At 41.7% G+C, this 72,089-nt stretch overlaps 2 protein-coding genes across 2 annotated transcripts; one reads left to right on the top strand and one right to left on the bottom strand.

Annotated features, from left to right (window-relative positions):
* Positions 1 to 15,612: 15,612 nt before the first annotated feature.
* LOC135547160 (glycerol-3-phosphate dehydrogenase, mitochondrial-like) lies at positions 15,613 to 57,128 on the bottom strand. Its single transcript, XM_064975882.1, has 17 exons — positions 57,012 to 57,128; positions 51,056 to 51,162; positions 50,299 to 50,470; positions 48,048 to 48,172; positions 46,811 to 46,908; positions 45,868 to 46,031; positions 41,857 to 42,021; positions 40,596 to 40,740; positions 39,459 to 39,652; positions 35,805 to 35,939; positions 34,581 to 34,756; positions 33,492 to 33,623; positions 32,662 to 32,820; positions 28,068 to 28,180; positions 27,671 to 27,749; positions 25,458 to 25,556; positions 15,613 to 17,131 (listed from the first exon to the last, which is right to left on the bottom strand). The coding sequence occupies exons 2-17, from the start codon at positions 51,155 to 51,157 to the stop codon at positions 16,970 to 16,972; spliced, it is 2,220 nt and encodes a 739-aa protein (XP_064831954.1). The 5' UTR covers positions 51,158 to 51,162; positions 57,012 to 57,128; the 3' UTR covers positions 15,613 to 16,969.
* Positions 57,129 to 61,451: 4,323 nt separating this feature from the next.
* On the top strand, positions 61,452 to 65,670 carry LOC135546922 (nuclear receptor subfamily 4 group A member 2). Its single transcript, XM_064975476.1, has 6 exons — positions 61,452 to 62,321; positions 62,839 to 62,968; positions 63,135 to 63,298; positions 63,687 to 63,889; positions 64,051 to 64,229; positions 64,343 to 65,670. The coding sequence occupies exons 1-6, from the start codon at positions 61,452 to 61,454 to the stop codon at positions 64,597 to 64,599; spliced, it is 1,803 nt and encodes a 600-aa protein (XP_064831548.1). The 3' UTR covers positions 64,600 to 65,670.
* Positions 65,671 to 72,089: the final 6,419 nt, after the last annotated feature.

Genomic DNA, 72,089 nt, shown 5'->3' with positions numbered 1-72,089 from the left:
AAATATCATTATTTTCATTTGTAAATAAAAAAAAACGAAAATGTATTCTAGAAATATGTTTAGATATAAATAGATGCTTACATTATGCTTTCACCATCAAGTCAATATATTTTTGGCGTCAAAAATCTTTATGCGTGACTCATGTGTTTTATTTTCATCGCAGAACTTCTGAGGGAGTTATCTCAAAGCAGACTGAAGCAGATGGAGTATCTTCTTCAGTGGCCTGTAAACCACGTGTACTTGTTCAGAAATGTAAGTACTTGTGAGTGTGGGATGATAATGACACATAATAGAATTCTATTAGCCGTTCATTTTTTTGCACGCCTAATAATTAGATGAATTGAATGACGCTAATTTAGAGAAAACGAGAGACCCATTGGTGTTAATGCAACCTGTGTTTCCAGATGCTCGTCTCTAAACAGCTAAGTGAACTACCTAATCATAGCCCACCATCTGGGAATTCCTCTCCGAGGCAGGAAAAGGAGATGGTGCCATTACGGATTTTAAAGCAGGCATCTGATGGGACAACTCACCAAGTTAAAGGGACCATTTAGGGCGTCTCGCCTAACGAATACAGTCATAAGCTTGCTTCGCACCCTGATGATTAACTTCCAGTTCATTTAGGCACTGCCGTAATGTTCATTTCAACTGTTTAGATGGAGGTAAATAAAGTCATTACCGTTTGTTCGACATTAGCATATCTCACAGGTGTAAATCTCCCAGAGTATTGAGCTGAGACGGCTTCCTTCAGTCACATCATTCAGTGCCACGCCAAGAAAGACGGGAGACGGACTAATTTATCGCAAAATTTGCACCGGAGCATAAAAAATCATGCAAATGAGCAGGGATCTCAATTGGAAGACACAGCATTTGGGTGACATTAATCAAAGAAAAATATGCAGACAAAGGTGACAATAATCCCAATACCCCACATAAATGGCACAGCTGTGATTCTGCTCATCCTACACTTGTACAGTATGCATGGACTGCAACAACAAAAAATGCAATATATTAAATACCTCTCTACTTCTATCACACATGTGGGATAGGTAAATCTAACACCTTACATTTTAGCTCTGTCGTCCAACGACTATGCCTTGTCAAGGAACATTTGACTAGCTTTCACACTTTATGCATGTGGTGCCTACTAACCCCCTGAACCTTGAATTAGGATTTTCGAATCCTTTGATCCTCTGACGTTGTCACACAGTTCTTCAACCCAAAAGTTCAGAGTCCGCTTTGAATAAGTGCAATATGATTGATATATGTGACATCCCCTAGGAGCTTATGGTCACTGTACGTTGAAATCCTCATCTTTATTAGTTCCCTATACAGTGGACACTAGGGGAGGCCGGGGTTGGTTGTCATAGTGCTTATTACTACAAATCTAGAGGGTGCTGTGTAATAATTTGAAGATGAATGTTCCACCTGGTCAATTCATTTGGGGAGGGGGGGGGGTGTCACTATCAACTCCATAAAGACCTCCCTTCCCAGTAAACACAAACACCTTTGGCCGACATATCAAACTATGCCGTGTGGATAGCATTTGCACATTGGGGAGATGTCGCCGGGACATCAGAATAGAATGTTGATGCCTGGCCAACATATAAGCAATGTAGACCTGTAGAATTTAGAATGTAGGTATTCTAAATGCACCTGTGGGTCTCGCCAATTAGCAAACGATGTCTTTTTTAATGCATAGAATTCAGATTTTTTGTTAGGAATATCGTTCGACCAAAGAAAGGCTTGTCTATTTCTCAGACTCTGTATATGCTATGTTGCTTCATTTCTTGTTATAAAAGGAAAAAGCTACTAGAAAACATTGTGACAAACAACCCCCTACTGCGTGACAACCAACCTTGCGATGTGTTTTTGTTTTGTTGGAATACGATATTAGGATCAAAAGCATCACTATTTCAACCCAAGACCTTGGTCTTTCTATTTAAGTTGAAAGAGTCTTGTAAGAAATACTGGTGCTGAAAAATACACACAACAGTAAAAAGTGTGACAGCCAACCCCAGTCCCCCCCTAGATAGTCCAGCAGGAAAGTGAGATTCTCCAACCCGAATGTGAGAAGTTCCAAGCATAAAAATAGACCCATTACAGACCCATTGACTTGAATGAGGATTCCCATTCTCGCGATTGTATTTCTATGGTCTTAATAGAACACGATCGTGTACAGAGGCCAGTGTCCTCTATTAGAGAGCCGTGCAGCGGCACCACCACGCTGAACTGTCTGCCCTGCTCTTCCCGGAGTTGTCGTTGGAGCCCGCCTAATCCCCCCCCAACAGAGCCGTCAAGCCAGCCTGCAAACAGAACTCACCATGGGCTGTCGGCGCGCGGAGGGAGCAAACCAACATCATAACAAAGGGTGTTTATGGAGAGGGGGGGCGGAAGATGGTCGTGCAGCCGAGCAGAAAGGGCTTAGCAGTGATCAGACCCCCGCTCCCACCTTTATCCTTCACCATTCACATTGAAATGCAAATATCAGGGCAGGGTTTCCACCCGTGTGCCACTCACAAATTGAAAAGCAGTTTTTATCTATGCAGAATGCGAGCATGGTAATTGAAGTTAATCAATCAGTGCTAGCTTTCACTAAAACCTTGAACATGATTGAATAAAGTAATTATCATTCAGGGGAAAATAATGAAGTTGTGGACAGCATGAACCTTATTCAAGGAGGGTTTTTGAGTCACAATGGCATAAGAGTCCTCCTTCAGCGTCCCCCTCTTCTCTGTTGCTCTCCCTTTTCTTTCTTCCCCCTCACTCTCTCCCTCCCTCACTCTTACCTCATATTCTCTCCCTCACACTCAGCCTCGTGTGATCAAGTGCAACTATTGTACAGACAGCGTTACAATAGCATCCGTCCGCTGTAATAAAATCATGCATATCTGAAAGATTACACCCTGTTTTCTTTTGTTATACAGTGTGTTATTGTGTTTTGTAAGATATCGAAATCATAACTGAAGTCAACCTAATTAAGTTTTATCCGACAAGTATTTTGTTTCTCCAGCCTGGAAGCAATCCTTTAAGCGTAACTAAACTGACCGAGCCCTTTCTAATTCATACTCGTATATGTTCGTTGAGGGTCAAAATTACACTTGTACATGACTGTTGGGGCTGGGGATGGAAAAAAAGATGTCGGTGTCAAGCATTTTAGAATGAAGCCTTTTTTCCCAGCTTGCACCTGTCAGCAGTGCTTCCAGTAATTGAGCCTTGCAGTGTCCTGTGGTTGGCTACCAGCAACCTGACTCCGGGTTTTGCTGGGCTCCTGGCCTGACCGTCCTTCTCCTCATTGTGGGGATAGTTAAAGGGCCTCTCTGGTTTGTCACAGAGTTTAATATGCACCCTACATAATTATGCAGGATTCACAGTGCTATCAAACTGCAATTCAAATTAGTTCAGGATTAAAGGCACAGAACAGTACTGGTTCCTTAATTGCATTGTACTGTGCTGATCACATTCAAATACCCATTACTCATTCCCTCTGTGGAGCAATAAGTCAGAGGGATTAATACTGAGGCAGGTGACAGGGCCAAGCCATTAAAAGGCAGTTATGCAGAAAGCATGGCTGGTTTTATTCACGTTAATGAAATCAGCGAAATGAAACTGTAATAGATTTATCAAAGCTCTGATGGATTTGCCGTAAATCAGTTTGATTCAGGCAATCAAACTGGACAATAGAGATAGTTTTCAGCTACAGCAATGGATATCAGGAAGCCAGCATGTGAGAAGTGCTGATATTCTTCTTGCAAGGATTTGGTGAACACCCGGTGCCTAGGCCCAATTCCCAGGGCATGGCTGCTCATTGCTGTCAGCTAAACGGTGCCAGTGACTGATAAAACATGCAGCCTTCCAGTTTAACGGCATATTCGTCTACCCCCCCCCCCCACACACACACACACTCTCCTCCCACATCCTCTCTCTCTCTCCCTCTCCCTCTTTCTCCCTCTGTTTGTCTATGAATTTATGAACTGCTGTAATTCGGGCTTGCTAAACAATGCACACGGCATACTCATATGTTCGAGAACTTAAATTCACGTGCATCAAATTGATTAGCATTGAAATCCACCCACTCTCCTTCTCAAAGCTTGTCCCATGATAGATTCTCTTAACTAGCATGATAGCAATGTCCAATAGATGGTGCTAGCTTGACAAGACAAATGAACAATGAACAGTGAAATGTAGCCAATGAAGGAATCTATGAATTCAATATATTGATGTTATTTTACACAGCATATGATTTTGAAATATATTAATATTGAATGCTATGGGAAATCAAGTCATGTATTCAACTAGACACTTGAACACAATGGCACCAAATAATCAATTAATAGGCTAACAGCATTTTGTATTCGCTGCCAACTTTCCACAGAGGAGTATAGAACAGAGTCAATTCCATGTCGTGTATATGACCTTTGAATACTACCAGTAGCTTCACGTAATGTTGTCTAACAGTTTATTTTCTCCCTCAAGTCTGCCATTACATTTCTCCCCCCTAAATAAATGGTTAAATGACCTGAGCTCAAACTACATTAGTTTTCAATGTGTTCTTAATGAGTCATCCACTGTATAGTATAAATTTCAATTACATCCAATTAACCCCAATCAGAAGCACCTCATCTCGAGAGTTTTTTATTTTATTTAATGGTTCACTGCTGCTTAAACCATTGATTAGGCTGAATGAGCACCATTACTAAATGATGGGAGCTGTTAGCCTTAATAGAGTAGCCATGGTCATTACACCACTCTGTGCAAAGCTACCTGCTTTAACTGGCAATATCACAAACTTTTTATTTTAGGGTCTTACAGGCCGATTCAGGTTCATTTAGACTTTGGCCCGTTTGCTATGTGAGGAAATGTTAAGTAGAATTCTCCCATCCATGAACGTTAGCCCATTATTTTCTAATTACGGTACATTTGGATACTCTGACGAGCATTGCGTAATTATACACAACACCATTTGTATGTGTACACAGTGGAGGTGTTATTGGAAGGTAGCAGTTATATCACATGAGGAGTGGATGGCATTCAATACCTGTGGTAAACTGCAAGTCCATTGGCATTTAGGTATTGGCACTTTAAGCCTGTAATGCTGGAAGAATGTTTGCCTTATCTAAGCCACACAACGCAAGCAATAGCCGTCACATTATATAGTTGCAAGATGCTGGTAAATTCCCAGGTTTTCCAGAAATGCTGGTTGGAGGATTTCAGATTTCTTGCAATTTCCTCTTGATTCTGGTAATCTTCCAACCAGGAACCTTCCCTGGGAACGTTTCCAGAATTTTGCAACACTTGACATTCATTTGACCTTTTAATGGATTGAAAGAAAGATCTCCTTGATTGCCACTATCTCTGTCACTCACTCTTATCTAACTGGCACCACACAAGGCTATGTTTACCGTGCCAGAGAGGTGGATCAATAGCTATGTCTTGTTAGCTGTCCACATTACAGCCATGTCACTGGACCACAATTTATTCAAAGGATAATAGAGGACCTAGCAAACTGGGAACATTCCCAGAACATTAGCTAAGATTCCCAATAAGTTCCAGTTAGGGTTTTATCATTAGGATGATAACATCCATAAAACGTTAAAATATTTTTTGGGGGGGGATATCAATTATTTATTTTGTGTTAAAAATTAAACGTCCTTGGAATGTTCTCCTAACATTCACAAAATTGTTGTGCAGAACGTTTTTAACAACCACCACAGAACATTCCCTAAAAGTTCTCATGAGGTTTCCAGGCAATGTTATAACACAATGTACCAGTAATATTTTCCCAGCCAATAAAAGTGGTCTCTGTCTTTGAAAGTTCCCAGAACATTTGTTAGGTTGCGTCAAATGTTCTTATGACACAAAAACTGTCATGTTGATGATCCTACATATAAAACATTTTCCTGATGTTGCAAGAATGTTCCCAGAAAACATTTTGTCTGTACTTTAAACGTTCCCAGGATGTTTCATTAAATTGTGGGAACAGTCTGGTGGGAACATTGTTGGGACATCACAAAATATATTTTCTCAAAATTCTATAGTGTTTCTTTTAGAGGTCAAAACACATTCACCTGATGTAGCAAGAACGTTCCTGTCATGCCCTGACCATAGAGAGCCCTCGGTACTCTATGGTGTTTAGGTCAGAGTGTGACTAGGGGGGGTGTTCTAGTCAGTTATTTTCTATGTTGCTGATTGGCATGGTTCCCAAATAGAGGCAGCTGGTAATTGTTGCCTCTAATTGGGGATCATATTTAGGAAGCCCTTTCTCCCACCTGCTTTGTGGGATATTGTTTTGAGTGAGTGCATGCAGCATTATGGTACTTCACGGTCGTTGTTTGTTTAAGTTTCACTAAAATAAAGATGTGGAACTACAATCACACTGCGCCTTGGTCCGTCTCTCCTCGCGACCGTGACAGTTCCTAAAACACATCATGTCTGTTCTTTAAAGGTTCCTAAACTCAGCAAAAGAAGAAACATCCTCTCACTGTCAACTGTGTTTATTTTCAGCAAACTTAACATGTGTAAATATTTGTATGAACATAACAAGATTCAACAACTGTGAAATAAACTGAACAAGTTCCACAGACATGTGACTAACAGAAATGGAATAATGTGTCCCTGAACAAAGGGCGGGTAACAGTCAGTATCTGGTGTGGCCACCAGCTGCATTAAGTACTGCAGTGCATCTCCTCTTCATGAACTGCACAATATTTGCCAGTTCTTGCTGTGAGATGTTACCCCACTCTTCCACCAAGGCACCTGCAAGTTCCCGGACATTTCTGGGGGGAATGGCCCTAGCCCTTACCCTCCGATCCCAGACGTGCTCAATGGGATTGAGATCTGGGCTCTTCGCTGGCCATGGCAGAACACTGACATTCCTGTCTTGCAGGAAATCATGCACAGAATGAGCTGTATGGCTGGTGGCATCGTCATGCTGGAGGATCATGTCAGGATCCGCCTGCAGGAAGGGTACCACATGAGGGAGGAGAATGTCTTACCTGTAACGCACAGCGTTGAGATTGCCTGCAATGACAACAAGCTCAGTCCGATGATTCTGTGACACACCACCCCAGACCATGACGGACCCTCCATCTCCAAATCGATCCCGCTCCAGAGTACAGGCCTTGGTGTAACGCTCATTCCTTCGACGATAAACGTGAATCCGACCATCACCCCTGGTGAGACAAAACCGCGACTTGTCAGTGAAGAGCACTTTTTGCCAGTCTTGTCTGGTCCAGCGACGGTGGGTTTGTGCCCGCAGGCAACGTTGTTGCCGGTGATGTCTGGTGAGGAACTGCCTTACAACAGGCCTACAAGCCCTCAGTTCAGCCTCTCTCAGCCTATTGCGGACAGTCTGAGCACTGATGGGGGGATTGTGCGGATTGTTGCCATCCTGTACCTGTGCCGCAGGTGTGATGTTCAGATGTACCGATCCTGTGCAGGTGTTGTTACACGTGGTCTGCCACTGCGAGGATGATCAGCTGACCGTCCTGTCTACCTCTAGTGCTGTCTTAGGCGTCTCACAGTACGGACATTGCACTTTATTGCCCTGACCACATCCACAGTCCTTGTGCCTCCTTGCAGCATGCCTAAGGCACGTTCACACAGATGAGCAGGGATGCTGGGCATCTTTATTTTGGTGTTTTTCAGAGTCAGTAGAAAGGCCTCTTTAGTGTCCTAAGTTTTCATAACTGTGACCGTAATTGCCTACCGTCTGTAAGCTGTTAGTGTCTGTAACGTCGGGTGAGTGATGAGTGAGGAGTCAAATGCAGAGAGCGGAGTGAACGGGAAAAACGCTTTAATGTCCTTCAAAACGTAACAAGTCCAAACATGGGTGAATGTCCTAAAACACTGGCGCTAAACAAACCCAAAACCTAGTTACAAACACTGGACAGCGAAAACCCAAATCAAACACGATACATCACCAAACGTAACAAACCAACAAGCCCGCACAAACACCAGCGGGCAAAACGAACTTAAATAACACCCATCCCAAAACCCCAACAAGGAACAGGTGAAAACAATTAGACAAAAACAAACGAAAAGGAAAAAGGGATCGGTGGCAGCTAATAGACCGGCGACGACGACCGCCGAGCGCCACCCGAACAGGAAGGGGAGCCACCCTCGGTGGCATTCGTGACAGTGTCTTAACAACCGCTCCACAGGTGCATGTTCATTAATTGTTTATGGTTCATTGAACAAGCATGGCAAACAGTGTTTAAACCCTTTACAATGAAGATCTGTGAAGTTATTTGGATTTTTACGAATTATCTTTGAAAGACAGGGTCCTGAAAAAGGGACGTTTCTTTTTTTTTAGCTGAGTTTAGAATGTTTCATTAGGTTGTGGGAACATGTTCTCAAAACACAAAAACTGTAATGTTTTGCGGATGATTCTACAATGTTTATTTTAGGCCAAAAAAGCATTAATCTGATGTTACAAGAACGTTCCCAGAACAAAGGTTTTAAGAGCAGACAAATGTTTTCTGGGAATGTTATTGTAAATTGGGAACTAATCTTTTGTGATGTTCCCCCAATTTTCTAATTATAATAATACATAGTGCTTTTCACGACACCCAAAGTCACTGTACATACACAAAAATATCAATTAAAAAGAAATAAGTAAGTTTATAAAAGCACACTGGAGATGATGACAGACTAACCATTGAGAACACTAAACATGATGACAGACTAACCAGGGAAGTGAAGTTAGATAGAGGATATACGCTAAAACAACAGAGAATCCGGCTAAGCATGTGTGACAAGGCATGTCTTTAGTGTGGACTTGATTATCAAATCAAATCCAATTGTATTTGTCACATGCGCCTAATACAACAGATGTAGACCTTACAGTGAAATGCTCACTTATATGCCCTTAAAACCAACAATGCAGTTTTAAGAAGAATTCCCCCCCAAAAATAAGAAATAAAAGTAGCAAATAATTAATAAGCAGCAGTAAAATAACAATAGCGAGGCTATATACAGGGGGTACCGGTACAGAGTCAATTTGCGGGGTCACAATTTTGTCGAGGTAATTGAGGTAATATGTACATGTAGGTAGAGTTATTAAAGTGACTATGCATATATAATAACAGAGAGTAACAGCAGCGTAAAAGAGAGAGAGGGGGGCAATGTAAATAGTCTGGGTAGCCATTTGATTAGATATTCAGGAGTCTTATGGCTTAGGGGTAGAAGCTGTTTAGAAGCCTCTTGGACCTAGACATGGCGCTCCGGTACCGCTTGACGTGTGGTAGCAGAGAGAACAGTCTATGACTACTGTGCCTGGTATAGAGGTCCTGGATGGCAGGAAGCATGGCCCCAGTGAGGTACTGGGCTGTACGCACCACCCTCTGTAGAGCCTTGCGGTCGGAGGCTGAGCAGTTGCCATACCAGGCGGCCCTCGATGGTGCAGCTGTAGAACATTTTGAGGATCTGAGGACCCATGCCAAATCTTTTCAGTCTGCTGAGAGGGAATAGGTTTTGTCGTGCCCTCTTCACGACTGTCTTGGTTTGCTTGGACCATGTTAGCTTGTTGGTGATGTGGACGCCAAGGAATTGAAGCTCTCAACCTGCTCCATTACAGCCCTGTCGATGAGAATGGGGGCATGCTCGGTCCTCCTTTTCCTGTAGTCCACAATAATCTCCTTCGTCTTGATCACGTTGAGGGAGAGGTTGTTGTCCTTGCACCACACGGTCAAGTCTCCTCCCTACAGGCTGTCTCGTTGTTGAAGTCGTGCCTGGCTTTGCAGTCATGAGTGAACAGGGAGTACAGGAGGGAACTGAGAATGCACCCCTGAGGGGTTCCCATATTGAGGATGAGCGGGGCGGATGTGTTGTTACCTACCCTGTGGTGGCCCGCCAGGAAGTCCAGGATCCAGTTAACAGAGGGAGGTGTTTAGTCCCAAGGTCATTAACTTAGTGAAGAGCTTTGAGGGCACTGTGGTGCTGAACACTGAGCTGTAGTCAATGAATAGAATTCTCACGTAGGTGTTCCTTTTGTCCAGGTGTGAAAGGGCAGTGTGGAGTGCAATAGAGATTGCATCATACGGGATCTGTTGGGGCAGTGTACAAATTGGAGTGAGTCTAGGGTTTCTGGGATAATGGTGTTGATGTGAGCAATGACCAGCCTTTCAAAGCACTTCATGGCTACAGACGTGAGTGCTACGGGTCAGTAGTAATTAGGCAGGTTATCTTAGTGTTCTTATTCTTGAGACTATGGTGGTCTGCTTGAAACATGTTGGTATTACAGACTCAGATAGGGAGAGGCTGAAAATGTCAGTGAAGACACTTGCCAATTGGTCCGCGCATGCTCGGAGTACACGTCCTGGTAATCCCTCTGGCCCTGCGGCCTTGTGAATGTTGACCTGTTTAAAGGTCTTTCTCACATCGGCTGCAGAGAGCGTGATCACAAGGTTGTTCAGAACAGCTGATGCTCTCATGCATGTTTCAGTGTTACTTTCCTTGAAGCGAGCATAGAAGTAATTTAGCTCATCTGTTCGGCTCATGTCACTGGGCAGCTCTCGGCTGTGCTTCCTTTGACTGTGCTTTTCTTTGTAGTCTGTAATAGTTTGCAAGCCCTGCCACATCCGACGAGTGTCGGAGCCGGTGTAGTACGATTCGATCTTAGTCCTGTATTGACGCTTTGCCTGTTTGATGGTTCGTCGGACAGCATAGCAGGATTTCTTATAAGCTTTCGGGTTAGAATCCCGCTCCTTGAAAGCGGCAGTTCTACCCTTTAGCTCAGTGCGGATGTTGCCTGTAATCTATGGCTTCTGGTTGGGGTATGTACGTACAGTCACTGTGGGGAAGACGTCATCGATTGTCACGCCCTGGTCGAAATATATTGTGTTTTTCTTTATTTATTTGGTCAGGCCAGGGTGTGACATGGGTTTATTGTGGTGTGTTTTGACTTGGGGTTTTGTTAGGTATTGGGTGTGTAGCTTAGTGGGGGTATCTAGCATAGTCTATGGCTGTCTGGAGTGGTTCTCAATCAGAGGCAGGTGTTTATCGTTGTCTCTGATTGGGAACCATATTTAGGTAGCCATATTCTTTGAGTATTTCGTGGGTGATTGTTCCTGTCTCTGTGTTTGTTGTCACCAGATAGGCTGTATAGGTTTTCACGTTCCGTTTGTTGTTTTTGTATTGTTCGTGTTTTTTTCTTCGTCATTAAACATGTCTCAAAAATACCACGCTGCATTTTGGTCCGCTTCTCCTTCACCAGACGAGAACCGTTACATCGATGCACTTATTGAAGTCAGTGACTGATGTGGCATACTCCTCAATGCCATCGGAAGAATCCCAGAACATATTCCAGTCTGTGCAAGCAAACAGTCCTGAAGCTTAGCATCTGCTTCATCTGACCACTTTTTTTTATTGACCGAGTCATTGGTGCTTCCTGCTTTAATTTTTGCTTGTAAGCAGGAATCAGAAGGATATAATATGTGTATGGAATGTGGGGCTCTAACATGGAGATGGAGGGAATTCCAGAGTTGGGGAGCTGTACTGCTAAAAGCCCGGTCTTCAGTTGAGCGGAGCCTGGTGCGAGGGATGGTGAAGAGGCCAGTGTGAGAGGAGCACAGTGAAGAGGTGGGAGTGTAGGGGTGTAGGAGGTCAGTAAGGTATGTGGGAGCCAGTCAATTGAGTGCTTTATAGGTGAGCATGAGCAATTTGAAGATGATCCTGTATTGCACTGGGAGCCAGTGGAGTTTGATGAGGGTCGAGGTGATGTGGTCCCAATGTCTAGTGTGTGAGGACTTGTGCAGCTGACTTTTGAATGTGTTGAAGTCTGTCCAGTGTTTGGCGGGGAGTTCGTAGAGAATGGTGCTACAGTACTCCAGGTACGATAAAACAAATAATTTAACGAGGCAAGTCAGTTAAGAACAAATTCTTATTTACAATGACGGCCTACTGGGGAACAGTGTGTTAAACTGCCTTGTTCAGGGGCAGAATGACAGATTTTTACCGTGTCAGCTCAGGGATTCGATACAGCAACCTTTCGGGTACTGGCCCGACGCTCTAACCACTAGGCTACCTGCTGCCCCAATGAGGTTTTCAGCAGTGGGCTCAGTGAGAGAGGATGTGAGTCGTGAGCTGTTTTTCAGATGGAAGAAGGCTAACATGGTGATGTTTCAGATGTGGTGTTGAAATGACAGTGGGATCAAATGTAACACCAAGGTTCCTGCCTGTGGAGTTGGAGTTTATGGTGCAGAGGGAATTGGGTTTTGTGTGGATGTAGATGTGTGTCATCTGCATAACAGTGAAATCTGTGTCCAAATTGATGGACGATCTGACCAAGTGGTAGCATGTAAATACTAAATAGTAATGGACCTAACACTGAACCTTGTGGGACACCTTGTGATACAGGGTCTGAAGCCGACCTACAGTTGCCAACGGAGACAAACTGTTGTCTATCAGATAGTTAGAAGTGGAACCAGGCAAGAGGTGTTCAGGAAACTCCAAGAAGCCTCTCCCTGCAGTCAGTTAAAATCTGATGACAGACAGTGTCAAATGCTGAAGACAGGCCCAGGAGAATGAGTATAGAGATGCACCCAGCATCAGCAGCACAATGAATGTGAAATGTTAAAAGTCAGTTTTAGTGCTATGCATAGCCCGGAAACCCGACTGGTTCAAAAAGCTGTGTTGTTGGAGTTGTGATGCTACCACCGTTCAAGCACTTTGGCGAGGAAGGGGAGCCTATGCCTGTAGTTGGTGAGGAGCTCAGTGTCCAGGCTCTGTATCTTCAGTATGGGAGTTATAGTCACTGTTTTCAAGGAACAATGCCAGATGAGAGATGCATTTACAATCTTGACCACCAGGGGGCAGAGAACTAAGTGTTAGTTAAAGACACTGTTCCCACAACTATATGAATCATTCTGGGAACATTTAAATAAGAGATTAAATGTGTTCTAGGAACATTCTTGCAAAATCAGGCAAAAGTTTTATATAAACATTCTATAATCATCTGTATGACTGGACAGTTTTTGTGTTATGAGGACATTTGCCTCGACCTAACAAATGTTCTGGGAACTTTCCCAGAACAAATTTTATTTTGCTGGGGAGACACTCCTGTTCCTGTGGAAACAGAGGAATGTTAATGTTAAAAGAAAATATTGTCAGAAATACAGGCAAAAGATTGTTGAACAATTTTAATATTTCACATTCATTGTACTGATTAAGTGACTTGATAAAAACAATAAATAAATAAATACAAGAAGTACAGACATAACTGTTGGAGTTCAATACTGATGAACTTACCAGCATCTTTTACAGTACCAGTCAAAAGTTTGGAAACACCTACTCATTCAAGACTTTTTCTTTCATTTTACTATTCTACATTGTAGAATAATAGTGAAGACATCAAAACTATGAAATAACACATATGGAATCACGTACTAACCAAAAAAAGTTTTAAACAAATCAAAATATATTTTATATTTGAGAATCTTTAAAGTAGCCACCCTTTGCATTGATGACAGCTTTGCACACTTGGCATTCTCTCACCTGGAATGCTTTTCCATCAGTCTTGAAGGAGTTCCCACATATGCTGAGCAATTGCTCTGCGGTTCAACTCACCCCAAACCATCTCAATTGGGTTGAGGTCGGGTGATTGTGGAGGTCAAGTCATCTGATGGAGCACCCCATCACTTGACTTCTTGGTCAAATAGTCCGTACACAGCTTGGAGGTGTGTTGGGTCATTGTCCTGTTGAAAAACAAATGATCCCACTAAGTCCCACTAAGCGCAAACCAGATGGGATGGCGTATCGCTGCAGAATGCTGTGGTGCCATGCTGGTTAAATGTGCTTTGAATTCTAGATAAATCATGACAGTGTCACCAGCGAAGCACCCCCACACCATCACACCTCCTCCTCCTTGCTTCATGGTGGGAAACACACATACGGAAATCATCCATTCAGCTACTCTGCGTCTCGCAAAGACACGGCGGTTGGAACACAAGATCTCAAATGTTGACTAATCAGACCAAATGATTGGTGTCCATTAATAGTGGTTTCTTTGCAGCAATTCGAACATGAAGGCCTGATTCACGCAATCTCCTCTAAACAGTTGATTTTGAGATGTTTTTGCATTTATTTGGGCTGCAATCTGAGAGGCAAGGCATTCCAGGTGACTACCTCATGAAGCTGGTTGAAAGAATGCCAAGCGTGTGCAAAGCCGTCATCAAGACAAACAGTGTCTACTTAGAATAATCTCAAATGTAAAATACATCTTGTTTGTTTAATAACCTCTTCTTTAAAATATTTGCCTAAAATGACAGATATGCATATTCTTGGTACCATTTGAAAGGAAACACTTAGAAGTTTTTAGAATGTGAAAGGAATGTAGGAGAATAACACAATAGATCTGGTAAAAGATAATACAAAGAAGAAAAAAAACATTTTTATATTTTTTTTGGATCATCATCTCTTTGAAATGCAAGAGAAAGGCCATAATGAATTATTTCAGCCCATGTGCAATTTAGATTTTGGCCAGTAGATGTCAGCTGTGAATTTGCAACATTTTAGACTGATACAATGAACCATTGTATTTCTGTTCAAAATGTTGTCAAGACTGCCGAAATGTGCCTAATTAGTTTATTAATAACTATTCATGTTCAAAATTGTGCACTCTCCTCAAACAGTAGCATGGTATTCTTCTACTGTAATAGCTACTGTAAATTGGACAGTGCAGTTAGATTAACAAGAATGTAAGCTTTCTGCCAATATCATATATGTCTATGTCCTGGGAAATGTTCTTGTTATTTACAACCTCATGCTAATCGCATTAGCCTATGTGAGCTCAACCGTCCAGCGGAAGGGACACCGATCCCGAAGAAGTTTTTAACACTTTTTTTGGTTACTACATGATTCCATATGTAATATTTCCTAGTTTTGATGTCTTCACTATTATTCTAAGAATGTACAAAATAGTACAAATAAATAAAAACCCTTGAATGAGTAGGTGTTCTAAAACTTTTGACTGGTACTATATTTATACTTATTGCTGAAAGCAGTCGCTTCATGCAGCAACTAAATTCACATTCCATTGCTTTTGTCAGAAGGAAGACAAAACTTCACCCAACTGCATTAGAACAACAATTGACCATCCTACCATCCAAATAAAAGAGTAAATCCAATTCATATATCAAGTATCCTGGTGCTGGAGCTGGCAGTAGAAGAATGGATAAGCCCTCCCACTATGTATTGAGAATATCACTGTTGTCCTTTTGAGGAGTTAGATTGCATAATACCCCTATGGCTGGTGAGAAACAATCTGTAGATTAAGCCCGACATAAATATGTATTATAACTCCCTACATTTAACCCTTACATTTCCAATCAATGTATTCTAAAACCAATTTGTTAATAATGTGAGTTTTATCAAAAACAAATGAAAAGAACAACAACAACCACAAGTTTCAGTGAATTGGTCTCGTGCTCTCTAGTCAACTTTCAAAGTGGATGAATTAAGAACTGATAATTAAGAGATGTAACTCTTTGAAACTGCCCTCATACCTAATTGTTGTACTAGGGGCAAACACATGACATTTTTTTGACTTTAACAGTGTGCATAAGAAAATAATTGCTTTGTTTATAGTCACTGTGAAATTAAGCACGCTTAAAAGCCAGGAAGGGTATGGTTTAATCAGCTCTGTTGATTCATGCTCTCAATTCGCACTGGATCTGAAAGCAAGGCACATTAAATACATTCCCTTATTACTCTATAAATGCAAGTGGCTAACCAGACAAACCATAAGTAATAAATTAATAGTCATAAAAACACCAAGTGCACAGACAGATCCAGAAATTAAAAGCCAGCATCAAACACAACACTTCATCCCATTCAGCATAATAAAATCATGCAAGACAATAACGTTTCCAGGAACCAATCACATGCACCTACTGTGGAATATTTAAAGATGCTCACTGTTGATTTGTATCTCATTTGACGTCGACTAAATGAATATAATAAATATCTAGCATTTAGAGTCCATTTGAAAGGGATAAAATATAGATGTAAATGGCAGTGAGTGAAAAATGCTATCATTTTCCAATTAAGCCTTGCATCGAATAGAACAATTAAATTGCATTACTTAAATGTGGACCATAGAACTTTGCTGAAAGTGCGGTCAAAACTCACAACATCCAGCAAACACTATTTGTACAAAATGCCTCCCGTTAGATTGTCAGTATCTAAAATGTATAAAATGGCACAGGAGTACGGTACACAACAAAACCCTTTTTGAAGAACACAATGAGTGCAATTCAAGTCGTCAACGTAAGCTGCACATCACTTTGCATTGTATCTAACATTCAGTTGTACGCTCTTGGGCAATGTTAAAAACCACAGTAACATCATACATTAAGAATTGTGTTGTTGTTGTTGTTGTTGAAATGTGTAAAAATGAACAATAAATAAATACATTGAAATAAACAACAGTGTCCCAATAATTACTCATTTCATATCTCAATAAATATCTCAATAAATATGGAAGCAAGTTTGTAAGATTCAAGGCGAGGCATCGGCTACATGTGTGTTGATGCAGTGATAGAAAATGCCTGTGTCAGCAGAGCAACTCCCATGGAAGACATAAGATAATGAGCTTCAGTACCTTTGGGTTGTCCAGGTCTGTATACAATACCATATGAGCTTTAGCCAACCCTTGTGACTTCCGTTGTCATGTCATACATGACACCTATGATATGATATCACATGACATGACCATGGCAACATACAAGTCAGAAGGGTTGTTTAAAGCACATAGATCTGTGGCGACCAGGCTGGAGCAGGGCCGTATGCATCAAGCATCTCTGCGTGGGAGTGCTGATCGAGGATCAGGTCCCTCCATCCATATTACCTTATCTAAAACGCAATACTGATCCTAAATCGGCACTCATACTTTGAGGTGCAATACATACGGTCCCAGAGTTGTGTGACCAGGATCGTCCGGAGGAAGAACCAGGGCCAGGGGGGCTGAGTCTCACACTCCTCCCCCGCTACGGTCCACCGACACAGGCTTCCTCTGGTCGACAGGTTCCCTCTGCTCGAGGGGCTCTGTCTGGTCCAGGCTCTGTTCAGCCGTCTTCATCAGTATGGCCAGACGGTTGGCCGACACCTGGCCCTTCTTCACAGCACTCATCAGCTGAAGACAGGACACAGTAGCAGGACCATTTAAAAACGTTTAAATCCAGTTGAAGTCGGACATTTACATACACTTAGGTTGTAGTCATTAAAACTAGTTGTTCAACCACTCCACAAATTTCTTGTTAATAACAAACTATTGTCTTGGCAAGTCGGTTAGGACATCTACTTGTGCATGACACAAGTAATTTTTCCAACAATTGTTTACAGACAGATTATTTCACTTATAATTCACTGTATCACAATTCCAGTGGGTCAGAAGTGTACATACACAATTTGACTGTGCCTTTAAACCGCTTTAAACAATTCCAGAAAATGATGTCAATTTCCAAAACGCCTGAAGGTACCACGTTCCTCTGTACAAAAAATAACACACAAGTATAAACACCATGGGACCACGCAACCGTCATACCGCTCAGGAAGGAGACGCATTCTGTCTCCTAGAGATGAACGTACTTTGGTGTGAAAAGTGCAAATCATTCCCAGAACAACAGCAAAGGACCTTGTGAAGATGCTGGAGGAAACAGCTACAAAAGTATCTATATCCACAGTTATCTCGACATAACCTGAAAGGCGCTTAGCAAGGAAGAAGCCACTGCTCCAAAACCGCCATAAAAAAGCCAGACTACGGTTTGCAACTGCACATGGGGACAAAGATCGTACTTTTTGGAGAAATGTCCTCTGGTCTGATGAAACAGAAATAGAACTGCTTGGCCATAATGACCATCGTTATGTTTGGAGGAAAAAGGGGGAGGCTTGAAAGCCGAAGAATACCATCCCAACCGTGAAGCACGGGGGTGGCAGCATCATGTTGTGGGGGTGCTTTTCTGCAAGAGTGACTGGTGCACTTCACAAAATGGATAACATCATGAGGAGGGAAAAGTATGTGGATATATTGAAGCAACATCTCAAGACATCAGTCTGGAAGTTAAAGCTTGGCCGCGAATGGGTCTTCCAAATGGACAATGACCCCAAGCATACTTCCAAAGTAGTGGCAAAATGGCTTAAAACCTCTTTGGGCTAGGGGGCAGTATTCGACCGGATGAGAAGCATGCCCAAAGTAAACTGCCTGCTACTCAGGCCCAGAAGCTAGGATATACATATTATGGTAGATTAGGATAGAAAACACCCTGAAGTTTCTAAAACTGTTTCAATAATGTCTGTGAGTATAACAAAACTGATTTGGCAGACGAAACCTCGAGCACAATCCATCCAGGGAAAAGTGTTTGAGCTCAATGTGTTTTCCATTAGTTTTCTATGGTAATCCCTTTTTAATAGAAATGAAGAAGTAGCCCTGTTCTTTCCATGTGTCACACTAAGGGACTCAAGTCTTTTGGAGCGTGCGACCTGGAACGCGCTTCACTTTGTTTTCGTCCGTTATTGAATACAGTATTTCCCGTCTTACATTTTATTGATTATTTACGTTTTAAGATACATACGTTTGGATTAGGAACGTTGTTTGAAATGTTTGGACCAAGTTTACAGGTAATTTACTAAATACTTTGTAGGCATGTTGGGCGAGTTGGAACCGGTGTATTTCTGAATCAAACGTGCCAAATAAATGGACATTTTGGGGATATAATGAAGAAATTTATCGACCAAAAGGACCATTTATTGGACATTTTGGAGTGCCAACAGAAGAAGATCATCAAAGGTAAGGCATGAATTATATCGTTATTTCTCATTTTTGTGTAGCACCTGCTTGGTTGAAACCTGATTTTCATGTGTTCGTATGCGGGGTGCTGTCCTCAGATAATTGCACTTTCGCTGTAAAGCCTTTTTGAAATCTGACACTGTGGCTGGATTAACAAGAAGTTAAGCTGTATTTTGATGCATAACACTTGTATGTTTAATGAATTCTTATTATGAGTATTTCTGTTTTTGAATTTGGCGCACTGCACTTTCACTGGCTATTGTCAAATCGATCCCGTTAATGGGATTTCAGCCGTAAGAAGTGAAACAATTTAAAGGCAATGCTACCAAATACTAATTGAGTGTATGTAAACTTCTGACCCATTGGGAATGCGATGAAATAAATAAAAGCTGAAATAAATCATTCTCTCAACTATTATTCTGACATTTCAAATTATTAAAATAAAGTGGTGATCCTATTTGACATAAGACAGGGAATTTTTACTAGGATTAAATGTCAGGAATGGTGAAAAACAGAGTTTAAATATTTGGCTAAAGTGTATGTAAACTTCCGACTTCAACTGTATATCCCCCCCTCAGAATCCCCATATTACTCAGAGGAGACCTTCCCCACCCTGGAGGAAGAGATGTGCCATTTCCAGGCCCAGGGAAATCTGTGGGGACACAAATGCGCGCACAGGAACACTACCCGATTGGATGACCACACGAGAGGACAGCTTTATTACAGGCCATATTTTTCGAACTGCCTTAATCTCCCCCATAGAAACAATAGTGACAGCACCATCAACAAAAACGGAAGGGATCTGTTGCAGCTCTGTAGAAGCCTGTGTCTGTACTTTGTCAATGGTAGGTTACGGGGGGACTCTTTGGGGAGATTCACCTACAGTCGTGACATGGAAACAACCACACATTCACAGCCCAGTAAGCTATAAACCATCAGAAATTCAGACAGATGGGCCCAAAACATCACAGAAGAATACCAGAAAGCAACCTGTAAACAAAATATCAAAACACTATCAGATAACTTTCTGCATACCACATTCACTCACAGTAAAGAAGGCCTCAATCTAACAGTAAAAAACATCAACTATATATTCAGGCAAACAGCAAAAGAAGCACAACTGAAATTGATTTTTTTTAAACTAAACAAAAAAGACCACAGATGACAACTGGTTTGATGCAGATTGTACAATTATACAGAAAAAACCTATCCAACCAAAAGCACAGAGACCCAAATAATGGTGAATTACGCCTTCATTACTGTGAGACTTTAAAACTCTATAAATGTACACTCAGAACCAAAAAAGCACAGTACAACAGTGAGCGGCTGACAGTAATTGAGGAGTCCTTAAACACAAACAACTTCTGGCAAAATTGGAAAAAACTTTTTTTTTTAAATCTAAACAATAGGAATTAGTGATACAAAATGGTGACTTATGGACAACCCATTTTAAAACACTCTACAACACCGTTCATATTGACACAAACGCAGAGCAATGCCAAAATCATGAGAAGTTGAATGGATTGGAAAAAGCTATAAAGGACAATAAAAATCCATTGGACTCCCCAATTACTGACCAGCTCTATAAGAAACATCAGACCTTCAAATTTAAAAAAGCATGCAGACCTGATGGCATCCTGAATGAGATGCTCAAAGTCCCTAGTGCAAAGTTTCAATTGGCTATATTAAAACTGTTTAATTTGTAGAGTGTAGGTTATTTCCCTGACATCTGAAATCAAGGACTCATAACCCCAATCTTTAAGAACGGAGACCAATTTGACCCTAACAATTACTGAGGCATTTGTTTGAACACTAACCTGGGGAACGTTTTCTGTGGTATTATAAATGTAAGAGTTCCAAACTTCATCAATAAGCACAATGTCTTGAGTAAAAGCCAAATTGCATTTATACCAAAACATCGCACGACTGATCATATTTACACCCTACACACCCTGATAGATAAACATGTCCACCAAAATAATACCAAAATATCAGTGGTGGGCCGTCAGGGCCAGCAAGGCCTTCTCTGCTGGCCTAAACATCATCAGAATATAATTAAAAATATATATATTTTCCCACAAATATGTATTAAATTATTCCCCAGAGTAAGAGTTATACTCTTCATTTCATAGCTTTCCTCTTGGTTGCACTGCTTCCAGCCCCAGGTTGAGATTTGGAGGGCTGGTCTTTATGTTAGATCTTTTATCCAATCATATTCAGCCATCATGTGTTGCCAGGGGTCTAAAAAGTGAATGGAAATAAAAAATTTGTGGCAACCAATCAGCTTTAGAGTTGGCTATTGTATGCCTGCTGGCTGGCTCCAGTGTTACACAGGATCCAGCTAGCAGGCGTAGTGCGTGCACGTCTTTTGATTGGATTACCAATATTGAGAGGCAGGTCCTATATGGGCAGGTATATGCAAACCTCAGAACTAGGAAACTGAATTTGATAAACTATTTCATTTGCGTACTACTAAGCTGTTTTTTTTAACCCACAATTGCAGAAGGAGGAGAAGATATCGATTTGGTCGAGGATATAATTATAACGGCATTCTCAAGACAAACTTTTCAAGAAAAGTTAGACATTGTCAGGAGAGTTCGCCCGACGCCGACGCTACAAATACTGTCACAGGCGGGAAAGGGGTTCGTTCGCCACTTTCAAAGTTCCAACTTCCTAGCGCTATCAATGGCTCATAGGCTCCGAGAAGCACTGCAAACTGTACTGCTGGGAATGCCTATTATTTGCAAGTGATAGATTTGGTGTTTGGAGCCACACTGGCTTTGCAAACTTGAGTTGTCTAACCAAGGCAGCAATGAGACACGGCTGGGCACTTACAAGCAATGGTGCTTTTGAAATCTTTTGGGGACACCCGAGTGGATCTACAGCTCAACGAACAAGCGCGCAGGGCAATGGGAGCTGCACAATGAAAAGGTATTGTACTCTTCCCCTGCAATTCTATGAATAAAAATGTAAATTTCAAAGTGACGCAACGCCTGGTTTTATAGTGCGTTTCTGTCTAAATGTATAGTGTCTAGAGCCATGGCATCATAATGATGGTAATAAGAGGTGGATTAATTCGGGTGGGACTGTGTAGGACCTCACTGAAGGCCCAGCCCCCAGGCCTATGGCACGCCACTGCAAAATATACTCTTGCTTTATCCACTTCCAAAAAAGCATTTGATTCTATTTGGCATACAGGACTGTTCTACAATGTTATTGAAAGTGGTGTAGGAATTAAATCAATGTATACTGGCAATACGCGTAGCTTTAAAATTGGCAAGAAAAGAACAGAATTCTTTAACCAGGGGCAGGGCCTTCGCCAGGGTTGCAATCTGAGCCCAACACTCTTCAAAATTTACATCAACAAATTAGCCACTATTCTCGAAAAATAGTCAGCCCCTGGTGTTAGTCTCCACAATTCAGGTGTTAAATGCCTACTCTTCGCAGATGACCTATGCCTGCTGTCACCCACAGCACATGGCCAACAGCAGAGCCTGGACCTGCTAGAGCAGTACTGGGCCCTTAAAGTAAACCCCAAAAATACTAAAATAATGATTTTCCAGAGAAGATCCAGATCTCAGAGAATTAGACTAAGTTCTCAATTGGTACAAAATATAGAATACTGCACACACTACAATCACTTAAAAATACTTAACTGGACACCTTAATGATGCAGTGAATGAACCGAGAGAGAAGGCACGCAGTGTCACGCCCTGACCTTAGAGAGCTTTTTATGTCTCTATTTTGGTTTGGTCAGGGTGTGATTTAGGTGGGAATTCTATGTTCTATTTTCTATGTTTTTGTATTTATTTGTTTTGGCCGGGTATGGTTCTCAATCAGGGACAGCTGTCATTCGTTGTCTCTGATTGGGAATCATACTTAGGCAGTATTTTCCCCTTTTGTCAGTGTGGGTAGTTGGCTTTGTTAGTGGCACTATAGCCCTCTTAAGCTTCACAGTCATTTTGTATTGTTTTGTTGGCGACATTAGAAATAAACTAATGTACGCTCACAACGCTGAGCTTTGGTCCACTTATTCCTTCCAGGAAGATGGCCGTGACACGCAGGGCATTCTACACCATTAAAAAAGTAAATTGAAATACCTATTAAAATTTGGCTAAAACTAATTGAATGTGTCATACCAATTGCACTTTATGCCAGTGAGATGTGGGATTCACTTGCAAAACAAGTCACCAAATGGGACAAACACCTCATTGAAACCCTGCATACAGAGTTCTGTAAGATTCTCCTACATGTCCAGAGGAACACTACAAACAATGCATGCAGGGCAGAATTAGGCCAATATCCACTAATAATAAAAACTCAAAAAAGAGCAATTAAGTTTTGGAAACATCTAAAATACAGTGACCCCTCTCATATCATTACCAAGCCCTGCTGAACAAAGAAAATAGTCACCTCATCCAGCTGGTCCTGGGGCTGAGTTCACAAACCTGTTCTACTAACACTCTGAAACCTCAGAACCAGAACATCCAATCAATCAGAATAAAACTAATTACAACACAATCAAAATAAAACTACATTGCTTATTGGGAAGCACAAGCACAAAGCAAAATGCAGTGCTATCTGGCCCTAAATTGAAAGTACACCGTGGTTAACTATTTGACCATGGTTATTGATCAAAACCTTAGAAAAACCTTGACAAAGTACAGGCTCAGTGAGCACAGCCTTGCCATTGAGAAGGGTAGACACGGGAAAACTCCCTGTAGAGGAAAGGCTGTGCAACCACTGCATCAAAGCAGAATCTGAGACAGAGCTGCATTTCCTGACAAAATGTAAAAAACATAAAACAATTAGAGTGTCATTTCCCCAAATTTGAAACCCTTATTCAAGGTTTCAAAGACCTCTCTGATGAGAGTAGGCTACCCGTCCTGTTGGGGGAGGACGCAGAGAGCTGTGGGTTGGCAGCACACTACATTGCTGCCTGCCATAAGATGAGGGACAGTGTCTGACCGACCTATCACATGTCCTCTACTGTATGCTTATTGTTATTGTTCAATGTATGGTTATTTTGACCGTTGGTTATTGTTGTTATTGTTGTCCTGTTGACAATTTTGATTCTCATCATCTTAATATTGTAAATATCCAAAGTAAGCTTTGGCAATATGTACATTGTTACGACATGCCAATAAAGCAGTTTGAATTGAATTGAGAAAGAGAGTGAGTAAGAGAGAGAGAGAGAGAGAGAGAGAGGGGGGGGGGGGGATGCTGGCTCAATCATTATCATGCTAGAACATGTTCAGCTCACCGGCCATCCTGGTTGTAAGTCTGCTCATGCCTTATGTGAGGAAGACCATGCCTACCCATAATACCACCATAACCAGAACCTCCTGCTTCAGCCACTGGACTCCACTCCAAGACCACCAGAAAACCAGGAAATAAATGGTTCTGCCACTCAAAAAGTACACTAATGAAGATTATACCAGATTTTCGGAGCCACTAAATTTGGTCCAGGGGCTATATGTATAACATGTCACAGAGTAAGAGTGCTGATCAGGATCAGGTTCCACCTGTCCATTTGATCTTATTCATTGTGAAACTGATCCTAGATCAGCACTCTGAGATGCCCAAGTCTAAGAGTACTAAGTGGATAGGTAGGCTGTCTCCTTCAGAGGAGTTATATATATTCTTTCTTTGATTCCATGCACACAGCATATTCCTAACTAAATTAACGTCCAAAAGACATTGATGAAATGCATCCGTAATATAACAGCTCAACGTAAAGATCTCCATTCCTTTCCCCTAATTAGTTGGATTTCAGCAGAGTGCATATGCTCTTAAGACGCCACAAAATGTTCACACGTCTGACACATGAAACAAAGGGCTCAGACAGGTCACTCCACCTCAACCTCAAATGAAATCCTCCTTAAACGCAGAGCGAAGTCAATGTAATGTATAGAGAACATGCAAATGCTTCCCTCTCTGATTTGAGACAAACCCATTTTCTAAGCACATTAGACATGGGCCTGTATTCATTAAGCAACCAAGAATAGGATCTAGGATCAGTTTTGACTTTAAATCACAATAAATAAGATGACATGGACAGCGGGAAGTTGGTCCTAGACTAGCACTTCTATTTCGAGACGCCTTGTGAATACGGACCATTGTTTTTAAGAGCAGGGTGATCAGAAGTGACCCTAGTGGCAGAGGAAGACTGACCATGTTTAGGAATGGCAGAGGAGCCGGATCCCCCCATAACCAGGCCTCCACGGCACGTCTCTTATCTCTTGAGGGATAATTACCATTCCCTTTGCCTTGATCTTGTTTGTTTAACTTGACACGGCGAAGAAAGGGCTGACATTGACCAGAATCCCCTGCATTAATGTGTCTCGTGTTCTGCATTCATCATTGTCACCGAGCAGGAGGAGCCTGGCAGTGTCAAGAGGAGAGGAGAGAGGGAGGGAGCACATCCACGTGTGTGCGCGTGTGCTTCACACTCTCTCTAACAGACACACATGTATGCACTTGCACATGTAAGCATGCACACACACATCTATTCAAACCATGAACTATTATAAGCTCTAGAAAACCCCCCAAAACATTTTTTAGAGTGGAAAGAAAATGTAATACACACAACAACAACAAAAATGGAGGTGGGATTTAAAATATTTTTGACACAAAAATAACCAGACAATAACCAGAAATTAATATACTCTACCTGCAAGAATTCATTAAATTCCACTTGTCCATTTTTATTGAGGTCGACTTCATTCAGAATTTCATGGAGGGTGTCTGCATCTATATAGACATTGATACTCTGAAACAAAGGAAACATAGTTTAGAACAGTCACCAGTAAACTGGTGCAGGTACTGAGTCCGCATCTCAAACACTAGAACTATGAACCACATGGGTTGCCGTCCCAAATGGCACCCTATACCCTGTATACTGCACTACTTTTGACCAGGGCCCCATAGAGCTCTGGTCAAAAGTAGTGCACTATATAGGGAATAGGGTGCCACTTGGGATGCAGGCGTGGTCTCATCAAGTCCCTTCAGCTACAGTAATATCCAGAGCGACACCTATCCAGTATATTCATATCGTCTCCGAGATGAGGCTTCTTATGAATATGTCACCCCGGTATTTGCTCCCTAGCAATGAAACACATTTCATTTCGATTGTGTTGACAGAAACTCCCACACATCCCCCACCGCCAACCCACAGCTCAATTAGTAGAGAGAGAGAGTGGTCTCTTGCAGAGGCCTGTCGCTAGCTGAATCTTTGTGTACAGCTAATCCATACACTTTCAATGGAATGGATGTGAATAGGTTGGGATTAATGACAGGCGCCTACTTTATATACTCCCTATAGTTATACCCCAGTGGGTTTCAAACCAAACACTACTGTTTTCCACTACACGTCATTCTAACAGCAGGAGCTGCTGCTACTGCTACTACTGCTGCTGCTACTACTGATACTACCTCTACTACTACTACTACTACTACTGCTGCTACTACTACTTCTACTACTGCTACTACTACTACTACTACTACTACTACTACTACTACTACTACTACTACTACTGCTGCTACTACTACTGCTGCTACTACTACTACAATTACTGCTGCTACTACTACTACGACTAGTGCCACTGCTACTACTACTTCTACTACTACTACTTCTGCTACTGCTACTACTGCTGCTGCTGCTGCTACTACTACTGATACTACCTCTACTACTACTACTGCTACTACTACTACTACTACTACTACTACTACTACTACTACTGCTGCTACTACTACTTCTACTACTGCTGCTACTACTACTTCTACTACTACTACAATTACTGCTGCTACTACTACTACGACTAGTGCCACTGCTACTACTACTACTACTTCTACTACTTCTGCCACTGCTACTACTACTGCTACTACTACTTCTACTACTACTACTGCCACTGCTACTGCTACTGCTACTCCTGCTGCTACTACTTATACTACTGCTACTACTACTACTGCTGCTACTACTACTACTACTGCTACTACCACTACTGCTACTACTACTACTGCTGCTACTTCTTCTACTACTACTGCTGCTACTACTACTACTACTGCTGCTACTTCTCTTGGTACTACTGCTACTACTGCTGCTACTGCTACTACTACTACTACAGCTGCTACTACTGCTGCTACTACTACTACTGCTGCTACTACTACTACTACTGCTACGACTTCTACTACTACTACTACTACCACCACTGCTGCTGCTGATACTACTACTTAACCGCTGCTACTACTACTGCTGCAACTACTACTACTGCTACTACTACTACTACTACTGCTACTACTGCTACTGCTACTGCTACTACTACTGCTACTACTACCACCACCACCACCTTCACAATGGCAATCAACATCTGAATATTCACTTGTGGACATCTCCGCGTGGCAAATGACATGTTTAACAAAATGAAATGATTTTGTTTCAATTCTCACCATTATACTATATAAGTACACCACTATAACGTTGATTGGATCTCTAGTTAAGTTGTTTTGGATCCAAAGAGTGGGATAAGGTTAAGAGCACATGAACACCACCTTATCACTACATGTTAAATGGCCTGAATTACACTTCAAACATCATTTGACAATGCTATGTCAACTCATACTTATAATTAGCCCAACAGCTCCTCATGCTCATGATCAGTTGGAGGGAGCGCTGCTGTCGTGTGACTGAGCAACGGAGTGTCATGGTTACTGAACTAAAAAAGGACCATCAGAGCAACGCTGTGTTGTGGAGCACCGTGGTTATATTAAAGCAGAGAAATCTGATACTCCTTCTACAGGCCTGACAAATGCACACTAATTGCACACACACACTCCAGTGGAGAGGACAAAGGGAAACGCCACATGAGACTGAGCATCATTCGTTACCTCTAATACCCGCTGAACATCCACGGTGGTGATGAAGCCCTTATTTTCTTTGTCAAACTTGTGGAACCTTTTCATATACCTGTTGACAGAAGAAAGGAAGTGGTGGGTGGCTGTTGGGTCGGTGCTAGGCTAGCTCTCTGAGACAGACAGGGGAGGAGAGGGGAGGGGAGGAGAAGGGAACAGTAGTGTGAAGTCTGTCTGTGTCTTTTTCAAATATATGTAAAAGTTTTATTTAGACAGATTGGAAGTTACAAAGGGGATACAAACGGGATAGTTGGAAGGGTCGACTCCGGGCTTGAACCCCGGTCTCCGGTGGGAAGTCACATTTGTGTTGGGAGCAGCACCAACACTCCGCGATGGTGAACACTCCGCGATGGCACCAGCCTGTCTGCCTTACCTGCCCACCTCAGCAGGCGTGAGGGTGATCTCGGAGGTGTCGGTCAGCTGCTCTGAGCGAGCCTTGTAGCCCATCTCATAATACAGGAACTGTTTGGCTGCAGATAGCTCCTCCTACAGGAATACACATAACAGATAGGTGAAGGCCCTGGCCGAGTCCTCAGAGCATGCGCAGACCAGCTGGCTGGTGTGTTTAAGGACATATTCAATCAATCCCTATCCCAGTCTGCTGTCCCCACATGCTTCAAGATAGCCACCATTGTTCCTGTACCCAAGAAAGCCAAGGTAACTGAACTAAATGACTGTCGCCCTGTCGCTCACTTCTGTCATCATGAAGTGCTTTGAGAGACTAGTCAGCTGATCATATCACCTCCACCCTACCTGTCACCCTAGACTCACTTTAACTTGCTTACCGCCCCAATAGGTCCACAGACAATGCAATCGCCATCACACTGCACACGGCCCTATCCCATCTGGACAAGAGGAATGCCTATGTAAGAATGCTGTTGACTACAGCTCTGCATTCGACACCAAAGTACCCTCCAAACTCATCAATAAGCTTGACTCCCTGGGTCTTGACGCTGTCCTATGCAACTGGGTCCTGGACTTCCTGACGGGCCACCCCCAGGTGGTGAAGGTAGGACACAACATCTCCACTCCAATGATCCTCAACACTGGGGCCCCACAAGGGTTCGTTCTCAGTCCCCTCCTATAATCCCTGTTCACCCACGACTGCATGGCCATGCACACCTCCAACTCAATCATCAAGTTTTCAGATGACACAACAGTGGTAGGCTTGCTTACCAACAACGACGAGACAGCCTACAGGGAGGAGGTGAGGGCCCTTGGAGTGTGGTGGTGTCAGGAAAATGACCTCTTACTCAATGTCAGCAAAATAAAATAGATGATCATGGACTTCAGGAAACAGCAAAGGGAGCACCCCCTATCCACATCGACAGGACAGCAGTGGAGAAGGTGGAAAGTTTTAAGTTCCTCAGTGTACATATCACAGACAAACTGAAATGGTCCACGCACACAGACAGTGTGGTAAAGAAGGCACAACAGTGCCTCTTCAACCTCAGGAGGCTGAAAAAATGTGTCTTGTCACCGAAAACCCTCACTACATCACCGCCTGGTACGGCAACTGCAGGAAGGCAAAAATAAAATAAAAGCCAAAAAATATCACCAAGGACAATAACCACCCGAGACACTGCCTGTTCACCCCGCTTCCATCCAGAAGGCGAGGTCAGTACAGGTGCATCAAAGCTGGGACAGAAAGATTGAAAAACAGCTTCTATCTCAAGGCCATCAGATTGTTAAACAGCCATCACTAGCACAGAGAGGAGGCTGCCTACATACAGACTTGATATCATTGGCCACTTTTTTTAAATGGAACACTAGTCACTTTACTTATCTCATATGTATATACTGTATATGTATACTGTATATGGTCCTGCCGTACATACAGTGCCTTGCGAAAGTATTCGGCCCCCTTGAACTTTGCGACCCTTTGCCACATTTCAGGCTTCAAACATAAAGATATAAAACTGTATTTTTTTGTGAAGAATCAACAACAAGTGGGACACAATCATGAAGTGGAATGACATTTATTGGATATTTCAAACTTTTTTAACAAATCAAAAACTGAAAAATTGGGCGTGCAAAATTATTCTTCCCCTTTACTTTCAGTGCAGCAAACTCTCTCCAGAAGTTCAGTGAGGATCTCTGAATGATCCAATGTTGACCTAAATGACTAATGATGATAAATACAATCCACCTGTGTGTAATCTAGTCTCCGTATAAATGCCCCTGCACTGTGATAGTCTCAGAGGTCCGTTAAAAGCGCAGAGAGCATCATGAAGAACAAGGAACACACCAGGCAGGTCCGAGATACTGTTGTGAAGAAGTTTAAAGCCGGATTTGGATGTGGCAAAAGGTCGCAAAGTTCAAGGGGGCCGAATACTTTCGCAAGGCACTGTACCTACACGTACGCTACGGTCACAAGACGCAGGCCTCCTTACTGTCCCTAGAATTTCTAAGCAAACAGCTGGAGGCAGGGCTTTCTCATATAGAGCTCCAGTTTTATGGAATGGGATGCCTACCCATGTGAGAGATGCAGACTCGGTCTCAACCTTTAAGTCTATTGAAGACTCATCTCTTCAGTAGGTCCTATGATTGAGTGTTGTCTGGCCCAGGAGTGTGAAGGTGAACGGAAAGGCTCTGGAGCAATGAACCGCCCTTGCTGTCTCTGCCTGGCCCGTTCCCCTCTCGCCACTGGGATTCTCTGCCTCTAACCCTATTACAGGGGCTGAGTCACTGGCTTACTGGTGCTCTTCAATGCCGTCCCTAAGGGGGGTTGTGTCACTTGAGTGGGTTGAGTCACTGACGTGATTTTCCCGTCGGGGTTGGTGCCCCCCCTTGTGATGTGCCGTGGCGGAGATCTTTGTGGGCTATACTCGGCCTTGTCTCAGGATGGAAAGTTGGTGGTTGAAGATATCCCTCTAGTGGTGTGGGGGCTGTGCTTGGCAAAGTGGGTGGGTTATATCCTGCCTGTTTGGCCTTGTCCGGGGGTATTGTGTCTCCCGACCCCCCCTGTCTCAGCCTCCAGTATTTATGCTGCAGTAGTTTATGTGTTGGGGGGCTAGGGTCAGTCTGTTATATCTGGAGTATTTCTCCTGTCTTATCCGGTGTCCTGTGTGAATTTAAATATGCTCTCTCTAATTCTCTCTCTCTTTCGTTCTCTCTTTCTCTCCTTTCTTTCTTTCTTTCTCTCGGAGGACCTGAGCACTAGGACCATGCCTCAGGACTACCTGGCCTGATGACTCCTTGCTGTCCCCAGTCCACCTGGCCGTGCTGCTGCTCCAGTTTCAACTGTTCTGCCTGCGGCTATGGAACCCTGACCTGTTCACCGGACGTGCTACCTGTCCCAGACCTGCTGTTTTCAACTCTAGGAGACAGCAGGAGCGGTAGAGACACACTGAATGATCGGCTATGAAAAGCCAATTGACATTTACTCCTGAGGTGCTGACCTGTTGCACCCTCTACAACCACCGTGATTATTATTATTTGACCCTGCTGGTCATCTATGAACATTTGAACATCTTGGCCATGTTCTGTTATAATCTCCACCCGGCACAGCCAGAAGAGGACTGGCCACCCCTCATAGCCTGGATTCTCTCTAGGTTTCTTCCTAGGCTCTGGCCTTTCTAGGGAGTTTTTCCTAGCCACCGTGCTTCTACAACTGCATTGCTTGCTGTTTGGGGTTTTAGGCTGGGCTTCTGTACAGCACTTTGAGATATCAGCTGATGTAAGAAGGGCTTTATAAATACATTTGATTTGATTTGTATACTATACTATCTATTCTGTAATATCCATTGTATTTTATCCGCTCTGTCACTGCTCATCCATATATTTTATATTTATATATTCTTATCCCAGTCCTTTACTAGATGGTGGGTATTAGGTTTTGTTGTGGAATTGTTAGATATTACCTGTTACATACTGCTGCACTGTCAGATCTAGAAGCAGAAGCATTTCACTACACTCGCAATAACATCTGCTCACCATGTGTATGTGACCAATCCGATTTGATTTGAAGGCCCATTGGAATACCAGACGTTCATCACAGCAACACTAGCACTACTTCCATTAGCACACATTGATCACATAGCAGACACTCAGACACCCACATACAAACATGTGGCCTGCAATCTACCACAAATGCTGTAGGTTAGTGGCTTTGTAAATACCTTCTCAACCTAAAAACTGTAAAAACAGGGGTCAGTTATCCATAGTGGTGAATTAATACGTTCACATTCAACACCAGTTTGCTTTGAATGTGACTTGTCATGGATTGGTAAAGGTGTTCTAAGGATTGCAGACAAGAATCACTCCATAACTGGGCTAAAGTTCAATGGTCCTACTGTAGAAGGAGAATTAGAGGAAGGGTGAGGCCCCATCTGAATTCATGAGAATCAAACTGTATCAAAGCTCTAGTTAGGCATTTCTCTATTAATAGTCCAATACAAACAAAACCTAGACTGGAATAGAAATATCAAAACAATACCTATTTAGGGGATACCCAAGCAGTAATTGGCTTTTGTTAGCTGCATATGATTACAGTGTGAATGTAGCAACAGCATAAAGCAAACCTCCATAATTAACCTATGGGAATGACCAAAGCCAATATATGGCTCTTAATAAAGACCAAACGTATCCCAAGTTAATGTGAGGTCGATCAAAATGCACGTGCGGGGATATCCGAGCGGGAAAATCAGTGACGGGATGGGAGAGAGATACTGGGAATGGTGCCAGTCAATAGGAATTTTCTTACATATCGATTGTATACTGTACACATGGGTTAAGGAAAGGTGTGGCGGTTTGAATGCAGTGATTTTGTCTGTGAAATAGGGTTGCAAAAGTCTAGTAACTTTCCCAAAATATCTATATTCTCCAGGAATCCCAGTTGGAAGATTTCTGGAATCTGAAGGAAATTAGAAGGAAATCCTACAACCTGGATTTCTGGAAAACCTGGGAATTTTCTGGAAACTTTCTGGAAGTTTGCAACCCTACTGTGAGAGAGTGGTGCAGCTCACCCTCTTCCTCTGCTCACTCCACGTCAGCTGTTTTCCCATGATGTCTACGATGCGTGGAAGGGCCTCCTCGGCCGCCTGCACGTTCAGGAAGCCCAGCCGCGTGCGCCTGGCAATCACATCAATGGCCGTGCACGCATACTCTTTAATGGCATACTGGACCTGGAAACAATATAATGCTTAGTCTACATTTCATGCACCTCTGGTCATTCACCTATTCACTCTTCTTTTAGCTCTGTTGATTAGGAGTTAAAGAGATCCTTCGGTACTTTTGTATTCTTTTTAGCAAGTAGTTCTGAAAGTAGCACTCGCTAGCCAAAAGTGGTCCCTGAAAATTGCGTAATGTGTCACATACTGTATGTGCAGATATGTGCACCACGTCACTGATATCTCTCTCTCGCTCTGCTGTGTCCACTGAGCCGTTGGGCCCACCCAGCAAACTCATTGGATAACGCTGGACAGGCCTCTTGCTAGCAGTCATTCAAATGAGAGGGGCTGAAGCTCATTGTCTAGAACTCGAATTGCTAGGGGACTGACCCAGGTGAGGGGAAATGTAGGAAAAATAGCGAGGCACAGCTTCAAGAAATCATTTGCTTTCAAACTAGGGATTTTGTGGCTCATTGAGGTAAAACAGTCATTCTGCTCATAGATTATGCATGTATGAACTACACACTCACACACCTAGCCCAAAGTGGGATGTTAAAAAAATACGCCAAAGTACCGGAGCATGTCTTTAACTACAGTAACTTCCTATGTTTCCCAGAATTTCCAGTTGGGAATTTTTGGGAAAGTGACTGGAATTTTGCAGTCCTGAATATAATGTACATACAAACCTCACTCTCAATGTAGGGGAATTCAGATACGAGGCGTTTGCCGACAATGGGCCATCGTTTGCCGGTGACATGGGCCATTTTGGCGACCTCGTAAGCCCTCCCTCCGTAGGAAGAGGCCAGATGTTGGGCCACCTGGACACCACACACATTTGCAATCCAGTTAAAATCCAAACAGAATGGGCCAATGTTCCCTGGGAAATCCATTGCACTTAAACAGCACCTTTTGATATGAGATCAATACGATGTATTAACAGTCGAGTCACTCATGGTGGAGATGGCTGCAGAGGAGACAGCATGCTTTGACTGTGATACATTATGTGCCAGAACTAAACAAAGAAGAAGTTATTTCAATTCAACCGGTTTGGTTACTTTTTTTCCACTAAAGGTCACACGCTGTCAAAAATATCAGCACATTGACCTTTTTAAACATTCCGGCAACATCAGGATCATAGATTAGGCTTTCTTCCCTATTCCGCGCTAACGAAGGGTTAAATCTCATTCACACTAAGTCACAGGGGGCCGCAACTCTCTCGGCTTGTCATTTGCAGGTCATTGTACAGTTCATTTGAAGTCTAACATGGCGTGGGACTGTCCTGGAGATGTGTCTGAGTGGTGCAGTGACAGAGAGAGTGCAAGCTGCACTGTTAATCCACTGTGCTAAAAGCACTGGTGTTCAATTCACTCATTGGCCAAGATGAACACATGTGGCTCATCATTGGGATGTCAGGGTACTGATGGCACAATCTTCATTTGACAGTAGCTTCCGGGATTATGTGGACTCATGTATCAAAGGAGCCATTCAATTCAGCTCTACAAATGACTATTCATTAGTATCCTCCTACAAATTGATGTCATACAATTATGGCAGACCATTACTTTAAAGTTGGCACCTCAATAAATCATTACAACTACCTAAAATGATTGTTAACTTTTTTTTAAATACCCAGGTTTTCCAGAAACCCTAGGTGGAGGATTCCGGACCTTCTGCTTATTCCTTCCTGATTTCGGGAATCTTCCAGCCAGGATTTCAGAAAAACCTGGGAATGTTGGGAATGATAACAGAATTTTGCAACTAGTAGTTGTGCCCACCTCCACCTCCAGCCCATAGTCCTGTACCAGGCGGATGTACATGGTAGGAGTCCAGTCTTTAGCTCCCTCTAGCATCAGGCCCACTGTCTTACTGGGGCCAGCAGAAAGGTTATGGGCCTTGACTGCAGCATCCAGGGTATCCTCCGCCATGGAGCGATATGTTGTCCATTTCCCACCTAGGCAAGGATTTAAAATGTGGTGTTATTATCACACTACTTGTAATAGACTTGTGTTCATATGGTGTTATTACCACACTATCTGTAATAGACTTGTGTTCATATGGTGTTATTACCACACAATCTGTAATAGACTTGTGCTAATATGGTGTTATTACCACACTATATGTAATAGACTTGTGTTAATATGGTGTTATTAACACACTATATGTAATAGACTTGTGCTAATATGGTGTTATTACCAGACTATATGTAATAAACTTGTGCTAATATGGTGTTATTACCACACTATATGTAATAGACTTGTGTTAATATGGTGTTATTACCACACTATATGTAATAGACTTGTGTTAATATGGTGTTATTACCACACTATCTGTAATAGACTTGTGCTAATATGGTGTTATTACCACACTATATGTAATAGACTTGTGTTAATATGGTGTTATTACCACACTATATGTAATAGACTTGTGTTAATATGGTGTTATTACCACACTATATGTAATAGACTTATGTTAATATGGTGTTATTACCACACTATATGTAATAGACTTGTGTTAATATGGTGTTATTACCACACAATATGTAATAGACTTGTGTTAATATGGTGTTATTACCACATTATATGTAATAGACTTGTGTTAATATGGTGTTATTACCACACTATCTGTAATAGACTTGTGCTAATATGGTGTTATTACCACACAATATGTAATAGACTTGTGTTAATATGGTGTTATTAACACACTATATGTAACAGACTTGTGCTAATATGGTGTTATTACCACACTATATGTAACAGACTTGTGCTAATATGGTGTTATTACCACACTATATGTAATAGACTTGTGCTAATATGGTGTTATTAACACACTATATGTAATAGACTTGTGCTAATATGGTGTTATTAACACACTATCTGTAATAGACTTGTTAGTGCTGCAATTCAAGTATAGGCCTATATTATCTCACACAGAGTAAGTTACATGTACAGCATGATTAGCATTGATAAAATGCAGTGAAACATTTGACTGTACAGACTAACCAGCGATGGTGACCAGTCCGCTGTCACTGATGTGGACAATATGATTCCTGCAGATTGACTGAGTGTCCTTGGAGTTGGGGTTTGTGACCAGCGGACGAATACCACTCCAGGCTGCCAAGACATCTCCTCTCCTCACTGCACAGGACAAAGAGTCCAGACAGAGTGAGACCACACACACACACACACACACACACACACACACACACACACACACACACACACATACACACACACACACACACACACACACACACACACACACACACACACACACACACACACACACACACACACACACACACACACACACACACACACACACACACACACACACACACACACACACACACACACACACACACACACACACACACACGTTAGGCTACACAAAGCAGGAGAAACACAAAGCTATGAGAGTGATGGACAGCCAGTGGAATCCTTGCACGCCTAAATAACACCTCCCTCCTCTACTGCTAGAAAATAAATGACTTCCAACTCATTCGCCACAACAGCCGCTCTCTCTTCCTATCGCAGTGACATATAAAGAATTAAATATTAATATGCTGTTGTGTATCGATTGAAAGAATAGCTGCCACCATAATGGGCTGGTTGATATTTCTGAATAAAACAATGACAAACTCGTTATCAAAGGGCATTTTTTAAACATTTATGACAGCTGAGTAGCTATGGGGCTGAAGGCCTCACATGGGCAGTAAAAGGGGAGCAGATAGAGACAAAGCTCATTTGTACGGCGGTGCAAAGTGAGAGCTATGCATGATAAACAACATCTCTGGTTGCAACCCAAATGGAATCCTGTTCCCTATTTAGTGCACTACTTTTGATCAGGTTCCATAGGGCTCTGGTCAAATCTAGTGCACAATATAGGGGAATAGGGAAACAGCCCGCTCGGTCTCCAACTCTGGCTGTATTCAACATAGGGGACCTGCTGGCTGCATTCAAGAGTTCACTGGCTCAGTCTGATTGACTTCAACTTTGTGGGTATATTTTCTAGTCCAGTATGGTGTCCATATTAGGACAGCCTCATACGTCTTGCTGAGATTGATTCATACCTAAAAACCATTCAACTCACACTGAAAACATATACATTTACCCTTCCTCAAAATGTATGGTTGTGAACAAAGGACATATTCTTCCACGCAGAAATGTGGGTTGTCTGGGATGTGAAGGATACAATATGAAAAAGAGTGCCATTTTTGGATTATAAGAGACAATATGAGTTGAACTGACGGGTCCTTTGTTGGGATGACTCATTATCAGGGAATGGAGGCCGTGTGGAAACATTCCACCATGCCGAGAGAGGGTGCATTCCAAATAGAAACCTATTCCCTATATAGTGCACTACTTTTGTCCAGAGCCCAATGGGCCCAAGTCCAAAGTAGAGCACTATATAGGGAATAGGGTGCCATTTGGGACATAATGGAGTCCAGTCCGTACTGCAGTAGAGGAACAAAGCAGGCCCAGTGCTTCAGCTGCAGCAACAGCAGGCCAGGGGTGTGCTACTGGTACGGTTCTGTTACAGTCAGACCCGGGTTCAAAACTATTTTAAATCTTTTAAACACTATTAGCAAATGATTTAGCCTGCTTGGAGTGCCAGATGGGCGGTATTTGCAGTTTTATGACTATTCTATTGGTTCCATTGTGCCAGGCAAGCTCAATCGAGCCCAGCTAAAGTATTTGAAATTATTTCAAATAGTAATTGAACCCAGGTTTGGTTCCAGTAGGGATCTGGAACTGTCTGCTGGGTGTCACTCAGAGGTTGGTGTGACTGTGAGAAGCCATGGAGACCACTTCCTTACGGGAAGGACTGGAGGAAGGACTGAGGAGACACTGCCTGTCCACTCCAGGCCACTATGTCTCCTCTGAGGTGTCACCGCCACATAATGTGACAAATCCCCCCTGGAAAGATCCTCCTCTTCTCCTTTCCTCTGCCGTTCAGAATTACTGGAGACTCCACGTCTGGAGCCCCAGCACGTCCACAGGCAAGGACGGAGAGATGATACGGAGGAGAAAAGTCCGCTCCCTCATGGCCTCCGGCTCCATCGCTTCACACTTGTGTGGTTTTTTTGTTCTCAGGCCATAGGGTCTTCTGCTCCGACTGTGACCACAGGACTTGGGGAGACAGGGTCTCGCCCAGACATACGCCACATGTCAGCCTGGCGGGCCGTCCAGAGCACAGAGCATGCTGGCTGCAGCATGGAGCTGCCCGGACGCTGGTCTGAGACCTGAGTCGCAGAGCCACCATGACACATAGTCCTCCTCCATACGCTCAATACAGACAGAGCTACTGTACTGTACAGGTGCCACCTCTCTACTGTCTCAACGTCTTGGTAGAAGGAAAGCTGGCAGCTAATGAGTAGGAAATGTGCAAAAACCTTTTGGGGTAAATCTTATGCTGGATATAGAAAGATGGAAAATAATGATGGAGAATGCAGTGCTTTGGCATTACTGTGCCATTAGATTGGCTGGCCAGGAGAGGATGTGGATGTAGACTAGAATCAAGCTAATCAATCAAATAATCTCGACAACCCCTTGTGCACTGAAAACAATTAGACCACTTCTCCAAAATCAATAGCACTGCATTCTGTTTAGACACCCAACGGTCCTTCATTTAATAAAGTCTCCCTGGGTTTTGATAAACCAGTCAATCGGCAAGGCCATCAGAGGCCCCAAATCGGAAAAACATATACAAAATACATAATAAGGGCTCCAGGAAGGTCTCATAAAAATCGCAAATCGAAAACAATATAATTTAATGTGGTATTGGTTATTTTTCACTTATTCATAACAAACCTCCCATGTGGAGGTATAGTGAGTAGAAAGCAGATAATCTATTTTGTCCTAAGTGTTTAGGGAAACAACAAGCAGCAGTGCATTATAGTCGACGGAAACAAAACAACTATGGACGAAATGAAATAGGGCTTCACAAAGTTCCGATAAGAAATCCTCAGAGTGTTGTTGGTTGATGTCTCCTGTTTCTCGACTGCAGGTCCCCATACATAATTAAAGCAGGAATTTGTATCTGTCTGCACTCTGTGGCCGCCTGATGAATTAATATCTGGCGGAAGTCCTACACTGTGCTACACTGCCATCACATTAGCCCATTTATATCAGTCAGCTGCTTGCTCCATCAGCTATTTGTAAATCTAGAGAGGGGGGGGGAATGCTGTGAGATTGTCGGACGTGTATTTATTATCATAAACGTCTGTTATGAATTAGGTATGATTGTAACATCATTATAGTGCCGTAAGTGTAAAAGTATAGCACACGAGTGATTCATGGCTTGTAAAGCAAATACCGTATGTGTTGACATTGCTACCTTTATAACTTTAGCATCATGGCCTTCCTGTCCATCACCCTATGGAGGATTGACTTGGGGGAAAAAATGCTGTATAGAATACAAGCATTTCACTGATATATCATTTTTACAAAACGATCCAGACTTCTGAAAGGACTGGGTATTCCAGTTATTATAAAGATATAACTTGCTATTTGAGTTATCATATAGATAACGCATATTGCATTATCAAAAGTTGGTAAAGAAATGTCAATTCATGATTATAGTAGAGATCTTCTACTCCTGCACTGTGAATCCCTCGGAGAAACCATAAGCAGGTCATTGCAGGTCATAGTCACCTTCGACATCGGGGCTGAGGTAGTTGCGGACCTCCGTGAGGATGAAGTTGATGTCCTCCTCCATGGGGATGGGGTGCGGTGTGATCTCCGTGGGCGTGTCCGTGGTCCCGGCGATGGTCATCTTCTCCCAGGGCAGGAAGAAGATGACGCGTCCGTCGCTGGTGGCTGGGTCCAGGAGCCCCATGTTGTCTGGACTGAAGGTAGGGTGCAGGGGTGTGGTGGAGGGGGTGTGGTGGAAGTAGAGTGGGGGAAGCAAACAAGAAGACTGCATTAACCTTTGGTCTGCTGGGGGTCGTGAGCGGGCCGACTGGGGGACACCCCATAATCAGGCTCCTGTCAACGGTCTTTCCAGGAGATTAATTCTGCTGGTTTCAATTCCAGCTACGCCACTGCTCCCGTATAGTTCCAGCGGCAGCATAGCACTCATATTGTCCTGTTTAAAACACATGCACACGGTACTGACTCAATTTAATACAGGAAACAGGGGAGGGGTAGAGGTGGCGGGGAAAAAGGGCGGGGGGGGGGGGGGACTTTTTGTTGCCCTGCAAACACAAATAACATGCATCAACATGAAAACCAGCACTCTTAGAAAAAAGGATTCCAAAATGGTTCTTCGGCTGTCCCCACAGGAGAACCATTTTTGGTCCCAGGTGGAACTCTTTTGGGTTCCATGTAGAACCCTATGTGTAAAAATGGTTCTTCAAAGTGTTCTCTTATTGGGACTTTTAGATTCTAGATATCACCTTTTTTCCTAAAAGTGTAGGCATTACAGGAAAGTCTGGTTGAGTAGGCCAACAGCTCTCTTCAAAAATCCATATTCATCTGGAGATAAACGGCATACAATGCCATCTGTTAGCTTGATTAAACTCATCTAAATGGCCTTTTCGACCTAACAGCGAGTGTGAAGAAACACAAAGAGACATGATTCCCCTGAACAGAACCCCTCAGCACCAAGCACTTGTTCTGAACCATCCATGCAAGAGCATCTTGTAACGTAAGAGTGCCTATGTTTTGTCCTGGCTGTCCCTGTCTCGTGGATCAGCCGATGGTGCTAATGAATTGATCAGCCAGGCGCTAATGATGCAGTGATGCAAAGGGGGGGGGGGTGACGTGACGGAAGGGGGCGTCGTTTGTTACCTGTAATAGCCCGGGATGACGATGTGCACCCCAGCACTGGGCTGACAGATGTTGGGGTTCTTCTGATCATCCATTTTCCGCAATGCATCGGTAAAAGGTCCCGTGGCATTGATAACACATTTGGCTCTGACATCAAATTCCTGCCCTATGAAAGAAAACAGCATCAATCACCAGGGGCCATTCATCTGTACCCAGTGACAACCGGGATTATTAATTTATCAGCCAACACCCCTTCCGTAATAGAGTGGCTCGCGTGTGTCCATGGGAGACTTCAGAAGACTGTAATTAATAGGAACCAGACATACCTAATTTCCCTCTCGCCTCTTTGTGTCAAAGTGCAGCCCAAGAGGCAGTGTGCGAGGGAGTGCTTTTAATGCGTACAGGGAAATGTATGCATCCCAAATGGCATGCCATTCCCTATTTACTGCACTACTACAGGGCCTATAGGGCGCTGATCAGAACAGGACCTATAGGGCGCTGATCAGAAGTAGTGCACCATGTAGGGATTAGGGTACCATTTGGGATGCAACCCATGTTTGTTAATGTGCTGCCTGGTGTTGACGAGCCTTTACAATGGGGCCCATATCAAACGTAGCACGATGATACTAAATGATCTGTTTTGACAACGACTTAAAAGAACGGACTACCCTCCTAATTTGACTTGTGACATCATGTCATAACGAAAGTAGCGAAAAGCTAAACTGAGCGACATAGAATTGACATTTTGTACGAATTTTCAAGCATATAATTGTAACACCTGACACATTCACATCGTAGAGAGAAACAGGAATAGTCAACTGAATTAGCGCCGAATAGTGATTCAAAATACTCTTACAAGCGCTTTACTTGTGAGGCCTCTCTGTCATACCAAAGAAAGTGAGCCGTTTCTTCTTCAGAAAGAAGGAAAGCACACATATCTTTCAAAACATCAGGGGGCAGTCATGTGTTGAGACCCTCAAATCTTGGTTATGTTTTATTCCTACAAAGCCACTGCTATGCGTGACATTTAAAAAGGTAAGTTAGGCCATTTGGAGTACGCTAATTCCATATTATATTGCTAGCAGATCGGAAGGAGCTCTCTACACCATAAAATGCTTATAAAATATTAAAGCCCCACATTAGATCTGCGATGACTATGTGCAAAATACCACTGATTAACAGGGCTACCTAACAGGCAGGCTCTGAGAGCTGACACCCTGTGGTGAGTGCTAGGGGGCAGGGAGGAAGGGCGGAAGCAGCAGCTTTGTAGCTGTAGTTTCACCTGTGATCACGTCCCTGCAGCGCGCTCCACAGACCCTCTCTTTGCCCATCTGAGGATCTACCCTCTTCAGTAGGTGCACCACTTCAGTGTAATTGGCTATGGCAGCCCCATACCTGGCAGCAGTGAGGGCGATGGCGAGGTTCATTCGAGCGTCGTTGTGTTGTCCTGCAGCGGGGGGACAGGACCAGGGGAGAGGATGTGAGTCACCCCCAGCCTGTGACTGGTGGTATGGAAGTGTGTCGGAACCGATATGTCACATCTGTCCCTGTCACTTTGCATCAGTGGGATGGCTGCTCTGGCCACACAAGGAGCAGACTTAAAGCCACAGTGGCCCTTTGGCCTGTGTGTGCTGTTCTTATGGAACCCCCACCACCCTGCACTGGGCTGGGGGGCTCCACAAGAACAACAGCGGGCTGGGCTCGGCAGGGCTGGTCAAAGTGTTAAACCTACCAAGTACGGAGGGTTGGGAATTGATTACCTGTTCTCTAATAACCCATGCTTATTTCTGTATACAGTACACACCACATGCATGAGTGTGTCGTCACTGCCTGCAAACATGAGGACACTAATTTAGTTACGTGGAACATGATCACTATAATATGTATACTTCATACACATTGTTCAGATTCAATACGCGGTCCAGTTAGGAAACACAGAGGACTATGTCAAGTGAGGACAAAATCTACTTACAACCAATCAATAATACTGCTCCTTTTCAAAATGGGTGCAAAATGTGGGGAAATGATCATCGAAAATAATTATTTGCAATGTCCCTGGTACATCAGCATCAGGAGCGGGATTCTGACAGTGACAGATCTACTTGTAAAGCAGAAGATCCCTCCGCAGAATCCTTTTAATGAAGAGAGGAATCTGGTATCAAGATTTATGGATTAATCCCTCGCTGGCTTGAGAATATACTCAGATCTATATTCAAGAGTCAGGAGGTCATAAGTTTTGTAATTTAAATGAAAGGGTCTAAAAGGTGACAAATGAACAAAGCCCGGTTTCATTAGGAAGGGATTCTTATGTACATCTTTGAAGATTTATCGCTGGAAAATCCTTTGGTTCAAAGTAGAGAAAAGAACAGAGATGATTAATCACTTTTAATGTTGGTGTCTTGGGCGACTTTCTTTCTATTTGTTATTGCCAGGCGAGGTTCAAGTCCTCATTGTTGGCCTTGAGGGGAGAGAATGTTGTTACTTTGCAGGAATGTTCTTTTGTGCCTTGATTTATTTGCGGTTTGAACGACCAGAGGCTAGGTAACTGGTAGGCTCTGCTGGTTAATGCTACCGCATGCTCCGAGACATTCCACCACTAAGAAAAATAAATTCATTAATTGGAAACAAAAAGTAAAACATGAGAAAACAACACATTTAAAGGCCACATTTTAGAATGAATTACATACAAGAGTATGCACCCTGCCATGATGTATTAGGAGGACCATAGAATCCACTTCCTCATCACTGTAGGCTGAATATGACCATTAGAGTGTATGGTTGGCGAACATGTGCTGTGCTGTGGGTGTACAGTCAGTGTGTCTGATCCTGGATGATTGTTGAGCCCCCTGCTGACCTCTAACCTCATGATCCACAGCTCTCCGCTATGAGCCTAGCTCCGCTGCCAGTCACACATTCGCATCGCCCAGATTACAGCTACATCCATCACAATGTTAAAATAATCCGATTACAGCTACACTTACCACAATGTTCAATGTGACTTAGTTCCAAGATTAGACAGATAACGTAACAAAGGATAATTACTGTCATATTTATAATAATGGGATTATAATCTGATAATGCTAATAATGATAATACATAATACAAATAATCTGAACATTAAAGCGCAGGCCATCAATAATGAGCATAGGGAGGGAGCTGAGTGTCATGTCTCCCTAGAGGAGAGACAGTTGAGTGGGAGCCTCGGCCTCCTCCCCTACAGCCCCGTACCTCCTCCTCCACTATAATCCGCGCCTCCTGGAGGTACAAAACTCACTGGAGTGAGAGGAACTCCATGGCTGGACAAAATGCTGCAAAATGACAGGGACAATAATGACATCATGTCTTCCAGTCATGAGAGAGAGAGATGCTTGGCTGGGCTGACTTGTCCAATTAAATTGTTGCAGGTACAGCGGGGGACGCAGTTATTATCCCAGACGCTTCTGCGAATGACTCCTCTGGCTAAAGGAGAGGAGGGCAACGAAGGGAGGGGAGATAAACACACACAAAGAGTCTGTATTTCCTAAAAAATGCATATGAAAATAATGAAGTGTAATAATTGTCATATATCACATTATTACAGCTATACTGTAATATTGCATAGGACATAGCAGCCTAGTGGTTAGAGCGTTGGGCCAGTAACCAAAAGGTTGCTGGATCGAATCCCCGAGCTGACAAGGTAAAAAAAAGAGGTCATTCTGCCCCTGAACAAGGCAGTTAACCCACTGTTCCCCGGTAGACCGTCATTGTAAATAAGAATTTGTTCTTAACTGATTTGCCTAGTTAAAAAAGATATATATATATATATACACATATAGATATAGATATATATATATATATATATATATATATATATATATATACACATTTAAATATATATAGTATTCACTGCCATCAACTTTGAAATGGATCCATTTCAGTTGGACTATTTTGATCTATAGCTCCTCATGTGTGTTGTTCCCCAATCAATTTGATCATTTTGGACTAAATTGTATGATCTAAGGCTAAGGCATGTCTACATGTTGAAACTATGTGAGCATGATGACTTGAAGAATCCCGAGGAGATAAACAGAAGCAGTCAAAACCCAATCCCACCTAAGGAATGTCAGCTTTTAAAATGTCATTGCCATAATTGTTACCGATTGAATAACAGAAGGGGGAAAAAAAATGTCTGTCAAACTAGCTTAAAAACACATACAATACAACGTAATATTTTCATCCAGGTCTTTACACCTTTTAAGTTTCAGTCATTTACCAAAATAGCATGATATTTAGAGAAGTGCTTAAAAAAAAAAAATGTAAAATTGTATTTTGACATTGAAGAAAACCAAACGGAGAAGTGATATTATAAAACAGAGCTAAATGATAGAGCTCCAGCATAACACCCTCTCTCCCACTTACTTCTGCTAAATGAGTAAGGCTGACAGATAGATCACTGCTCAGATCGCAGCCACATTCCCTTAGAAATATGTTGCCTTTTTTTGCAGTACATGGGAATCCACATATCCTCAAATGTTTAATGAGGTCTGACAGATAGCCTGGAGAAACCAAGTTGGGAGTTTGAGGCTACGTAGGAGACCTTGAGTAAACAGGACATGCTATGTACACCCCGGCTAACAATCAACATATGCTTTGTTTTTCTGATGCCAACACGCGGCACGGATAGCCGGAAGGAAAGATGGGTCCTGGGACTGGATGGAACCAACAAGGGATTGGCTACTGGCTATTTTCTGCTTAAAACCACGTTGTTTCTAATTTGTTTACGCTCACATAGCCAGCAATTACACTGCTGTGTACGCAAAAGGAGTTATTTCTATGAAGGAACATAAAAGGCAAAAGATTCAGGAGATAAAATAATAATTTACATTCTATGCAGGATTATAAACTGGGTGGTTCGAGCCCTGAATGCTGATTGGCTGAAAGCTGTGCTATATACCACGGTATGACAAAAACATACTTTTTACTGTTCTAATTACATTGGTAACCAGTTTCTAATAGCAATGAAACACCTTGGGGGTTTGTGGTATATGGCCAATGTACCATGGTTAATGGTTGTATCCAGGCACTCCTCGTTTCGTCCTGCTTAAGAACAGCCCTTATCCCTGGTATATTGGCAATATACCAAACCTCCTCGTGCTTTATTGCTTAATTATATCATATATGTTAATGACACAGATTTCACTTACAAAACAGGATTCTTAGTGAAAAAAATGACTTTAAAAGGTGTAGAGTCTTTTTTTTTGCAGGACTGATTGGGTCAGTGGTTCTATATTTGGTGAAAAGGTTTGCGGCTTACCATCATAGTAGACAATGGCTCCGACCAGTTTGTCTCTCTTCAACATAGGAAAGAGCTCCAGAGCCTTGGTCTTGGTGAGGATGTAGCTGCTCTTCAAGCACTGGGCTCCAGCCACCAGGTCGTATATCTTGATCCCTGCCCAGTAGTAGGGAAGCTGCCACCACCTCACACACAGTGGAAAAGTTACAATTAAAAGGGGAGTTCCACCACTTTTTCGCCTCATGTTCAACATCTCCAGCACCATACCAGTGTCTACATATGTGAAAACGCTGCATTTCTACGTTCTGTAATCAAAAAGATCATTAGAAAAGGTCATAAGAAAGTGCCACTTGATGATGTCATCAAGTTCCGATGATTTACTATGAATCAATTAGGTGTCATTCTGTAAGTGTATTTTTGGTTCACGCTAAATAATCAAAAGATAATACATTGAGGTTTATGGACTATAATAGAATTGGGAAGGTAGGTATAAGATGTGCACTTCTGAGTGTGACGGATATAGGGTCTGTGTTGGCATGATGACTTTAGGCAGTGCATGGCAGAGCACTGGAAGCCAAACCGGTTTTCCCACACCCTTCAGTAATGAGACACACCTGTTCACTGCTTTAAATACCAGAGAAGGATCTTAAATGTCATGTGCAATTAATGCTCACGATACCAGGCATCACCAATCAAATCAAGCCCCTAAGTTCACACAAGGCTCAGAGAGCTAGGGTGAGATGGTGAGATTGTGAGCAGGTACAGGTGGACCATCAGCCATTTTACCCATACCCACAATGGGCCTCTCAGCCCCGGGTGATTGTCTTAAAGTTTATTGCCATTCAGGTGAACTTATCTCCATCTTCAAAACTTTATGTGAAAGGTTTACAGCTTCATGTGGTATTTTCGGTGGTATATGTAGTGAGAAACGATGTGAGAGGCGGAGACTGGAGGTTATTCTTACTTGTATATGGGGAGCATGATGGGTAAAAGTGCAGTCAGATGAGGGGCGATATTCAGGAGGTTGGAACGCTCATGCAGTGCTTCCTTCACCATCATATACTGGAGGAGAAAAGAAGATCAAAATGGATTACATCCAAATCAAATCAAGCTTTATTTATACAGCACATTTCAGACATGGAACGCAACGCACCGTGCTTCACAGAACAAAAATATACATTTAAAATGTTTAAGAAATTAAACAATTCCATTTATACAATTTAAAAATGAAACAATGAGCAAAATGATACAATTAAAAACATTATCCACTTTCTGAAGACTGGTTATATTTTTTCTCTCTCAATGCCTAATGCGGTAGTGCTGAGGTCACACAAGAAAAAAATACTGAACTACACTGACTCCTATCAGAGTAGCTAACAGAACCATTAAGTGTGAATAAATAGACATTTAACCCCTTAATCCTAATGGCGTGCTATGAAATACAGTAACATCAGGTTCATTGTATTTCTTTAACAGATATACAGTATACATGGGTAATGTCTTCTTAAGTGAGGGACTTAAATGGTATAATGGTGATTAATCATTTACTAGGCAGAAACGTGTAAATGTTATTGTTATCATGGATGACCAAAGTGGCCGGCCCAAAGCAAATATGGAATGAATTGCCTTAATTTGCTTTCCATTTCCTCGCTGGCTGGTAGAGTAGGTGAGGAGTCTGTACTTTGCTGCACTGCTTCTGACTTTGCAGTTATGTTTCCTGCAATCACACTAATTGGCCCCTTCTCCAGCTCACCTCCAAGGCCCCAGCATGTTCAAACAGATAGGAAAAAAAGACTTTAAAAAAAACCACACAGCCCTAAAATAATGAGATTCTTCAAGTGCTCTGAAATGTAACAGAAAACTGTGACATTTGAGTTCGAACCTGGATGACTCTTCTTAACAATAAACAGACAAAAGAAGGCCCAAATGCTTTATTCCTCCCATTACTCTATAAATTTCCTGTATTAGCCTAATTCCCGTCTTGATCATGACAGGGGCGCTAGCTACTCCTTCCTCTCTTTCCCAGTTGTAGGAATTCTTTGAAATAACTTAGAAAATCATAGGCACTCACTCAAGGCAAGCATGTCAAGACCTTTTTTTGAATGAAAAATGATTCCAGATGGTAAATAAAGCAATATGACCAGACGGACCAGGAATTCACCGGATAAGTGTCAGCTGCAGAGAAAAAATGAGGCATTTACCTGTTCGTAATCTAATTTCACAATGGCTTTCTGTAGATATCGGACTCCTCCGTGAATGAGCTTGGTGCTCCGGCTGCTGGTCCCAGATGAGAAATCGTTTCGCTCCACCAGGGCAGTTTTAAGATCTGACGGCGGGGAAGGGAACCGAGGCAACAGATCAACGGCAAGCTGAGATTTGGCTACTTATTGTCCCAAATGTTTAGAATACATCACACATTATGTTCATATGCATGGACTACTGCTGTAATAATGGATGATGGGGGAAATATTGTGCAGGCATACATATTCCATTGGGTAAAAACTGCAAACATTTTCATTACACCGACTGTATGATAACAATTCAAGGACCTAACAAGTAAAACATGTAATAAAAAAAACTGTACAAATCACTTCACTTAATCATGTTTTTGTAATTATATTGTTATCAAAAAGGAGAGTATATTGGAGGATAAATTGTCTTGACTTCCAGAGAATTCATTAACATTGAAACTGCTCCTCACTCCCACCATTAGAGGCTTGTTTGCTGTCCCTGACAGAAAGACACCGTAAATCCCAATTTTGAAAGAAAAAAAAGGGAAAATAAATGTGGATTAGGAAAGGGGGATATGGCGGGGGTTTACAAAACCCCTGCTATTTCACCATTAGACCGTCAAATCGATAAAGGAGAAAAACAGCTTAAAGAAACCTCTAACCAAGTTTCATGTTTTAATGGCACATGCACAAGTACAGTGAAATGCCTTTCCTTGTAAAATCATAACCCAACAATGCACACAAGAAATAAGAATTGGAAGTATGAAATACACTATAAAGTAAGTAAGACAAAGGAGATGATTGTGGACTACAGGAAAAGGAGGGCCGAACACACCCCCGTTCACATTGAAGGGACTGTAGTGGAGCAGGTTGAGAGTTTCAAGGTCCTTGGTGTCCACATCACCAACAAACTATCATGGTCCAAACACACCAAGAAAGTCATGAAGAGGGCACGACAAAGCCTATTTCCCCTCAGGAGACTGAAAAGATTTGGCACAGGCCCCAAGATCCTCAAATAGTTATACAGCTGCACCTTCGAGAGCATCCTGACCAGTTGCATCAGCGCCTGCTATGGCAACTGCTCGGCATCCAACATTAATAAGGCGCTAGAGGGTAGTGCGTACAGTCCAGTACATCACTGAAGCCAAGCCTCCTGCCATCCAGAACTTATATACCAGGCGGTGTCAGAGTAAGGCCCCAAAAAATTGTCAAAGACTCCAGTCATCCAAGCCATAGACTGTTCTCTCTGCTACCGCACTGTAAGTGGTACCGGAGCGTCAAGTCTAGGTCCAAAAGGCTCCTTAACAGCTTCTACCCTCAAGCCATAAGACTGCTGAACAATTAATAAAATTACCACACAGACTTAAAAAAAAAAAAAAGTTTAATTTTTAATTTTAGTTTATTTAGTAAACATTTTCTTAACTCGATTTTCTTAAACTGCATTGTTGGTTAAAGGCTTGTAAGTAAGCATACTATATACAGGAAATATTTGAAAAGTCAGTTCAGATACCATATTTACATGTGCAGGGATACTGGAGCAGCATAGATAATTGATTAGGATGTAATGGTAACCGCAAGACGAACCCTCATCAGGGGAATGAAAGAGACATCTTTCAATTTTTGGTGATTGGACTCTTAGTTTTTTCCAGGGAAAAGAATCCTAGCTATTCAATCCTAGCTATTCTGGAGTTCCAGCCTCCGTAGCTGGCTTCTGAAGCTCCTTACAGGCTGAACCCCAGGGAGATGGCTTGGAGGCAGCTTCTGCACCATGACTAGAAGGTTATGCAACATCAGGACAGAGAATATCCTCCCGATGCTGTGAGGGGGGACCGGAACAAAAGTGTACAGCAGCTCAAAGTCCTTACTAAATGCGGATTCAAACTGCAGCTGTTGTGAAAGCTGAATAAAGGGGATTCATCAGAATTTGAGAGAGAAAAATGTGTGAGACTAATCAAAATAGTTTTGCCTTAATAGTTTGTGATATCCACAATGAAGTGGTCATAGTTTATGTACAGCAATCAGCCAATTTCACTATGTTTCTTAGCAGTTATTTTACAGAGATTAGTCATTCCATGAGCCCAGAGTATTGTTTGTTGGTGATATTCTAAAACATGATGATAGAAATGATCCACATGCAAAAGACATGCAGGGGAAAGGACAGTTAAAGCTTTCGGAACAACTGATAGACTGCAAGTGACAAAGACTGCAAAAGGCAACTTACCCCGTGTCACAGCGTCCAAGGCACAACCTGAGCCCGTGGCTCCTCCCCCTACAACGAGAACATCAAACTCCTGGGTGGTGCGTAAAGCCGTTAGCTGGGCTTGCCTGGACGGGAGCTCATCTTGGAAGGCCATGTTCACCTGTTCAACCGCCTCCACGCGCGAGAGTCGGGCCTAGACCATCCACGCAAACAAACCAGTCATCCATTTCATTGTCATATGACTCCAGGGGACAGTGCACATTAATAAATGTGTTTCATTATTATGCACGTCTTCACATTCTTTATGATGGATTTAGGAAAAAAGAAACCAGGCATTTTCTGTGGGGGAAAAAAACTCAGACCCTACCAAGGAATAAAAAACAATAAATCACATGCTAATTTATTACAATCTCCCTACTACCCCACCCCATTTCAAAATATTGTCCATCTAGATTAATGGCAAAATCTGCATGCTACATGCAAATATGTTAAGCTAAGATGGTAAAGTACAATAAAAGAGCATTACACCAAACAAAAATTAAGTAAAGTAGTCTATTAGGAGGGAATGGATTAACCTGCCCAAACCATCTGCTGATAACTGGGCCTAATCTACACATAAACGTTTTAATACATCAAGAAATTGAGATCCACAAGGACAAACATCACCAAGGTCACCAAAAAGTAAGCTGATTTCTGCACATACTGTATTTGACCTGGCTGACATGCAGTCTTCAAGTTTCACTGTAGCATCTCAACAATGTGGACGCTAGAGGCTCACCTGTCTTTTCCTGTATTCGGTCAGCTGTGTAAGGCCATAAAAGGCTACCAAGCCTCCACTTGCTACGGCAGCAGTTCCTTTGACTGCCTTTCGGATCGCCATGCCGCCTGTAAGACAAAATACAACTGGAACTGAGAAAAACACACATCACTAGTCATGATACTAATCTGCATTTGAAAGCAGTTGGTATTAACATACCCCTTCATTTTTTGCTTGTTCAGTTTGCTCAAAGTTCAGGAAGTTGCTCTCAAGGGCGTTAGCGTTGTGTTGGCTAATGTAACCTGACTAACAGTGGTGGTTTGGTGTGTGACTTTTTCCTGAAACCATCAATCTCAACCAGAGCCTAGCCCAGGGATAATAACTAGATTCAGCCACAGGCCAATTTTTTCTTGAGTGAAGGGTCAGTGGGACAGAACATAATAGAAAATATTTGGAGACTGCAAATTGACCGCAAAAGCCCCAACAGATATACAGTTGAAGTCGGAAGTTTACATACACTTATGTTGGAGTCATTAAAACTCGTTTTCAACCACTCCACAAATTTCTTGTTAACAAACTATAGTTTTGGCAAGTCGGTTAGGACATCTACTTTGTGCATGACACAAGTAATTTTTCCAACAATTGTTTACAGACAGATTATTTCACTTATAATTCACAGTATCACAATTCCAGTGGGTCAGAAGTTGACATACACTAAGTTGACTGTGCCTTTACACAGCTTGGAAAATTCCAGAAAATGATGCCATGGCTTTAGAAGCTTCTGATAGACTAATTGACATCATTTGAGTCCTGTGGATGTATTTCAAGGCCTACCTTCAAACTCAGTGCCTTTTTGCTTGACATAATGGGAAAATCAAAAGAAGTTAGCCAAGACCTCAGAAAAAAAATGTAGACCTCCACAAGTCTGGTTCATCCTTGGGAGCAATTTCCAAATGCCTGAAGGTACCAAGTTCATCTGTACAAACAATAGGACGCAAGTATAAACACCATGGGACCAGGCAGCCGTCATACTGCTCAGGAAGGAGACGCGTTCCGACTCCTAGAAATGAATGTACATTGGTGCGAAAAGTGCAAATCAATCCCAGAACAACAGCAAAGGATCTTGTGAAGATGCTGGAGAAAACAGCTACAAAAGTATCTATATCCACAGTAAAATGAGTCCTATATCAACATAACCTGAAAGGCCGCTCAACAAGGAAGAAGCCACTGCTCCAAAACAGCCATAAAAAAGCCAGAAAAGGTTTGCAACTGCACATGGGGACGAAGATCGTACTTTTTGGAGAAATGTCCTCTGGTCTGATGAAACAAAAATAGAACTGTTTGGCCATAATGACCCTCGTTATGTCTGGATGAAAAATGGGGAGGCTTGCAGAACCGAAGAACACCATCCCAACCGTGAAGCACGGGGGTGCTTAGCTGGTGCACTTCACAAAATAGATGACATCATGAGGAGGGAAAATTATGAGGATATATTGAAGCAACATATCAAGACATCAGTTAGGGAGTTAACTATTGGTCGCAAATGGGTCTTCCAAATGGACAATGACCCCATGCATTCTTCCAAAGATGTGGCAAAATGGCTTATGGACAACAACGTCAAGGTATTTGAGTGGCCATCACAAAGCCCTGACCTCAATCCTATAGAACATTTGTGGGCAGAACTGAAAAAGCATGTATGAGCAAGGAGGCCTACAAACCTGACTCAGTTACACCAGCTCTGTCTAGAAGAATGGGCCAAAATTCACTCAACTTATTGTGGGAAACTTGTGGAAGGCTACCTGAAACAACTGACCTAAGTTAAACAATTTAAAGGCAATGCTACACTCAATTAGTATTTGGTATGTAAACTTCTGACCCACTGGGAATGTGATGAAAGAAATAAAAGCTGAAATAAATCATTCTCTCTACTATTATTCTGACATTTCACATTATTAAAATAAAGTGGTGACCCTAACTGACCTAAAACAGGGAATTTTTACTTGGATTAAATGTCAGGAATTGTGAAAAACTGAGTTTAAATGTAGTTGGCTAAGGTGTATGTAAACTTCCAACTTCAACTGTATTTGAGTAAAACATAATACTTTCAAACATTGCTTACATTTCTGTATGATCACATACACTGAGTGTACAAAACATTAGGAACACCTGCTCTTTCTGTGACATAGACTGACCAGGTGAATACAGGTGAAAGCTATGATCCCTTGTTCATGTCACTTGTTAAATCCACTTCAATCGGTGTAGATGAAGGGAAGGAAACAGGTTAAAGGAGGATTTTTAAGCCTTGAGACAATTGGATTATGTCTGTGCCATTCAGAGGGTAAATGGGCAAGACAAAAGCATTAAGTACCTTTGAACGGGGTATGGTAATAGGTGCCAGGCGCACCGGTTTGTGTCAAGATCTGCAATGCTGCTGGGTTTTTCATGCTCAACAGTTTCCCGTGTGTTTCAAGAATGGTCCACCACCCAAAGGACATCCAGCCAACTTGACACAACTGTGGGAAACAATGGGCCAGCATCCCTGTGGAACGCTTTCAACACCTTGTAGAGTCCATTGTTTTGTATACTCAGTGTACAGTATATCTTAATTATGCGTGGGAATACTTTGGAACATAATTTTTAAATAACTTGGAGCTGATTTGCTCGTGTTTTTAAGGTCTTTTATGTCCAAAAATAAAAAAAATATATTATTGTTTTTTGCTCAGAAAACTTGGGTGGCCAAGTACAGTTGGGGAAACCTGGCCTAGCCTATTCAACTGTTGCCAGGATAGCCACCTCATCAGCACCACAAGTTGGAGCACAGGCACAAGGCGAGAAAATCCGGCCATCCAACTGCTTAAGGAGAAAGCCATACAGTTTATACAAAACTTGAGCCAATTCCCTCATCCATTCCAGGAGACTTTAGAAGGACTGAAATGGAATCACAGCAAATTATGAAGCAAAGATGGAATAACAGTAAACAGTGGCAAGTGGCTCAGTCAGAGACAATGTTGCCTCATGGTTTCCTCTATTTCTGGTTCAAATATGGATCAATTAGAATGAGTTCATTGAATAATAGAAAGATGATTTAAGACGGAGTAAGACAAAATCGCATCTAACAAAAATCTATTTGAAATACAAGTAGATAAACTGGCCTAAAACATGCTAGACCTAAATTCATACAAAGCGTAACAATGAGATTTAGGCTAGGCCTAACTTTGCCTGTTTGGATCCCCTTGTCTTCCACGATGATTAGGCAAGCTAGATTAATCATCAAAACAAGCTTGGTTTCCCTGATTTTCACTCGAGCACAATCCAACAGGCAATTGATTGTGGCATCAAGGCCACCTGCAGCTTCAAAATACATTTTGAGAAAGAAAAAAGGGGGGGGGGCACCCCAACTAGGAAATATTGGCCCACGACATGAATATGCAGGCACTCAATACCAGCAGTGTCATTACTAATGTTGCTGCCAATTACAGAGCATGTCATGACACTGTGATTCATGAATATTCATCACTGACGGATATAAAGGCAGTACTATGCAAAGGCCTCTATCCCCATTTTACTGTCGCAATGTGAATGGTGAACGGGTACCTCCATCATACCATGGCGGCACCTTCCAGCTGCAAGACAAGCTGTTCCATAAGGCATTGCTAGTTAACAGTATGTTATATAAAGGTGTATTAAAGTGATTAAGTGCTCCCTGGCTCTAAAGAGTAGGCATTAAAGCATATTAAGTAGACATTTAAGCTTGCAAAATGGGAATGTAGAAATGGAAAAAAGACATAGCGCAATGGAATGCCTTCAGGGCGAGACTGCTAGGAAAGTTGAGATTCCATCCAGTCAATGTCATGAGGTTGGTCAGTTCTATCAACAAATAAATCAAATAGCCTACTGTGGCAACTTGTTATCCCCTGAGGTACTAAACTAGCCTAAATCCATGTATCAGTATGCAACCAAATCCGTTATCCTGGTTAACAATGAGTGACCTGAAACATTGCATCGTAGTAACAAAGGCAGATACTGGGTAATACTGCCAGTGATTGTTATTACATCAATAGGTTACCTGGGTCAATCCACAAAAAGAGTGCCTTTTGCATTCCTGTAGAAATGGTGCACCAATATTGAATGTATACGTATGTTATATTAAATTAAGTGCCCTTTAATATAGAATAAAGATTTGCTAAAGTGCCAAATTCAGCATTTTGACATGCCCCCCTCGGTGCACCCTCTATGACTTCTAGGGATATTTTAACCCACTTTAATGCCAACATTTCTCCATGTTTTCACCATCATTGTAAATAAAGCCCTAGTTATTTTGTTGTTTTGACAAAGTCCTTTTTGAAGATAATTATTTGTTTAAATGTGATTAGTGATTCATTTTCATATGTCGCTTATTTTGAGATCAACCCTGTTACGTGAACAGAACTCTCATTTTAAAATGGAGAAACTATTCCTCTTTAAATATTTTTTTTTCAAAAGAAAGCCTGAACAAAGCAGGAGAACTGGTTCTACTCTTTTTGGCAATTTTCTGGTGCTTTGTGGTGGAAAATTGAGTGGGTTGAGCTTAACCCATCAACCCTGTTATCCATAGATAGGGCTATAGGCTAGAAATGTTTTAACGTTAAACATTTTGGGGGGTGAAGTTTGCATTAAATTGCCCCTCCCTGTTGCACACAACAAGCTTCCATTCCCCCTGTTATGGTCAAACACTTAAAGAGAGACTGAATGCACTGATTCCACATGTCTCGCTGTTGCTCATTAAGAAAAAAACTGATTTCAGTCTTGGTGGTGTGGTTCGATGTGGCAGTTACTGATGTTTGTCCCCCATGAGACACCATAGGGAAAAAGGCAGTATTACTTCCTCAAAATATGATTCTAAGATAATTCAGGAAATGTGTAATTAATGTTTACATTTTTAAAGAGGTTGTAGAAGCGCAATTTTACATCTAGCTAAGGTGTTTGTAAAAAAATGCAACTTGTTTTACTTTATTTAAACAAAGTCAGATCCACTGTGCTGATGGGCTGGTTTGTCCCGTTATCTGTGTGTTCTGTGGTAGGGTTGGATAGAGGCAATCACCACAGCTGTTTATCCTGTTTTAGTGGGTACTGGGCAAGTGAGCATTGTCGAAATCAAAATCCAACCCTCAAGTAAGTCATGATGAACTCACCTACAAAACTTTGGACGAGACTGACTTTATGAACAACATTATCCTATTTACAATTTGTGGTCAATTTTGACAAAATAAACACTTTCTATCAGATAAGTTGTTTATTGTCTTCAGTTTGCTTTAATAGGCATTTACTAGTCTATTTTTATTCAACCCCTTGGGATGGGAAATGTGTTTTTTTATTAAGTGGAACTTGCTCTTCATGACTGAATTTTACAATTAGGTGAAATCAAACCAAGTTACAATTCTCAAATGTGAATGACCCACCTACCCATGAGTTGCATGAGCAAGTTGCAACTTGTGTACTGTAGCCAATAACAACCTGACCTGTGTATCATTCTGGGTGGACTGGACATCCATGCATTTTCATACTAGCTAGTAAATGTAGGCCTGCTACTGAGAAGCAATCATTATCATCATGATCAATTTAGCTAGCTTTGGTCCACGAATAGTGGCCGGTTAATTAGGCTACTAGCTAGCTAGCCATAATAAACAAATGGTTTATTTAGGTAGCTATTATTTAACACTGACATGGTTGTTATGACAGGGCAGGGCAGTTGCTGTATCTAGGCTACTTGAGTAGTATTTCTACTCTAGTGAATGCAGTCTCCCTAGCTAACGTTAGATCGAGCTAAGTGCCATGACATCTTGACCGACATAAGTCGTCACCTCGTAGCCTAAATGTTACTTAGCTGAGCTGGCTACGGTAGCCAGTTAGCAAGAGAAAACCACAGGCTCAGAATGCATGCAAAATAAGATGGCTCGGAATCTCTGGGCGCATTCTGACATGCATGCCGGGGACTTACAGTTCTTCCGATGTCTCTGGCAGCTATCAACCTGCACAGACCCCCGGATCAATGACTGCAGAGCGTGAAAACAACGACTTGACAGTCAGATAGGCGTCTGGTTGCTAGCAACAACCTCTTGGCAGTCGAACCAGGAAGTAGATTAATATGATGAACAGCACAGTAAACCAATCAAAATAGAGATAAGAGAGTCTTGTCCAATCATGATCAAACCTATTTTATCTTGGAGCTAAACTGCGCAACCCTTGCCTGTGATCTATTTGTGGCAGAGGCCGGTTTAGCAGATGCTGACCTTGTCAGGGCTAGAATACCCTGTCCATAACAATGATGCATATAAACCCTGGATAGATAATGCTATGTTTTGGCCATGGAGCAGATTTGAAGTCTCTGGTCGGCCATATTGGCACTCCTCAGAAAAGCAGTCCTCATAGGAATGAATGGAATTCTACATTATTTCATTTGAATGTTTCAAGGACAGAATTACATGTATTTAAGTGTGTTTGTTGTTGTAGTGGGTTAAGGTACATTAGTACTTATAATTAGAATTCAAGCTAAAATTTTGTATATATTTTTTCATTATTTATTTTCGTGTTTAATTTAAAAGTTTGCATTAAAGTGTCTGTAATAGAATAACGGTGGCAAAAACAAATGTACACGTTAGTAAATACATTTATATAATTTCTAAATATTCTATACAAAGGTGGGGGAATGCCAAGATGGTGGCACAGTGGCTTCAAAACAGCGCCCCCTGTAAGTCCTCTAGTGTATATATAAACTATTGGTCCATAAGCATTCATGATGGTTCTTGGACAGCACTTATTTCAGCACCTTGGACAGATCACTTTTTTTTACTGTCTATGACAACACATCTTTTTCAGCACCATGGACAGTAAAAATGTTTTTATAGTCAGTCCATGGACAGAACACATGCACGCACACGCCCACACATGTACGCACACACACACACACACACACACACACGCCCACAAACACACACACACAAACACACTGCACAATTATCATCTAAAGAGTCCTAATATCCTGCCGGGCCAATAAAATACAGAGTGCATTACACACACGCACGGAAACACACACACACACACATTTGACCTTGATTAGCAATGTCATTTTGAATTCCATCTACCACATATACAAATATTTTTGGGGAAATATCTTTGCTCTGATTTGATTATACATTATTAGCTCCCATCGTCCAAATGATTGTCAATTTATTGTGCATATAAATGAGGTGCTTTGTTATTCCACAGTAAAATGGGCAATTAAACTGCTAATTGTATTTCCATTCTAAACTTTAATTGGTAAATGGATAACAGTAGATTAAGGAATAGCAGTAGCTTCAGACTTTCAGGATAAAGTTGCTGGACTTTATTACTCATCCTTGTTAGGCCAATAAAACGTGATTGTTGTTATATGCTAATTAACTAAGTTGCCTTTGGTAAACGAGTCAAATGAGTCCATGATGTAAAAAAAAAATGACAATGCATATGGGAGTATCTGTATGTATAGGCAAAACCTGAAATGCTCCCATTTTGTATGGTCACTAGTGGACCTATAGGATGCCAAGCCTATGACAATTTGAGAAACTTTGCAATTGACTCACCATACAAGAACCCCTGTAATTCACTGTAACTGATGCGCCTTAGGCCAACAACAAAGATTGGAGGTATTTTTTTAATTCTGTTTTGAACACACACTTATGGCCGTCTACTTTTTCAGAGGGTAGATTGACTGAGAGGTAGAGACCATCCAGTTTTGCCAAGCACTTCATGCAACACTGTTTCAAAACCATTGATCTGATGAACCGAGTCACATTCAGGATCTAGGCCTAGGCTAACAACTCCTCAAATTCCACTGAGCAAGTATAGCGAAGTCTGCATTTACAAAACACTAGATTTTCCATGTCAGTATGGGAGATTGTTATATACGCTCCTGAAGTGTTATGCTGTAGCCTTAGTTCGTTCAAATCAGAGATAAATATGGATTGGATGATCTATGGATGATGAACAATAGTGTCCTCTAGAGGTGGGTGCAACCATGAAGTGTTGTTAGGGTTCTCTCCCCAACGTCCACTATGTTATGACTACATGGGACAGAGCTCACTGATCATGGACTATGTGTGTTCATAATTCCACGGAAATATGGACTTAAGTGAGCAAATAGGCAAGTATTAGACCATTGAATTGTTGGCTTAGGCCAAATCATTTTTCTTCCAATGCTGCATAAATTTGTCCCAGAATATTCACACCCAATCATTTGCCTCTGTGGCAGATCCATGCTTTTAAAATAAACAGTCTTGGGAAAAAAGTGAGTAAGCCTATAATGGATACACGTGCAGGTGTAAGCTAAAGACCAGTAATATTGTTACAATACAATAACAATACGGCCAGGACTATTTCTGGAGGTCTGTTGACTGCGTCAAAGCCTGCGTTGTCTGCGTCACTCTCCATTCTGTGCTCTCACTATCGCGTTTCCCTTCCTCGATCAAATTGGCTCAGCCAGAAGAACTGACTCTACACACTAAATAATGAGCCCTGCCCACCCCATAGTCTGCTCAAGAGCAGCAAAGAACATGACTGACGGCATGTGAAAAAACTAGGCCACACGCCCACGCGATTAAGAGGTCTAAATTTGGAGTCCAATTGAAATCTATTAGTTGATTTTAAAGATAGACAGGGATAATATTGACCCACCGTCCATTATTTAACCAAACAAAGTTGTGAACCACTATTAATATGACAAGCCTGGATAAACAAATCACAGCCAATGAAACATTATTGAATGTTGAGCGAATATTCCACTCGTCAAAAACGGCCTATATTATAGACTACTGTGCTTAAGACTGACACATACTCACACGTTGCAAAATAGCTTTACCCGTCAAAATCGTGTAAACCTATGTGGCCTGCTGTGCGTCTTTCCTAGGCTATTTGAACACCTTGCTGCTGCTGCTTCGAAACACGTAAGATGAGACACCTGGTAGAGGCTGAGAATGACGCTCAGTCTAAACACAATTGCACAGTTAAGCTTTACTTGAATATAAATGTTTAAATGTTTAAATGTTCAAATGTTTAAATAACGCGGTTTCCCCGTAGAAATAAGGTTTTCCAATACTTTTTATGGTTATAATCAATAAAAGAGAGTAGTCCCAGGTACACATGTACACAGACTATGCAACGGACTCATCATGTTGGCTGGACCATGTTCCAAAAGGGATTGGTGCATGTCACTGGCGACGCAGATGACGTTGATATTTGAAACACGTGGGCTGTGGTGCGAAGAGCTCACATAAACAAAGGCACATTGGCAGACCCGGTAGTCGAAGGTTGTATCGCGCGCAGTGCTCTGAGGAAGTCATACAGATTGGTTGGTTGGTATTGTAGGCTGTACTGTCGCTCACGCTTTGGAGCTTTTTACAGAATTGAAAAGCACTATCTACATGCTTTATGCATGGATTGACAACCACGATTCTGACGTGAAAGAAGGTAGGTTGATTTATTTGAATAAGTGGTATGTTTTTTTTAATAAGCGTTATGTGTTGTGACATCTTACTTCTTTTTAAAAATTGATTGGGAGTCATCAAACCAGTTTTACTTGTAACAGTTTATTTCTCACGTATTGTGTCATGTTGAGAATTGTTACTTTGCACATTGGGAGTGGTACTTACGGGTTGAGAATTGTTACATTTTACAATGAATGTGCAACATTACTTTGGAAAGGAGACGTGGAGAAAGTCATCGACGTCAATGCCGTGGAGGGTGGATGTTCAGCGACATTTAAACTTCGAATTTCTTCATTCAAAATGTCATGCGTGTGTATAGACTATAACAGGCAACTACGAAGCAGTGTGTGATTTTAAAGCTCATCCATATGGTCTTATAATTGACCTTTTGTCATTTAGGCTATATTGTAGGGCAGGCTGTGAGGCCAACATAAGTAAAAGCATAGGGAAAATGTCGGAAAATTGTGCTTATTAATTGCCTAACTTGTTTCTTGTGAATTGTTGGAGCATTGACTTATCTGATGGTATTGCGTTTTCTAGATGAATATAAGTTAAATGTATCTATTTCATTAGTGGACGATTCCAGAAAAGAGACACTTTCTTGAATCCTGACCCCATACTCCTCCAGACAACATTATCAATTTCAAGTGTCACCGAAAAACAGTCTCAAGACTAAAGGTAGGAAAGCTTATTATACAGTCTATAATAAAAAATTAAAAAAGATTATGAATAAATCTCATGAAGTTCACTGTTCCCGATTGCCCGATTAAAACATGCGACTAAATAAGTTATCTGAACATCAGATCCGGATCAGATTTTTTTTATAATACTTGTTATTTTGTAGATTATATGGAATGTCTATACTTTGTAGCTTGCAAATGGGTTTGAACATGAACATGTTGCCACTTTCGTTTTCAGCCATGCCCTGCGTTCAGGCTCAGTATGGGTCATCACCGCAAGGAGCCAGTCCCGCTTCTCAGAGCTACAGCTACCACACCGCTGGAGAATACAGCTGCGACTTCTTAACACCTGAGTTTGTTAAGTTTAGTATGGACCTGACCAACACTGAGATCACAGCTACTACTTCTCTCCCTAGTTTCAGCACGTTCATGGACAACTATAGCACCAGTTACGACGTTAAACCGCCCTGTCTATATCAAATGCCGCATTCTGGAGAGCAGTCCTCCATCAAAGTCGAGGACGTCCAGATGCACAGCTATCATCAGCAGAGCCATTTGCCAGCTCAGTCGGAAGAGATGATGGTCCACTCCGGCTCTATGTACTTCAAACCCTCCTCGCCTCATGCCCCAACCACACCAAACTTCCAGGTTCAGCCCAATCACATGTGGGAGGACCCTGGGTCCCTCCACAGTTTCCACCAGAACTATGTGGCAGCGACCTCTCATATGATAGAGCAGCGCAAAAACCCGGTGTCAAGGCTGTCACTATTCTCCTTCAAACAGTCCCCTCCTGGTACCCCTGTGTCGAGTTGCCAGATGCGATTCGATGGCCCACTGCATGTCTCCATGAACCACGACAACCCAGGAGCACACCGAGGCTTAGACAGCCAGAGCTTCGCGGTACCCAGTGCTCTAAGGAAACAGGCCGGGTTAGCCTTTCCTCACTCCCTTCAGCTCGGCCATGGACACCAGTTGATGGACAGCCAAGTTCATTCGCCCCCGTCCCGAGGGTCACCATCAAACGAGGGTCTGTGCGCAGTGTGTGGGGACAACGCCGCTTGCCAGCATTATGGAGTGAGAACCTGCGAGGGTTGCAAAGGATTTTTTAAGGTGGGCGTTCGCTGATTGTGAATTATTACAATTATTCATTGTATTATCAGTCCTGTTAATTTTAGTATTGTTATTTTCACAATCCCCTTGTTATTAGTGGTGGGACTAAGCCGAGTAAACAATTATGACAACTGTAATAACTTGTGGATATCACTTTCATCACGTCATTAAAAACTGTCAGTGTTGTGAGGTCTTTTTGTGAAATTACGGTCTTGTCTGGACAAGGAAGTGCAATATTCCCCATGGTAAAATTGAATGGTCACTTTATTTCCAACCCCCGATTAAATAGCATAATCTTACATATTTAATTAGAGGTCGTCTCAGAGGGCAGTAAAAATATGAATGCCCGCGGATTTTTGTTTTTACTGAATGTCTACCTCTCCAGTTCCTCACATATATAATAGCCCAAAACGGGAAGGATGGATGTTCTGTTACATGTATGAATGTATGACAACTTTGTATTCATTTTACATGTGCTGATGTCCATGCTAAAACCCTGTTGTACTTTTCTTTGCAGCGCACTGTTCAGAAAAATGCTAAATATGTGTGTTTAGCGAACAAAAATTGTCCTGTCGATAAACGCCGAAGAAACCGTTGCCAGTACTGCCGTTTCCAGAAGTGCATGGTTGTCGGAATGGTCAAAGAGGGTAAGAACATATTGTGGTCACTTTGATTGTTTGTGTCCGTGCATGGCCATAAAACACCTGCGGTCCTGTGCGTAAAGTTTGCGCGTAACGCAAGTTTAACCTTTTACGCACAACAATCAAAGTTAAATACAAGTCTATATTTTCTCTTGTCTTCCTCTCAACACAGTTGTCCGGACTGCTAATCTAAAAGGTCGAAGAGGCCGTCTTCCCTCCAAACCTAAAAGTCCCCAAGACCCCTCACCACCCTCGCCACCTGTCAGTCTCATAAGTGCCCTTGTTAGGGCTCATGTCGATTCCAACCCGTCCATGTCTGGCTTGGACTACTCAAGAGTGAGTTTACCATTTAATTCCCTTTAACAAATTGTGTATGAACATAAACACCGTGCTGCTAATTTGTAATATTATTAGAGTAAAAATACAGCGTTTGTACAAAGCAGTGCATGTCTGGATGTATTTGATCGTGTTCGGATGTGCATTTGCCACACAATGTATCGACTTCAAATGTTTTGTGCAAGACAGGTCTGCATTCTAAACTTTGTCAGTCTTTTAAGGTGGCATATTTTACTTAAGTAAATTACTTTGAAACGGAGAACTCAATAAAATGAAGACATTAATGTAATAGTAAAAAAAGCACTCCCCTCCTAGAAATAGGCTTTGCAATTTCACGGGTAATATATTTTAAAGGACCTCATTAAGCCCTGTTGAAATTAAATTCCAGTTTCAGGCTAACCCTGACTACCAAATGAGTGGAGACGACACCCAGCACATCCAGCAGTTCTATGATCTCCTGACGGGTTCCATGGAGATTATCCGAGGTTGGGCAGAGAAGATCCCTGGGTTTTCTGATCTTCCGAAGCAGGATCAAGATCTCCTTTTCGAATCAGCCTTCCTGGAACTTTTTGTTCTGCGGCTGGCATACAGGTAAGCCTCTTCTTAATTATGAAATAACCTCGACTATAATAAAGATCAGCCCCCTTCAAGCTCTGCTGCTTTGGCTTTTATTAGCTATCCAATAATTAGGAGCCTCTTAAATCCCTATTTATTGCTCAAGGTAATTAATGACACTTTGTTATTAATTGCAGGTCCAACCCAGTGGAAGGCAAACTCATTTTTTGCAACGGGGTGGTCTTACACAGGCTGCAGTGTGTCCGAGGATTTGGGGAATGGATAGACTCGATTGTGGAGTTTTCCTCTAACCTGCAGAGCATGAACATCGACATATCAGCATTCTCCTGCATCGCCGCTCTTGCCATGGTAACAGGTGCGCAAATAGGATATACTTGAATTTAATCACTCTCCCAAATGTTACACTGTTTAAATGCATTTCTTATATTCACGTTTTGGTAATTATGTTTTATTATTTTCACATTACAGAGAGGCATGGGCTTAAGGAACCCAAAAGGGTTGAAGAACTTCAAAACAAGATAGTGAACTGCCTTAAAGACCAAGTGACATTCAATGGCGGAGGTTTGAATCGTCCGAACTACTTGTCAAAACTTTTGGGAAAGCTCCCTGAACTTCGCACCCTATGTACACAAGGTCTGCAACGTATCTTCTACTTAAAACTCGAAGACTTGGTTCCTCCGCCAGCAATAATTGACAAACTTTTCCTCGACACTCTACCTTTTTAAATAGACTGTAAAACGGACTTTTGACGAGACCTCAAAGAACTTCCACAGACTCTGTTTGAGTCAGCCTAACAGATTTGAAAGATTTTATTTCTGAATATTTGCAAGCTCCATAGTACAATCAAGGATCCACGAAATTGATATAAAGAAGAGTGAGAAAATTGGGTTCAGAAAACCAACTGATCTTCGATTTTTTTAAATGTAATTGCCAGAAATGTTGTGAGTAGCCCATGATCGACCCCACACCGGGGAAAGTCGCCAAGGCTTCTCTTGACTTAATGTGGATAATTCTCGACCAAGTGAAACACTTTCTTGCAATTCTTATTCCTTATTGTTGACTAACCATCTGCTCCATTGATAACACATACTGAGATGTAATATATTCCATTTATATATACACATATATGATAGATTATGTGATGCGTCCAAAGCGTCAATTTATAACACTTGTAAAAAGTTTGTTAATGACAAAATTTCATTTGACTTTTATGACTTGTGCCTATATGTGTTTCTGTCAGGATCCCAGAGGTGCGAAAGTATTTCGAAAAGACAACGCATGTTGTAGGTTTTTATAGGCACTGGCTGTTGAGGAGACATGTCTATATTATACATTATATACTGGACACTATGTAGTCTGCTAGATTTTATAAAGATTCGTAGTACTGGCACACCTTTTATGTATGACGCATTATGTGAAAAGTATCTCCATCTGTATAGATAAAGAGGGATCCATGGTGTTTGTAAAACTGTCAGACATTCCTTGTTTGTATGTGTTGTAAGTATTGTTGCTGTTGAATATAAACGTTTATATATTTATTATTTTATTGCCAAAAGCGACGTTAAGCATGGAGCATTTTTAAATGATTTCAAACCTTCATAATTCATGCTGAGCACGTTGTCTATGTTTTATGTCTTATAGACGTTTAGATTGTTATAATTTTACACATTTGAAAATGAAAAATTCGTCCTATATAAAATATAATTAAGTGTGCGGTACATCCTTTGCCTTCATGGTGTATTTGAGTAGGCTATTGCAATGCATTCGGTGCCGGATTCCAAACGTTTAGAGAGAAAGAGATATTTAATGTTTACAAATAAAACTTTTAAATCATTTTTCTTCCGAAACAATTTCTCTTAACTGATTTTTCTTTACAAATACAGGTGCATCCAAATGAAATTATTTAATTCAAAATTAATTGAGTGAAATATTGCTTGCTTTCCTGTAGGCATAAATATAGATTTTACGTTTTGATTAAATTCTTTCTCGGTAGCTCTATGCTGTATGGAATATTTTCAGTTTGTTCAAGGTCAGTAGAAATGAGGTGTTACTAATTAGGCTGTGATTGCAGTGAATGTTTGATTACAGTGAAATAACTTACAATTTACATGAATGCAAAAACAAAAATCGTTGATTAAAAATAGATAACCCTCAGAAATGGGCATGCTTGCTTGAAAGGTAGGCTATATGGTTTACACTCTAAGAAAAAAAGGTTCTGGATAGAACCAAAAAGGTTTCTATGCTTGCTTCATATATGGCACCCCTTAATGTTAAATAAATAACCGAATTGGTTTCCTAAAGAACTCAATAATGAACCCAATGAGTATTTTTGGTTCCGATGTTGGTTCAGTGTAGAATAACCACCGGGATCTGATCAAATAACCCTAAATAAGGGTTTATATAGAACCTTTAGGGGTGCCATATATGAAGCAAGCAATATAACCCTTTTTAGTTCTATGCTGAACCTTTTTTTCTAAGAGCGTAGGCTAGTGTTTCATTGAGGTCGGAGACTTTATTTGGATTTGTTTTGCAAGAAAATTGGGAACTCACACTAAGCAGTTTCCTAAAAGAAGGCTGAACAGTCTTGGACTCAAAATAATTGGACAAAACGTTTACATTGTTTATTAATTTCTCATATGGCGACTGGCCTGCTATTCCAAAAGATCAACAAGTGGGGACATTGAAATATCAAGAGAAGTTAAAGTGGCATGCTGATATAGCGTCAATTCTCATCATACTTTCAAATATGAAATGAATAGAATAAGTGACAGCCGAGAACATTAATACGAGATTTCCCAGTCTTTATTTATGCAACCACTTCTTACAATTTGGAACTCGGAAAAGATTATCCAGAAAGACGGGTAGACAAGGCTGCTATGAAGTAAAACAGTTCTAAAACAGTTGGATGGACGTCACATTTTGCATAATTTCTGACAGTTTGGGTTTTTCGACAAACAGTTCTGTAAAAAAAAAAAAACTACAAAACAGTAGTCCTAAATCGGATTTATTGTATACAAAATAATGGACAATGTAATTTAAAAAATAAGCGCTTTTTTGGAACGAAGTTAACAGACAAGCAGGGTGAATACTTTGGATTTATAGCGTATAGATTTAGGAAAATAACTAAATAAAGAATCCTTATTTCAATTCCACCAGTCTCAATCATTTTCATATACATGATGACTATATAATTACTGAAAATATACATTTAAGTTTAAGCTTTAGTAGAGTATTGCTTGGCCTACGCGATGTCAGAGGTGCGTAACCTTCAGCATTGAAATAGGTCTGTCATTTGTGAACTCAGAGGTTTTGTGAAGTTGTTCTGGTTATCAGTTGTTCCAGACCTGTGCAAACAAACTTCAGAGCAGTACGCCGGTACAGACTTGGACTCAAAATAATATGTCAAACAAGAAATTGCTCAAATTGAAAAGCGATAGCTTCAACTTAATTCATTAGGGTATTGGGTCGTTGCAAGAACATATTTCCTTTTGCGTCACTTTGATTTTTTAAGTAGTAATTGTGCACCAAAAATGAATTGCCATTTACTATAGACCACATGGAGGATTCAATCAATTAGATTTTTTATATGACTAAAGACTCGCTAAAGTGCCAAAACTTTTAAAATGTCCCTCCATGCACCCTCTGTGAATTCTAGGAGTATTTTAACCCACTTAACCCCAACGTTTCTCTAAGTTTTCACCATCATTGTAAAGCCCTAGATATTTTGTTGCTTTGACAAAGTATTTTAAAATATATATATATATATATTTATCATGTGATTAGTGATTCATTTATGTATGTCCCTCATTTTAAGGTCAACCCTTGTATGTGAAATGAACTCTCGATTTAATATGGTGAAACAACTCCTTTATAAATGTAATTTTGAAAAGAAATATTGAACATCTAATAGTCAAATCATAGTGTAAAAGCAGGTGAGCTGGTTCTACCATTTTTTTTTGCAATTTTCTAGTGTTTTGTGATGGGAAACTGAGCAGATGGAGCATACATAACATGTCAACCCTGTTACCCATTGATAGACAGGCTATAATTTTTTTGATTAATTATATTTTGTTGTTGCGAAGCGTGCATTCAATTGACCCTTCGCTAAGCCCCGCCCCAAAAGTTTCGGCAACCAATCGCAGCTCTCCAGTTGATAGCAACAGTTTATCGAGTCTCACACATGCTCACGTTAGAAACAAACGAAAGCCTGTCAGGGCAAAAGGGAAAAACTGAGTTTTCTTAAAAAAATACATTGTTTAAATGGCAAAATAATTTAACATTGCACCAGAGGTACTTGCTACTGTGATTTCTGAAGGGCAGAGCTTGTTGGAGTATTTTTCTCTCAGTCTCATTGACCACCAAACGTTGCTAACGCTAGCTAGCGAGCCACATACATTGTTTTATCGATATCTATGTTAGCCAGCTATATTCGTCACGTTATTAATACAACTCCCATCTGCTGTCGACATTAGCATACAATTTGGGAGCACTAGTTAGCTCCCAAGTGTACAGTAGCTTTGACTGCATTCTGACTTCATTGGCTAGCTACACGACAAACATAATTTTACCAGGTGGTTCCTGTCAAGCAATTGTAATGACAGTCTACCACAACATATCAAAAAGTTTCCTGATTAGCAAGGGGTCGTCTTTTTAATTTCATTGTGCATTAAAAACACAGTTTGAGATCATTGTAAGGGGATTTGAGTGGAGAAAAAGGCTTCCCAGGAAAAATAACAGGGCGGGAGGGGCATATTAAAGGGTCAATTCCCCATTCAATCACTGGCGAAATCCCCTCACAATGACCTCAATGTGTTTCTAATACACAATTAAATTAAACACAGACTACTGCTTGCTAGTCAGGTTATGGTTATGTTGTGGTGGACTGTTATTACAATTGCTTCACGGGAACCTAGTAAAATTATGTTTGTAGTGTAGCTAGCCACTGAATTGCTCTAAATTCAATGTCAGCATGCAGTCAAAGCTATAACCATTTTTGGAACTAACTAGCACTCTCAAATTGTTTCCTGATGTCGACAGCAGATGGGAGTTCAATTCCTACCATTGCTAACTTAGCTAGCTAACATACAGTACCAGTCAAAAGTTTGGACACACCTATTCATTCAAAGGTTTTTCTTTATTTGTTTTACTATTTTCTACATTGTAGAATAATAGTAATGACATCCAAACTATGAAATAACACATATGGAATCATGTAGTAACCAAAAAAATTTTAAACAAATCAAATATATTTTATATTCTTGAAAGTAACCACCATTTGCCTTGATGACAGCTTTGCAAACTCTTGACATTCTCTCGACCAGCTTCACCTGGAATGCTTTTCCAACAGTCTTGAAGGAGTTCCCACATATGCTGAGGACTTGTTGGCTGAGCACTTGTTCCTTCACTCTGCGGTCCAACTCAGCCCAAACCATCTCAATTGGGTTGAGGTCGGGTGATTGTGGAGGCCTGGTCATCTGATGCAGCACTCCATCACTCTCCTTATTGGTCAATAGGCCATACACAGGCTGGAGGTGTGTTGGGTAATTGTCCCGTTGAAAAACAAATGATAGTCCCACTAAGCACAAACCAGATTGGATGGACTATCACTGCAGAATGCTGTGGCAGCCATGCTAGTTAAGTATGCCTTGAATTCTAAACAAATAACTGACATGTTCACTAGTAAAGCACCCCAACACCATCACACCTCTTCCTCCATATTTCACGGTGGGAATTACACATGCGAAGATTATCCATTCACCGACTCTGCGTCTCACAAAGACACAGCGGTTGGAACCAATAATGTCAAATTTGTACTCATCAGACCAAAGGACAGACCGGTCTATGTCCATTGCTCGCGTTTCTTGGCCCAAGCAAGTCTCTTCTTATTATTGGTGTCCTTTAGAGTTGGTGTATTTTCACGCAGCCTGATTCACACAGTCTCCTCTGAATTTGGATTTGTTTAAAAAAAAACACTGGCACTATACATACCTTAAGGGAACATTTCGACATTTTCTGTATGGTTAGTGAGAAAGTCCATATTGCAAATGTACCGTCCCTTACTAGATGTCCGAAAACATTTGTAAAATTCGGGGACGGCGTCGGGCCGAGCGGCAGGGCCAGACCTACCGGGAAGTCATCAAATGAACTTTGTCGGACATTCGGTTTTCGTTTGATAAAATAATCAAATTTTGGTCATTTTTCCGCTATCCCGGAAAATCCCACAAGAGGGCATAAGCAATCATACTGCAATTTGACAAAACATCACGAATCACGACAGGGCCTTATCTCGAATACTGAAAATATTTTGAAGCCGAAACTTGGTGAGCATAGGTTTGGCATAATGGGCAGTTGGCCCCGAACAAGATGCCGTCTAGGCCTCAACGGTTTTTGAGTTATGGCCATTTTTCTGGGATTAAAGGTCCAAAATTAAAATAGAGAAATTATTTTTTCACTTCACGTCAAAGTCAAGGAGCCTCCGATGTCAATAAAAAAAAATCAACCATTTATCTATCGTCATTTAAGAGAAATCGTACAATGACAGATTGGTGATGTTCAAATATAGATGTTTTTTTTTTCAACAGTTACAGATCCAGTTGCAGGGTGTTCATACGACAAAGCGCGGTGCTTAAAGACACAGAGAGCAGGCAATGGCATTACCATAATCCCAAGGCCGTACCGAGTTCAACGAGATATCCCGCTTGACCGTAGCTCGCTCGGTCTAAGCTCAGCGACCATTAGAAAAGTAGGCCCAAAATGAAGCCTGCACCACAATGTCATTTGCTTTTGGGTGACAGTGAGAGAACCGTTAGGGTGAGAAACACAATTCGACCTCAGGTACGTTCCTAAGGTCCCCCCGATCCGTGCAAGCCTAACCTTGACCGTGTGGCATTAACCCTTCACAGTTAAAAGAAGGTGTTTACATCAAACAGTTTGCATTGACTTCTCTCCCCATAGGAATACATTGCCTGCACCCCTAAATTCAACCTGAAGCCTATATGGGTTATGAATGCGTTATGAACCTGTCTTTGATGACAGTCCATCAGGACACTATGAGGTCTACCTGTGTCGATTCTAAGCTTCCTGGACCAACCGGAAGTGCTTAAAATCACCCTAAAAGTGTATATCCATACCCTGCCTGCAATTTGATAGACATAGTGCATTGAACCCTGTGTAAATCAGTCAATTCTTAACGTAAAGACTTAAAACTCAGGATTCTGTAAAAGCATTGCCCAATGAGGATATGTGTTGACTTATAGCTTCTTGTGTCAACCGGAAGTGCCATAATTGGTGTCTCAGGGGCTGTTTCAAAGGGTTAAAAAAATCAGATCTGTCCAAAACTTCATATGTGTGATTAGGCAACCCCCATGAACTGTAAATCATTCATTTTTCCCATAAAAATTCAAAGGAAAACTAAATCACACAGATACACAACTTGGAAGGAGGGACGTATTGGGGTGCGTAGAGACTGACACTGCCTCCAATAATTAGCTTTGTTCGAGCTAAAAAATAACCGTCAGACCTAGAGTTCCGAAACTTTAGAAACTTGTTCTAGACCTCAGGTCGATAGTGCGTGGTGAGTTAGGTGGCTCTAGAAGGTTCTCGGACCAAGAAACAGCCTCATACATTTGCAATGACTTCAATTCATTTTGACCATTACGAAAATGGCGACATTTAGAAAAGTCTCAGCGACACAAGACTAGGTGCATTGAAACCGGCTCGGCCCATAGACACGGACCCCAACGTTTCTGTCCGATAGCTCATTCAAGGACCCCATAGCAAGGCATGGAAAAAAGTGGATTTTCAGCACCAATTAGGGTTTTACTCGGGCACCGAAGGACCTATCGAGCCGAAACTCGGGATTCGGGGTCGCCTCACATAGGACTACACATAATGTCCGAACTGGACCCGTAGCTAGAACGTAACTATGTGTTTTACGTTTTTATTATGTTTTAAACTAAAGGCGCTGTGAATTATGGGCCTGCTCTGACATATGTGATAGTTGGCTTCTAAATGAGTTGGAAAAAGTGGGTTTGGTGTCAATTGGTATCAGTTTGGTGTCAGAATGACATCTAATTGACTGATGGACACTGACTTGCTAGTTGACTTTTGTTAATTTGCAATATGTTTAAGCGGAGAGGGACCATCACCAAAATGGCATTCTGAAATCAACACAAAAAATGGCATCACCATAGTGTCCAGACTGTGCCGAGTTCAA

This window comes from Oncorhynchus masou, chromosome 10 (genome assembly GCF_036934945.1).
Source record: "Oncorhynchus masou masou isolate Uvic2021 chromosome 10, UVic_Omas_1.1, whole genome shotgun sequence".
NCBI lineage: Eukaryota > Metazoa > Chordata > Actinopteri > Salmoniformes > Salmonidae > Oncorhynchus > Oncorhynchus masou.
This window is presented reverse-complemented; position numbering and strand designations above follow the sequence as displayed.

Excerpts from the sequence above, each read along its gene's own strand:
- LOC135547160 (XM_064975882.1), bottom strand. The coding sequence starts at position 51,157 with ATGGCGATCCGAAAGGCAGTCAAAGGAACTGCTGCCGTAGCAAGTGGA. Across the intron at positions 48,173-50,298 it reads CTTGGACGCTGTGACACGGG|ATCTTAAAACTGCCCTGGTG; the intron begins GTAAGTTGCCTT and ends CCCCGCCGTCAG. Across the intron at positions 32,821-33,491 it reads TCCCCTACATTGAGAGTGAG|GTCCAGTATGCCATTAAAGA; the intron begins GTTTGTATGTAC and ends TATTGTTTCCAG.
- LOC135546922 (XM_064975476.1), top strand. The coding sequence starts at position 61,452 with ATGCCCTGCGTTCAGGCTCAGTATGGGTCATCACCGCAAGGAGCCAGT. Across the intron at positions 62,969-63,134 it reads TGTCGGAATGGTCAAAGAGG|TTGTCCGGACTGCTAATCTA; the intron begins GTAAGAACATAT and ends CTCTCAACACAG. Across the intron at positions 63,299-63,686 it reads CTGGCTTGGACTACTCAAGA|TTTCAGGCTAACCCTGACTA; the intron begins GTGAGTTTACCA and ends ATTAAATTCCAG.